The sequence below is a fragment of the Castor canadensis genome, chromosome 19 (assembly GCF_047511655.1).
Source record: "Castor canadensis chromosome 19, mCasCan1.hap1v2, whole genome shotgun sequence".
Taxonomy (NCBI): domain Eukaryota; kingdom Metazoa; phylum Chordata; class Mammalia; order Rodentia; family Castoridae; genus Castor; species Castor canadensis.
The window spans coordinates 43,387,238-43,459,326 of record NC_133404.1 but is presented as its reverse complement, the minus strand read 5'-3'; the positions used below and the strand labels follow the sequence as shown (position 1 = coordinate 43,459,326).

At 44.2% G+C, this 72,089-nt stretch overlaps 1 protein-coding gene across 1 annotated transcript; it reads left to right on the top strand.

Annotated features, from left to right (window-relative positions):
• The first annotated feature begins 12,894 nt into the window (after positions 1 to 12,894).
• On the top strand, positions 12,895 to 38,633 carry Bnc1 (basonuclin zinc finger protein 1). The gene is made up of 5 exons (XM_074061532.1): positions 12,895 to 12,993; positions 26,702 to 26,801; positions 27,751 to 27,986; positions 29,930 to 31,788; positions 36,436 to 38,633. The coding sequence occupies exons 1-5, from the start codon at positions 12,895 to 12,897 to the stop codon at positions 37,118 to 37,120; spliced, it is 2,979 nt and encodes a 992-aa protein (XP_073917633.1). The 3' UTR covers positions 37,121 to 38,633.
• Positions 38,634 to 72,089: the final 33,456 nt, after the last annotated feature.

The window sequence follows — 72,089 nt, the reverse complement described above, 5'->3', positions numbered from 1 at the left end:
TAATAAAGATGAAAGAAGCTGGCGTATTTAAAGAATCAATAAAATAAACAATATAGAGTCAGGTCTAATGAAGAGAAAAAGAAGAAAGCAAAATTAAAATTGAGAAGAATGATAGAGCAGAGTATACATTTTCAATTACAATTCTCCACGACGATATCATGCAATTTACAAATAGCAAGTAGATGAACATTTCTTCCCCAATTTTTGAATGTGTGAGGTAGTGAAAATTTGGGAAGAATAATAGAAGAAAACGAGCGAAAACGTTTAAATCTACCCTGCCCCCACCCACCCACCAGGTGTCAGGCGGAGTACAGGTAAATGCGTCAAATAACACAGGTCTTTCATGCTAGGCAGATTGGCCAGGACACTGGGAGAATGGCGAGCTTCCGACTGATTTTATGAGTTAAACGTGTCCATAGACCCCCACACTTCTTTGACTTAGATTTACACAATGATAGGCCTTTGAAAAGACAGATACGAAAACCTCAAATTGAGTGGAATTTCATCACACCTTAGAAGAATCTATCAGTCCTTCAACTGTCCACCAGCTAAAAACATAGGACTCCAATTGGCTGGTGCAGTGGCTCAAGTGGTAGAGCACCTGCCTAGCAAACATGAGGCCCTGAGTTCAAGCCCTGATCCTACCAGTAAATAAATAACTAAATCACCCCTTTCCTAGCTACATGGTGGAGGAGAAGGGGCAATACCCAGACTGGTTCTGGAATAGAGTTTACTTTGCAGTTGTTCTCCTCCATATACAAAGATCTCTTTCAAACCAATAAGAAGAGGTCCTGCTAATACACAAAAATAGCCAACACACCAAGAGGACTCCAATTGTCCAGGAAACAAGAGCAAGAATTGACAGATGGGACTGCATCAAATTAAAAAGTTTCTGCACATCAGAAGAGACAGTTACCAGAATCAAGAGGCAATCCCTGGAATGGCAGAAAATCTTTGCCAGCTCTTCATCAGCTAAGGGATTAATGTCACATAAGAGCTCAAAAAGCTGAACAGCCAAAGAACAAATAATATAATTACTAACTGGGCAAATGAACTGAAAAGACAGTTCTCGGAAGAAGTACAAACGTTCAATAAATACATCCTTAGCAGTAAAGTCAAAACTGCACCAAGAGTCCACGTCACCCCAGGTAGAGTGGCCTCCATCAAGAAAACAGGCAAGGATGAATGCTGGTGAGGACTCGGGGAGGGGGCGGGAGGTGGAAAGGAACCCTCATGGGAATTTAAGCTAGAGCAACCATTTTGGAAAGCAATATGGAGGTTCCTCAAAAAACTAGAACTAGAACTGCCATATGACCCCACCACATCATTCATGGGTGTATTTCTGGAGGACTGTAAACCAATATACAAATCAATGTACAAGAGAGACACTTGCACACCCGTGTTTATTGCAGCTCTCTTCACAATAGTCACACAATGAAACAGCCAACCACTGATGCATGGATAAAGAAAGTAATCCATATATGCACAGATACACATGTATGGCTGAGTAACAGTCCATGATACACCTGTAGATGTCGTACATCTACATGTATATATTCATGTGTGTAGGTGATATTATGTATATATGTGTTCCATGGTATACATACATATATACCATGGAATATTACTCAGCCGTAAAGAAAAGTGGAGTTCTGTCGTTTGCAGGAAAATGGATGGAACTGAAGATCATTGTGCTGCATGAGATTAGCCAAGCTCACAAAGCCCAATGTCGCATGTTCTCGCTCATTTGCGGAACCCATGCTGATGATGACGATGGGACACGAATGTATCGGGAGGACTGTCTGGGGCTGATCAGCAGGAGGTGGAGGAAGGAGAAGGACACTCCATGTATATATATGAAGACGGTACAATGCCACCCAACACAGTTTGGGAAGCATGAGAAGGCAGAACGGGAATCTAACAGAGGGGTGAACTTGAGCAAGGTACACTATGCGCGCGTGTGGAATTATCACAGTGAAACCCCCTCATATGACTAACATATGCTAATTCAAAAGTAAAATAAAATAAAATAATCCACCTATTACCTGACACAGGTAGCACACAGTAAATTAGAAAGCTATGGCCCCTGCCTCCAGGAGCTCAGAATGTATTGGGGAGGGGACACATTAAAAAAACATTAAAATGTGTAAGCCCAAAGGACATGCTCTGTCAGAGCACAGCTGTGAAACGGGGATGTCCAGCTCACCATGGGAAAGGAAAACAGGGTGTTTACCGGCAAGACACCTAAGACGCCTGGAGTCGCGGTGCTTGGAAAGGGAGGTGGAGGGCGCCATGGGCGGTAGGAGAGGCGAGGCGCTGGAGGCAGGAATGGTTTGGTGCTTACAGAAGCTGCTATGCCCCCAGTGAGCCCCAGACTTAGGGCCATGCCTGCTTTGCATGGTGTGCTCGAGAGTCTGGATGGACAGGGGCCAGCAGCATGTGGTAATGGCTGGAATCAGGCCATAAAAGGCACCATCCAGGCAGACCAAAATTAAAAAGCAGCAGCTGGCCAAGGACAGGCCCGGAAGACATGAGGACAGCAGAGGACAGGGAGGCCGTGAAGGAAATGAAACGTGTCTGGTGAGAGGAAGGAGGAGGACCAGGAGCTCGAGGAGTCCCAGAAGTTAGAAGGGGTGGACCCAAGACTAGCACAGCAAAGGGGCCTGAAGAATGCCTATCAGATTAGAAATTGAGAGAGCCTGGCAGGAGATGTAGGCTACTCTGGAAGCTCACACAAGAAGGGACAGTGCAGAGGAGAGAGTGAAGGGAGCAGAATGGGTTTTGTGTTTAGGGTTGGTTTTTGTTATCTTCTAGTTGGGGCTCTAGGCCGATATACCCATATGCTTTGAGAGTCTGTCTTCCAAAGAGGTCACTTATGTTCTAGACTTATTCCTCATGGCTATTCCCACCACTAGCCAGCATGGGCGTCCTTACACTATGGCGGCTGGGCTCTACAGGGAACAACCTAAGTGAGAGAAGCTCTGCTTACATCACACCTGCTTCCAAAAGCGTGGCCTGTAGCCAAAGCAAACTACACGGGTAAGTTTAGAGCCCGTTCATGAGCGTCCTACTTGTGGGTGTGAGTACTGGGGAAATTAAGGAAGGAGGGTGCCCATCAATAGAACAGTCAACAACAAGGGGGTTTTCCCCCTAAAATGGAGAGAGTTAAAAATGTTTTAGACTGAGCTCGAAGGAACTATTGAAAGGAAGCTGTTGGAGACACACTAAAGACAGGGTATTACAAGGTAGGGTCCAAACGGTGTGTGTGGTGGGGGAGGGAGGAGCAGCAGCCTTCCTTTGTGTGTGGAGGAAAAGGAGGAGTTGCAACGGGCCTCCCCATTTGTAATCATCCATACAAGTGTGGTACTGGGATAGAATTTGTGGTAACTACCTCACCATCATTTTGCTCCCCCATCAGCACTCCCTGTGCCTGCTGAAGCTGACGAGGTCCAGTTTTGGATCTGGTTTTGGGTGCTGTAGAAGGGCGTTGCATCAGAAACCACTGGTTACTTAGAGAAACTTGAATGGTTGACACAGGGTCCTGAAGCCAGGCAAGGTGGCTGCAATACCAGCACCCAGGAGGCTGAGGCAGGAGGATTTCAAGTTCTAGGTCAGCCTGGGCTCAAAAAAAAAACCAAACAGGCAGAGCACTATGATTCAAGCCTATGATCCCAGCTCCTTCGGAGGCAGAGATTGGGAGGCTCTTGGTTCAAAATCAACCCAGGCAAAAAAGTTAAGGAGACCTTATCTTAATTAATAAGTCAGCTGCAATGGTGTGCCCTTGTGATCCCAGCTAAACAGGAGGCCATAAGTAGGAGGATCTCAGTTCAGGCCAGCCCTGGGCAAAAACACAACACTGTATGTGAGAAACACCTAAAGCAAAAAAATGGTTGGGGGCATGGCTCAAGTGGTAGAGCACCTGCTTGGCAAGCATGAGGCCCTGAGTTCAAGCTCCAGTATTGCCCCACCCCCAAAAAAATAAAGAAGAAAAGAAAAAGAAACAGGTTCCTGCCTTCATCGGTAAGAAAGAGAGACCAGGAGGAGGCTGTTGGAAGCAACAGGAAAGAAGGGAGCTGGAGGTTTCTTCAGGTTCAAAGTAGACGCGAGTGTGAATAAAGATTGAGAAAGGCAAAAGCAGCATGAAGACAGTGGAAGGCTGAGGAATTAAATGGTTGCATGAAATTAATGAAAGTCATGGAGGGGTGGGAGGTTCTAAGACAGTTCCCAAGTTAGCACGAAGGTGAGAGGCTGTACCAGGACCGGGCCTGTTGTGTGCTTATACTGTCCCGCGAACACAGAAGACATTTGATGTTGACAATTATTTGTAGAATAATCAAATGACTGTAATCCACCTCCCTCATTTTCCAGAGGGGAAGATTGTGGCCCCCAAAGATTAAATGTAGTCCCAAAAGTCACAGAGCTAGTGTATAGCTAGCCAAAACTTCCTGCCTCCTCACGACACCACATTGAGTGGGATTTCCATCTCAACATCCCCAGAGGCAGCTCATTATTTTATTATTTTATTATCTCACCACTATTTTAATGGCATTTGCCATTCCTGGGAGGATGGGATAGAATACCCTAAAGTTGAATGAATGAAGGGAGTGGTTAAAAGCTTCCTTGAGGCCAGAGGGAGGTACTCGCTTATTAGAAATACACTGCATGCATTCTCAAGGAATGCTTGGGGAAGCCGGTCCTGTAACCATGTCCTAGCCAGATTGCTGGCATTTCACCATGCTGTCCTTGCCTGGTGCTGTGGCCTTGTTTTCCTTGTTAGACTCAGAAAATCTCACACAAGGGGAGGTCACATACGAGAGAGGGAAGGTAAAAGAAGGCTGTTAAGAAGGTGACTGTGGTTGCTGTGTTCCCTATACAAGAATGAATATAGAATTTTTAAACCTGTTGAAAGCACCATAAGAAGGCAACCAAGGTAGAAAGGAGAAAAATAGAGGATGAACTAATTTGGGTTATAATACATATACAGGTGGAAATGTCACAATGAAACACCCTGTAGAGCTATCTTAAACAAACAAAAGTGTCTTTTTTCCAAAACGGAGAACAGGAAAACAAAACAGGTCCTGTCTGGGGGCTGGTACCAGTGGGAGGGGGGAGGGTATAAGGAAAGAGCATAGGAGGGTGAATACGTGCAAATAACTATGTACACATGTATATAAACGGAAAAATGAGACCTGTTGAAACTATTCCAGGAATGGGGGAAGGAGGGATAAAGGAGAGTGATGTCGGGGGGTGAATTCCACTATGATGTATTGTAAGAACTTTTGCAAACGTCACAATGTAGTCCCAGTACAATAATAAAAATGATAAATAAATAAGACTCAGATAGTCAGGAAGAAACATATTCAAATACATACACACTCATGGTACGTGTGTACCCATAGTCACCGTGGATTTTCCCACAAATCTATAGGATTACATAAATTCATTAGCTTTCCACTGAATAGGTCTGAGGCTGTTAAAGTAAAAATGGCAATGTTTTCCCCGAAGGCTGTTGTCAGCCATGGGATTGAACTTAAGGATGGTCGTGACATGTCCCTCTTTCCCACTAGGCCACAATTTCAAAGCTTCTAATGTGTGGTAAATCTAACGAAAGATAAAGATTTGCAGGTGTTTTCTGCATGAAAGCAAGCAGGGCAGATGGATCTGGAACGTGCTTCTAACCAAGTGCACCATCTGCAATCCATTAGGGGTGTGTGGATGAGAGAAAGTGAGAGGAGGGGTCTGGGCAGACAGGAGAGACCTTCCGTCCAGATCTGAGGACCCCAAGGGTCTGAGGAAGGTTCCTTGTGCAGAGCTAAACTTACACCTACATCAGCTGCCTACCCCGTGGTCTTTGAAGCGTCAGAGCCTTCTCTTTCTTTACTCACATATACCTACTTGCTTCAGTTTTCAAGACTTGGCAGGTCCCTCAGGTAAAGAGAACTCCCTGCTTTGAGTGTGCAGACCTTCCTTTTCCTACACTCACAGAGCAATCCGTGTCCTGACTCGGCTTCTTCCATTCCCATAGAACAAAGCAAAATTGTCCCCACGGGCATTACTTGTAGGTTACTCACTGGGGGTTATGGCCCTGTCTCAGACACCCAAGAAAACCACTAACTTTTATTAAAGCATTTATTGCAAAGCCTGTTACAAAATAGCCAAAGCTGTGAAAATGACGTGTATATGTGTGTGTGTGTGTTGTATGTGTGTGTGTGTGTGTGTGTGTGTGTGTGTGACTCCTACAGTGTTCATATATGAAGAACACACTGGTTTGGTGTAGATCTAGGGCCAGGTATGTTCTGACCTCCATTTGGAGGTCTTATATTGAACTTCAGTGTCTGGCCCCAAGTGAGGTGTAACAGAATTGGGGTGTTCCTTAAATGAACTCGCTCAGTGAGCATAACAGATCTGTTTCCTGCATAAAGTCTCTTCCTTGCTCACTGGCCTTTTGGTAAACCATTAGTGCTGGAGCATTTTCCTAATTACCAAACTCGTGGTGACAGACAAAAGTGGCGTGTTAAAACTTGTGTTGTAATTTGAGGATTATAAACCACACCTCGGAAACGTCGGTATCAAAACTGATTTGCGATTGGAGACAAGGTGTTAGAAGCCACAGCTTGACAAAGTGGATTTCCAAGTGCAGTCAGCAATTACATTTTTAGAAGTCTTCCATTATGTCATTTATAAGAAGCTACTTTTTAAAGACTACAAGTTCAGGAATGTGTGTTTAAGCCCCTTCATTTTCGTATCTGGATAGGTAAAACCCTTATTTATAAAGCGCCTACTGTGTCCAGAAAAGCACAGTACTTGATACAGAAAAAAAACAACAGTTCCTATCGTCCAAAATCTCAAAAATGATGAAGAAAAGTCTCTTCAAAAAAAATTAAAGAATGTGGTTAGTGCATTTCTGGAAAATATTTTACTTAAGATGAAAGAGAGAACCATGATGACAACGTTGACGTGTTTGATGGGCAGAATCTCCCACCCAGCTTCGGGCTTATGGATAAGGGTCTATGTTAGGAGACTTTTGTTGATACCATCCATGTTATCTAAAAGTGTGAAGAATGAACGAAGCCTGTGTCACAAAGGACATGTGCTATTTCATTCAGCCTTCACTGCAGCACAGTCTTCCAATAAAACTGAATGTAAGTTCCTATGTCACTGAGTTTCTATCAAAAATAAGGGAAAAAAACTCAACTGACCTAAATGATAAAAAAGATTTGGTTTTTCACAGATCCACAAAGGCCAAAGGCTTTGGGAATGATTAATCAGAGTCAGCTGGATTTCCTGACAATTATCTCAACTCTGCTCATCTCCATGTTGTCAGCCTCATTCCCAGACTACAAGAGGGGTCACACATTCCCTTATTCCCACCTATGGGGAAAGAAGTTGGCTTCTTAATCCCATGAGCCACTACCAGTCCTGAGCTTTAAGCTGATTGCACCAGCTAGAACTAATTCCAGTGGTCAGGAAAATATGTGGGTGCTGATTAGTTCCAGTGTGCATTATCTGAGCCGATCACCTGTGGGACTGGGGCTGAGTAACTACCCAGAAGGCATGGCCCCTACACAATGAGGAAGGACTAAAATGTTGAGAGAGGTGGGATGATGGTGGCCCATACCTGTACTCCTTAGCTACTTGAGAGGCTGAGATCGGGGGGATCTCAGTTCAAAGGCAGCCTAAGCAAATAGTTCACGAGACCCCCATCTCCAAACAACCAGAGTAAAATGGAATGAAGGCATGACTCAAGTGATAGAGCGCCTGCTTTGCAAGCACAAAGCCCTGAGTTCAAACCCCAGTACCACCCAAAGAAAAAGGAGAGCAAGAAGGCAGCTGCTGATTAATTTTTATTCAATATCAGAGATAAACTTTGTTAAGAGGAATCTCTTTTCTCTTAATTTCCCAAGTCAGGCATTAAAACATAACACAATGGATAACTCTAAGCTTGTTTATTTGTTTTCACAGAGTCTCCATATGTGGCCTAGTCTGGTCCTGAACTTGCCATCCTCCTGCCTTAGCCTCCCAAGTGCTGGGATTACAGGCGTGAACCACCAGGCCAAGCTTTGTTTTTGGCATTTTTTCATAGTTCTCTCTCTTCCCCTAAGAATATACTGTGACCCCCAAGAAACATTTTTAATCTCAGTAATTGAGAACAATTTAAACCTGTGTGATCACCCATTTCCTCTTTCTTCCCATTTCCAAAAGCAGTGTGATCTAATTTGGAATTCTCAGTTATGGCAGCCCAAACATTTTTCTCTTTTACCTTGGATAATGAGTCATTAAATTTGCAGAAAACACCATGTTTCAGGGTGTCTTGAACAATGCCCCTTAAAAGTTTTGTGATACATGTTCACAGCCTCCCCAAACTTACCAAAGCACTACTTGTCCTGTCCTCATAAAACTCACTGCAAATTCCCTTGGACAGGCTGCAGAGTGCCTGTCCAAGGGGTTTTCAAGAACTAAGTATTTCTTGCACACGTTAATTAGAAATACAGCTCCTTGAGCTGAAAGATGTAATTGTAACAAAGTGTCCAGGGAGGTAGTCTCCGCCCCCTGCACTGGCGATGAGAGAGAGAATGAGCTGTTTGAAGGCAGGACACAGCTTTCCTGTGACTATCAAAACTGTTTAAACATTGTGGAGAACAGACATAAAGATGCTACCTTCACACACCCGAGATGTTCCCAAATTGTGGCTGTTAAATTTGCGGTATTTTTCCTAAGCATTACTTGAAAGAACCGCCATAAATCTTCCACTTGTGCATATCAGAACTGGGTATCTTTCCTGATTGCAGAGGGGGCACTGACGCTCTGAGTTTGTAACTGGAAGACGCATTCAGGCCTGGGTTGGTTTCCACTGTGGAATTTACTACTGTGTTTATTACTCTCCCTCGTTGACAACCCCTCCCTCCACCTCCTAGAGATTTGGCAGTCCTGGCTTCCAGACCACGGCGTCAGGCGTAGAGCGTCCACCTCCGCGTAGCAGGACCCCCAGAGAACTCTGGTCCTTGCAGCCCCAACCCTTTCAAGAGCGGGCAGAGGGACAGGGCCAATTCTCTGCACTAAAACCTTGCACCATCTTTAGAATGGTCTTGTCTCCTCTCCCTCAACAGGGAGCAGCCCCAGGGGCTGGAGGGCGGAAGTTGCAACACCTGTGCCAGGCCTGTGGCAGGCCAGCCTGCCCCCCAGCCAGCAGCCATGTGGGGGGGCCAGCTTGGCCCCAGTGCTGCTTAGGCAGGCTCCAGCGTGAGCAGATCTTCAGATGTGCCCAGACCTGCCGCCACCAGGTGTCTGTGTCTGGGCTGGGAGATGACTCTTGCCTCCTGGTGTTTCTCGACACTGTCCTCAAAGGAATGCGGACTCAGGAGAAGCCACCACAGCTGGCTACTAACAGGGCCACAGCTGTCTGCCCACCCTCTATGTCAAAAGCCTTTGTCTGCCTTTTGACCCTCATTCAGTCCTCCTGCCAACAGCTCCAGGGCCAGCTGCTCCTCCTCAAGGCCACTGGGGGGTTCAGGTGAGAGGCCCTCCAGGCAGGTTGCTGTCTGCCCTGCTGTAATATCCATCATGAGTGCCCAAATCTCAGCTAAAATGTGTGGGGTTTTTTTTTTTCCTTTTTAATAGAATGATTTCATGATTAAAAATGTTTTTTAATTTAAAACAATTTTTCAAGGTCATTTGATTCCCCTTGGGGAGAGACTTGTTGTGAGAATATGTCCTAAAAAAGAGGCTATTCTGCACTGAACAGAATTCTGAGCAACTGGAAGGCGTTTTTTAGTCTTGTAAATACTGAAAACATCTTGGACTCTGGATCCAATACAAGGTTGGGAGTCTGCTCGGTGTGGTTTGTGAGGCTTCTGTTTTCTCAGATGGGCTGGGGCTGTTCTCATCAGGGATGATATTCACTCTGCAAAAATCCATCGCATACCTACCGTGCACAAGCCTCGGCCTCCAGAAGATTCCGCTGACTAGCAGAACAGCACTGGCTGGGGTCAGCCCGTAAACATTTGTTTGACTCACACCGTATTTATCAAAAGTTCGCATTAGTTGCCAACTTCTAAATATCAGAACATTTCCAGCTTCTCTTGAAAACTCAGGAAATCTGGCAAAACTGAGTCCACATTCCCAGCTGATGAGAAGTGGAGAAACAACTGCCCACTTCAGACAGGCACTGGCTCATTCCCACAACCCCCACCTGGCCTGCTTCCCCAGACTCGACCAGCCCAGCCCATCGGCACTGCTGGATGACTCTTGGAATGGGGAGTCATGGGCACCCCCACCCTGGGAAAGGCCCACTCAGAGACAGAGCAATCCAACCAAGCCCAAGTGGATTCTTGACTCCCAAAGATTAGGTTACAGTGATTTTCTTATTTTGTGTCTTCTTGATTTTTCTCCTTCTTAATAAAGACTTTTAACTCATTGGAAAGATAAAGTTAGGGAATACATTGCTTTCAATTGCTTGCTAAGACAAGAAACTTGACACAGAAAGAAAATGGCAAGGCTAAAGCACAGATGAAAACAAAAAAAAATGAGGGCTTTGAGAGCAGGGTTTGTTCTCAGAGAGGCCCCTCATCTGCCAGCACAGCAGCCAAGAGCAAGAGGAAGGCCAAGCCAGACTCCACCACTGACCAGAACACAGCCTGCGTGACCCAGCCAGCACCTCATTCCTTTATACAGCACAGGTGGTTTCTCTGCCCATGTTTCCAAGGAATGGCAAAAAAAAAGTTAATAATAATAATAATAAATTTAAAAAAGCAGCCCATCAGACCTGTGGAATAAATATGAGGACTAATTTCAGAAGTCACATGACTGTAGATGAACCTGCAGATTAATTAGTAATTTTACCTGGGTCCACTAATCCTGATGTGTTGTATTTGAAAAAATACGTCTACCGATCCCACTGGTCCATGTCAGGAAAGGTGGCCTGTTTTCCTGTGTTCAAACTATGTATTGCCAAAGACCTCCTAGTGTTTGTAACCAGAAACAGAGTTAAACAAGTTGATAACACTCTCTGTTGGCAGTGGAAAGTTTTACTAAAACAAATATAAGTCAGCTGCAAAAAACACAAAGATAATGACCAACCCTCAATGGGACAGATGAAAAGCATTTATGCTGGGCTTACCTGGGACATTTTGGCGTATTTATAATAAGCATAGATGGCCATTCCATAATACAGCCCTCTTGTGACAAAATTAATCCAAAGAATCAGTTAGGTGCAGGAAAAAAATGAAAGGAAGAGCAGTATTTACAGAACAGACTATTTAGCCCTCCTGATCTGGCCTGAGACAGGGCTTCATACCTTCTTTTACAGATGAAGGAAAAGAGGCCAGGAAAGCTGACTTCCTCTGTTTCCAATGGCTGGAGACAGGCTGTGCCCAGGTCATCCTAGCTCCCAAACCCGAGCTTTGTTATCAACTCGTTGGACAGAAATCACTCAGATGAGCAGGGACCAAAGAGATTAAGACCATGGCACGCCACAAGCAGGCTACAAAATGCAGTCAGTGAGAAGAGAGAAATACTTGGGGGTCAGAAGAGGACACAAAGCACATGAAGTGGAGGCCTGGTGGCTTGAGAAGACTTCTGAGAGGTGGTGACAGTGGAGCACTTTCTTGAAGGAAGCACTGTGTAACAACAGTGGATGAAGAGAGGGAGAACACGGAGAAAGGCCTAAATGCTTGGAGAGGTAGGGGCCTTAAGCCGTTTCCAATAGGAATTAATAAAGCAAAGCTTCACAAACCCAGCACTTTGTGCATGCAAGGAAGGACACCACTGTGCAGTCAGGCCAGTCACCAGGGCAGTACACCAGCCCTGCACAGAGGCAGCAGGGCCCTCTGGACCCCCATAAAGCCAGGACACCCATACTTTCTTCCACCTGTGTCCCCTTTCCCCAGAGGCCTGCTGCCTGTCTGTGCCTTCCAGAACCAGAACCAGGACCAGGTAGGTGCCTTGTCTGAGTGCCTGTACCATAATTCCTTTCCATCTGAGATCATGGAAGCAAGGGCTGCACAGCCCTTCCTTGTCAAGGATATCCACCAATGGTGGGGGGGAGGCAGGTGGAATGAGCTGGGGGAGGCAGAAACAGGACCTGCCGCTCATGCCCACCTTTAGAGAGTCCTTTAGGGGGGACTGAAAAGGGAGGGGAGAGAAGGCTTGATCGCCCACAGAATCCATGCCTGCCCTGCCCTGGGGCAGAAGGAAAGGCCACAGGCTTCAGCAGCTGTGGGTCCAGCCTGTGCGCTCCCAGGGCGGGGAAGGACGCTCTGCCCCCTCCCCTCCTCTCTTCCCCAAAGCAGGCCTCCTCCAGAAGGCTCCTAGGGGCCAAGCTGCCCAGGTTGTCCAGTACACGTAACTTCATTTCCTCCTTCCCGCCAGCAAGAGAGGTGAAACCTGAACCCCAGGTTGCAAATGAAGCCACTGAGGCTGGGGGGTGGGGGGCAGGCAAAGTCACCTGTCCTGGGGAAGGGACGCGGGGACTTCAGCTCAGACAGCAGGAGGAAGGGGGTTGCGGGAGTCCCTAATCAGGACAGCTGGTGACGCCTGTCCCCCGTCGCGAGGGAGGAGGCGGAGGGCAGGAGTTGAGCCCGGCCAGCAGGGAGAGGCGCGGACACGTCGGTGCCGCGGGGCGGACAAGCGCCGTCAAGCCCGGCGGGCGGGCGCCTCGGAGCGCGGTGCGGGGCCGGGGGACTGGGGAGCGCAGGCGTGTCCCGCGCTGCCCCGCGGCCCGGCGGAGGGGGCGTGGCGTGGCGTGGCGTGGCGTGGCGGGCGGGCGGGCGGGGGCGCCCCCCCCGGGGCGCAGGGGCGGCGTGCGGGCGCACGCGGAGCACGGCGGGCGGGCGGGCGGGGACGGCGCCGCGGGGAGCCGCCCACTTGGCCGCGGCGGCCCCGACGGCCGGAGCGTGGATGCGGCGGCGCCCGCCGAGCCGGCGCGGACGCGGGGCGGCCCGGGCCGGGGACTCGCGGCGGGAGCCCGGGCGCTGCAGCGGCCGCAGGATGGCCGAGGTAAGCGGGCGGCGGGGCGGCCGTCGTCGTGTCCCGAGGGCCACCTGCGCGGGGCGGGAGCGGGAGGACGTCGCCGAGTTCCAGTCAGGGGCCGCGCTCCTGCGGGACGCGCGCCGCCGCCCCGTGGTTCTTCATTCTTATTTCTGGGGGTTTTTACCTCAGGGCTCGTGGCGCGGCCGCGGGGACCCGGTCACGGCGAGGGCGCGGAGGGCTGCGGTCCGGCCGTCTGTCCGGCCGAGGGCACAGCCTTTGTTGTTCAGGAGACGCGCGCCGGACGGGGACGGGGACGGGGACCCGGCGCCCTCTTTGCCGTCCCGTGCACCGCCGCCGGCTGTGCGCCACCCCCCGGACTTGTCCCCCCGAGGTGACAAGGTCGCCGGCCACGGGGACGAGCTTAGTCGCCTCGCTGGGCTGGTGACAGTCACGTGGACGGCCCCGGAGCCCCAAGTGTCCCACGGCGGTGGCCCCGGGTTTATGGCCGCGCTGGCCGCAGCGCTCCGAGGACCGGGCTTTAGCGGGGCAGGACTCTGCTTTAGGGACTCGGGACTCTGCTTTAGGGACTCGGGACTCTGCTGTTAGGGACTCGGGACTCTGCTTTAGGGACCCCGGATTCTGCTGTTTGTTGGGGACCCAGGAGGTCACCCGGGTCCTGGTCCCCCTGTCGGAGACCCCGGTCAGCGCCCGTGAGAAAACACGTGTGACTCATCCAGCTTTTTACGGATACTTGTCACCAAAGCCATGAGATTTTGGCCTGACTATCCATCGGTGTACGTGAACTGGAAAACAGCACTTGGCAGAATTGTTTTTCTTCCCGATGTCCTTTCATTGCTTGTTTATTGTCATACTGTGCTGTTAGATTTGATGGGGTCTTTTCAGATTTCTTACACTTCCAGTTTGCATATGTGTGTGTGTCTTGAAACTTTGGCTTAGTGACAATAAATCACTGCCTTCTCGATTGTCCCTTCCCAAACTTGATATATATTATTAAAACTTCATTAACATGCATGTCAAAATAAAATTTTGTACACCGTGGAAAAGAACATTACTTCACATGTTACCAATTGTACTGGTTTTGATTTTTGCTTTAGGTATGAAACTATAGCCGCCCCTTTTGCTGTGAGGGGTTTTGATAAATTTTTTTTTTTTTGGCGTACTTTCAGACAGTTAAAAAGAGTAAGATGTGAGTCATCATTTGATTTCTTCTCTAATAAGTTTGCAAGCTTTAATTTCACCCAGAAATTATTACTGTTTCAACTCAACTGTTGGTGGAACATGTTTGTTACAGCTAAATGCTGAGAAGAGGCGGTGAAATCTTCACTTAGCATGCGCGCTGCTCGCACTTTGGGAACTCATAATTACGTTCAGACATCTGCATGATTAAATTTGTAACACCAACTCTGCCCATCAGTCCCTTCAGAGTAGAGGGATTTAATGACATATTCCTTCCTTCATTAGAGAGAAAGCAGTTACTAGTGTTTTTTTGGCCGCCAGTATCTACTAGGACATGAACAGTGATCTGTTTGCTTTGGTTCTAATTCACATTACAAATAATAGCCAACATGTGGTAACCTTAAGGTTTAGGTAGAGGATGGTTTTTAAATTTCATTTCCCCATGCAGCGGTTAGGCCTGCATCCCAGGTCTGTGTGTGTTCTTTACCTCAGGATCATCAGCGTGCAAAAACCATGCAGCCCCATGGGAGAGAAAAGCCGTATAGATCCCCCTAGAACAAATAATTGTCTCTGAAGTACATCCTTGTCATTCATAAATGTCATGGGATAAATATAAGCAGGGAGCATTTTTAAACTTCAGTTTGTCAGTAAAATTCAACTGCAGCGAATGGGGGAAGGGCAGGAGTGTCTTTGAGTGTTTGTGTATGGCTTTAGAAGTTATTTTGACTGTGGCCATTAAAAGAGCTGCCCCGAAGGTTCCACAAGGTAAATTACTTGCAGGAGGACTGTGCTTCACCCCAGGGTGAATTTTCTCCTCTACAGATGTCATTTAGAGTGACTTACTTTTGTCAGAAACAGCCCGTTTAAAAAGAGCTGGAAATCACCCTGGCTAAGGTGAAATCTTAGTGCTGAGCCACCCATGTTTTTGGTATCTAAGATCAAGATTTAGGAAGTCAGTACATTTTTAAATTACCTTTTTCTGAGTATTCTTGTGCAGAGCTTTTATTTATTTATTTTGATGACTTATCTGAGAAGTTAAAGATAATTGGGTTCTGCCCAGAAGGAGCATCTACAAAGGATTTTCTTAAATTAGTTTCTCCTAAAAACCTTATTTCTGCTTATCTCCTCATTCTTTGAAGTCTTTTTTCCTAATTCTGGAAATTCCAAGATTCCAGCGTGGCACCATTTCTCAACATGCCTATGTTAGCCAGAGAGGGTGGTATAAACAGGGAGCAGCCCTGCTTCTTCAGGGTCCAACTTGGGGCCTGACAAGACTTGACATGGTTCCAGGCAAGCAGGCTGTCACCATTGCTGTCCACACATGGCCTCACTGTTATAAATCAGCCTAACAAATCACAGGAGGACTCCACCTTGGGGACGGTCTTTTCACTGCTAACGTGAAGGGAAAGCAGTGAGCAGATAACATGTGACGTCTGGGTCCAGACAGACCTGTGAGGAGGGAAGCTGTTGCCTCAGGTAGACTCTGATTCAGGCTTTTAACTGTCTTCCCGTGCAGTTCCATTACTTTGTCCCCTTTTGCAGTTTACTTGTGTGCTCCTGCCACATAGGCAGACACAGAAGTTACTTTCCAGTTCTACACCAGCTTCCAGAGAGCTGCCCTTGTTCCGTAACCTGCGATTGTTTCTTGCGTTACACGTTACAAAGGTAAAAGTTTTACACTACCAACTCCAGTATTTCATCATACACCACACGAAAGTTTAAGTCAGGGGTCAGGATGGCATAAATTACTAAGTTTGAGCTTGTCGTTTTAAAAACTTTGTTTTGAAAACCTAGTTCTCAAGTCCCTAGAAGAAATGTTTACAAAATTTACATAGAAACTTCACACTGTCGCCTTTATTTTGTATCAGCATCAATAACAAAGTTGTGTTGCCTATGTAACTGACCACTTTAGCTAAAGTCCTGAAGTTAAGTGTCTTGTTTTTCTCTTCAGGGTGACTCTGTGTTCAAACGTTCCTTATATATCCGATTAGTGTCTTCCTGGGTTTTGTTATCAAGTGTTTCTAAAGATTACCTCTGAGATCTTCCATATTTATGTTAGAAACAAAAAAATGTCCATATCACTTCTATTTCTTCATAATTTAAAAAAATTTAAGGAATAAATGTTGGGCTTGGTTTCAAAGGTAGTATTTGCATGTTTTCTACGTTTTTAATTTCAGAACTAATAATTTTAAGAAAAAAGGCACAGATGTTAAATTGTTTGACATAGAACTTATACTTTGATTTCTAGACATCAAAACAACAAGCATTTTTCTCATCACCCTCTTGAACTAAGCCAGAGAACACTGCAAGTATGTCATGCATACTTTTTGCTGGGGTGGGGGTAGACTTAGCCCAACATCTGTCCCCACCTGACCTTTCTCCACGCCCTCGGTTGCCTGGGCCTGTCCTTGCATCCCTTACTTGCAGATTCTGCAAGCTCCCAGATTCTCTCAACTCTCCTTTAGTGTCACTTTCGTGTTGCAAACACTGACTGCCTGCTTTCTAAGACTCAGATCCCTTCGTTCCGTCACAGTCATGGTAAACCGAGTCTCCCCATTGTTCAGATGCCTGATGGTCCCATGAACCCAACACAGACTCCTGGCTGCCCGTGTGCTCAGCTCAGTCCTGACCCCCACCTTAGGTTGCCTTTCAAGATTGGCTCTCACAGCCCTTAACAGAAGCCTGTTGGGCCTGACACACACAGGCATAGTGCCTAGGTCCCTGGTGTTTCCTGCACACACTGAGCACCTGCTCTCCTGGAGGAAGCCTTCTCTGTACAGCACTGCTCTGTACATCTGTTCACCATCTCATCCACACTAAAATTTTGCAGGCAATGGGAGTCTTGACTCATTTTACTTTTTCACTTTTTGTTATAGGAAACTTCAAACAATCAAAAATTAGAATAGTTTAATGAAGTTTGGTGATACCAGTTTGAGACTTCAACAGTTGTCATCTTTTGACCCTTATTCCTTCTGTGTTCACTGTCCCCTGCCACTACCAACACAGTATCACTTTGAGGCAAATCCTAGCTGTCACATAATTTCATTCAAAAATACTTCAATATGTAACTCTAAAATGTAAAGACATATATACCTTAAGGTACCTTAAAAAATAGACTGGGGATATAGTTCAGTGAGCCCTAGGTTCAATCTCTAAATACAAAAAGTCATCATTATTATTATCATTAAATTTCCAGTCAGTGTTCAAATTTCTTAGATTGTCTTTTAACCCTTATATTGCCATGAGTTTGTTGAAATTGGGAGCCAGGTAAAGTCTATATATTGCCTTTTTTTAATCTATAGGTTTACAGTTTATTTTTATCCTTGTAATGTGTTGAAAAAGCCAAGTCAGTCTCCTATGGAATGCTCCAGTCTGGATTTTGATGATTGCTTCTTTGCCATATTATATAAATATTCCCCTGTTTTTCTTAAGGTGGGATGGATCAAGAGGCTTGATCCAATTCAGAGTTGAACACTTTGGAAAGAACACCAGATGTGTGGTGGTATGCATCCTTCCATACAGAGGCAAATGGCCTGGCTGTTGTCTTTTGCATTAGGAGTTGTGGAATGGCGGTATGCTAGTTCTTCATTTATTTAATTTACAATCAGAGAGAATCTTTGTCTCATCTATGAGACAAATCAGTGATTTGGTTATCCTGAAACCTAAGTTGTGTAGAAAAAGATGCATATTTGATTCTTTCCTTTTGTTTACCAGTTTTTAAAATAATTTCCTGGTTTCCTAACATTCTCTAAAGGTAGTCAGTGAGTTTTACATTTGTTCTTTGAGCATATTTTGAGTTCTTATATTTTAGAGTAGTGACTCATGCTAATTGTTGACAAATCATTTCTCTGCTCTGCCATTCTTGACCAACCCAGTTGTGTGACTTTTCTTCCCAGCGAAACCCCATGCCCCTCTAGAGCAGACATGGTTACTCATCTTTGTGACTCCCCATGGTTTCCAGGACATGGTAGGAGCTTTGAGACAGACACTTTTTAAATAATGGCTATCTTTTTGTTAAACTGTTAATGGGGGATGATGGTATAATGTTGATGAAATGAACATCTGTTCATGTGTTTCTCCAGGAGGCTTCAGTCCAGTGCTGTCAGGCACAAGGAAGACCCTGTGAATTGTCTCCCTTTTCTTCCCAGTTGTTATTACCCATCTGCCGAATGGTGATACTCCTTCAGGACCTAGTTGTACCTCTGTGGGTTTGCATATGTGAGGAAAACAGTGGAGAACTTGAGAAGTGAAAGTAGTTAGTGAAAAGTGAGAGGGGTGGGGAAATCTTCTAAGAAGAAAAGAGAGAAGTGTATAATGTATGTAAGACGCAGCGGCACCAGAGAGAGCGCTCCACCTTTGAATGGTGCCATTTCCTGACCCAGGGAGGTGAAGGCTGGCTCTGCAGCTGCTGATGGAGCCATAATGACCATTCCCCCAGGTGAAGACAGTCCAGCCTTTCTCCCTACAGCTCAGAATGGCTCAGTTGCTTTCATAGTGTCCCAATCGGTAGTTCTCAGTATGCACTGCAATTTTCCAGGGCTCAAACATACTAATAGCAATTGTCTTATTCAAATTTAAAGATACAACTTGGGAAAAACCTGAGGCCTTTCTTGTCAGAAGCTTGGTGACTTGTGGAAAGTGATTTGTGGTTTGGTATCATGGGTCTTTTGATTTCAAGTTGGGGACTTAATGATTCTTACCACTGAGAATCTGGCACAGCCTTAGAATTTCACAATGACGATTGGACCACAGATTCCAAACTTGGTCTCCATACTCTCTGCTAACCATCTGATGTTTATGTGGGCCTCTCCACGGGGAAGATGAGTGTGTAAACGTTCTCTCTCAGAGAGAAAACCATTCTCTCTCAGCCATCCTTAGGACATGACCTTAGGGTTGACTAATGGTCACAAGATGGCCTCTGAACTCTAGCTGTAACAGTCTTATTCCAAGAAGAAAAAAGGGAAAGGGAAAACAGGAATCCTGGCCAGTCAGCTCCCTTTATGAGGAGTGTTCCACCTGACAGCCTCTGTTGTATACCATGGGCCAGTATTTAGTCACCTGGCCACCAGTAAACACTTTGAAATTAAGGTTCTTTTATCAAGGCAGATCATAAAAGAGGATACTAGATGGGCATTTGTGACCATTGAGCAAGGTCATTTATGCTCTCAAGTAATGCCAATGAAGGACATACCAGGTAGCAGGCCCAGTGCTAGTTACTAGGTGTTGCTTTGGAGTTTTGTTTTATCACCTGTTTCAGGAATGACCCATCATGGAGCAACTCATAGGGAGGTTTTCGTCTTGTATATTTTTGGCAGCTGTGTCTGTGCTGTCAAACCACCAGAGCCAAAGGACCTGAGAATCTACTTGGGGGCCTGGTGGCAATAACGGTCTGACTATTCTGATTGGTCTCTTCACCCCTTCATCTGTTTATTCTCATTCATATGGCTAACAGGCCTCTGAGACTGGCAGGAGCATGTACCCAGCCTGCTTTATAGCCCTTGAGCACAGAGCTCAAGGTCACACAGCTTGATTAGAAGTAAGACACATAGGTTGAGAGGATTTTTACCACCTCTCAGTGAAAAAGGTGCTCAGGGCCTATGACCTCTACAGTGCCCTTTTTAACAGGCAGTTCATGCTTGTTCCAGGCCTTTTTAAAAGGCTTACTGTAAGAATAAATCCAGTGTCTTTGTACTGCCATAGGTCCTATGCAGAATGGCCTCTGTTGCCTCTCTTGACCTCATTTTCTGGCACGAGTTCCTCTAGCTCCACTGGTGCCTTTCCTGATCCCTGAACACCCTGTCCTCTTTGTGCCTCAGCTCTTTGCATTTGCTGTGCCTTCTGCCTAAAATCCTCCCTCCCTCTCCTGATCTTCATGTAACTAGCTCCTTGCCTTCCCTAGGTACACTATATATATGTCAGCTCCTCAGAGGCTCTTGATGATGTCCCTATCTAAAAGATACTTACACCTCTCTCTGCTCCTCCATGCCCCCAGTTAAATCATTCCGATAGCTTTCTGCTTACGCTGAAGTGATCTTCGTTTTCTCTATCTCCACTAGAATGTAAGCTCCTTGAGGACAGGGAACTCATCGGTCTTGTTCAACACTTTAACCTCTGGAATCCAGACCATGCCTGGCTCACATGTTTAGTAAATATTTATTCAGTGAATGAAATTTCTGCATCAGGTGAAAATTTAATGTCTGTATCTGGAGGAATATAATAATGTATAACTATAAAAGTCATAGAGAGTAAATGAAACTGCAACTGACACTGATATTGATAACTCAATATATAATCCATGTATAACATCCCAATTTGAGACCACCTGATAACCTTAAGTTCCTCAGTTTCCAGTCCATAAATTGGAGGTAGCAGTGATGCTTTCCCAGGTAGCTGTGAGAAAGAGATGAAATAGTGCGTGTGCACTGCTTCGTACAGTGTCTCACTCATAATAAATGAGCGGTCAAGTTCACCAACTGTGTGGCCTTGGATACGTTACAGATCCTCCATAAACTTAAATTTCCTGAGACCAATTCTCTCCTTACAGCTAGGTGGTGAGGATTAGATTAAATCACCTGTTAAACATGAGCCTTGTCATGTGAAAGAAGAGAACCTGCTCTCACAATTGAACTCAGCACTTTCCAGTAGAACTTTCTGGGATGATGGAAATAGTCTGTATCTCCACTGTCCGGTACAGTAGCCACTAGCAACATGTGGCTACTGAGCACTTAAAATGTGGTTGTTGTGACCAAGAAACTGAATTTTAAATTCTGTTTTATTTTGATTAATTTAAATCTAAGTAACCACATGTGACTAGAGTACTAGCCAGTACAGACTAAGTAACTTGAGCCTATCAAGTTGCCCGACTGGAGGCAATTCAACTTATGTCTTTGCCACATCACAAATGACCCTCAAAGGGTTAATACTATGAATCTGGGGACCACAAGGCCTTCTGTTTTCCCTCTTCCCCCTTCCATCTAGGCTCCTCAGAATAGTCCCCTGAATTTATCTTTGCTGATATAAAAATATCTGCATGTTCTATGGATGAAAACAGGTTAAAAGTAAACAGTTTTTATTCTTGAGGCTAATAATAATTCAAATCCCATGAGGCCTACACTGTCCAGCTCTGGATGTCTGTGCATCTACCTTGGGCCAGCCACTGCCAGGAATTCAACTCAGCTCCGCTGATGAGAGGCCCATGAAAGCATCTCCCCAAGCTGAAGGAAGAGCAGGGTTGTCTGGGATGAAGTGGGACTCCAAGCTGTCCAAAACCTAGGTCATAACTTTCCATCCCAAGACAGCAGATAACCAGATCTGTCACATACTAGACATAGCAGTAGCTTTCAGATGAATGAATGAGCAAATGATAGTTACAACAGAGAAAACCAGAAATTTAAATGTTGATTTGTAGCATAGCAAACTGACTGATAACATTTGTGGAAATAGTGGACTACTTGTGGAATAGATGAGCACAGAAGAAGCTATAACCATGTCTTGATGAGTTAAGAACATGGTAGACATGTTTCTGAAGAATGGAGCCAAGCATTAGGATTCCAAAGGAAGAGTATAAATGTTAAGAGTTTCCATTTTGATTTACATGAGTACTTTTGTCTTGTAATTAGAGTTTCAGTTTAAATTCATTTTAGAAGTTTTAATTTATCTTTAGGTAATAGTGTTATAATTTTACAACATCATGGAATTCTGAGTTGGGTGGAAAAATCCAAAGGTCTTGATACTGGAAGTTTTCTTAGACATTGTAATTAGGTTTTTTAGTTCATAAATAATTCCTCTGAGATTTATTTCCATAGATGTTTAATGAGCTTTATTCAAATGAGTTGTGTAGAACCAAAAGAATGTTTCTTATTAATCAACATTTATACATTGGAATTGTGGATAAAACTGTTTAAAATTCTGTCCCCAAACTGGAAGCTGCTAAAATTGAATGGTCAGGTTAGGTCAGTCGTCTCAACTGGGGATGATACCAGCTCCCAGAGGCATTTGGCCATGCCTGAAGACATTTTTGGTTGTCAGCACTTGTAGAGTAGATTGTAACTGGTATAAAGTGCCAGGGGTGCTCCCAGACTTTGGACAATGCACAGAACCACCACAGAAAATTCATCCTAAAATATTAGTACTGCCAAAGTTGAGACATCCTGAGTCAGGCAATGAAAGATGCAGGAAGTAAGTTTCAGTCTTAGGTTATGAACCGTGTTTGGAATTGTTCTATGGTGCCGCTGCTTTTCTGGGTCTAAGACAGGGTCTTACATGCATCAGCATTTCCTGGGACTTTGCAGGAACCCCCACCTTTTTTTTTTTTTTTTTTTTTTTGGTGGTACTAGGTTTTGAACTTGCCTTCTCACTTGCTAGGCAGGTGCTCTACCACTTGAGCCATCTGCCAGGCCTTTTTATTGTGTTGGGTATTTTCGAGATAGGTTCTCTGAACTACTTGCCTGAGCTGGCTTGGAACTGTGCTCCTCCTGATCTCTGCCTCCCTAGTAGCTAACATTATAGATGTGAACCATTGGTGCCCAACAAACCCCCAACTTTTTTTGTGTGTGTAGTACTGGGATTGAACTGAGGGCCTCATGCTTGCTAGGCAAATGCTCTGCCTTGTGAGCCACGTCCCCAATCCTTTTACTATTTTTATTTTTTAGATAGAGTCTTGTACTAACTTTGCCTGGGCTGGCCTCAGACCACCCATTTTCCCATGTCCACCTCCCAGGTATCTGGGATTCTAGCTGTGCTCCACCACACCTAGTTCCTCCAGCCTTTTGAGCAATCCTTAGTGATTGGATGATGCACGTACTCTCTCTGGACATCTCTCTGTCTGTGGTTAAAATAGGTCCTGTTTTCAGAATAAATGAAATGTGAGTTTCCTTGCATAGTTTCACCATCTTATTTTTAAAGAGTGAATGGCACCTTGAGGGATATAACCCAAAGAACTTCCTCCCTTTAAAAAAGCTTCCTGTAAAACAAGTCACGTTTGTAGAATCCAGATTGCAAAATATTTCAGAGTTCTAGTGCTGAGTGTTCTGGTAGCCCTGGCCATGCACAAATTATTGGTTCATCTGTGAGTTGATGTGCATAGGATATGGCCAAGAATGAGATGTTGACACCATACTAAGTGTGCTGCAAACTAAACAAATGACACTTTTTACTTTCTTTGTTTTGATGGTGTGTAATGTACATTCAGCTATCATTCATTCACTTTTATCCTTCAACTTTCATTCAGGATAATAGCTGTGTAAATTGTGATATTTATATATGCGTATACAACTAGAAACTGTCACCAGAATAAATAAATTATAAATAAATAAGTAGTATAAATTTTGGCATCAGTATAGTGTTTCTTAATCTTTTTCATTACTTCCACAGCTAAGGTGATTTTAGAATTCTTTTCCTAATTGTGCCTCTCAGTGAAATCCCATATCAGCTGCATTCTTTTACTGTGTATGCATATATGCATATCTGTACCTTGTACATAAAAATAGTATTTTTCAATCCCGTAAGCCAATTTTCACTCCCCTGGGGAAGATACCCCCCCACACAAGGATGCATACATTATCAGAGAAGGACAGAGCTGTGATTGCATCAGGCTCTATATCTTATTGTATGACTTTACAGAAAACAAAACCTTTCTCCTGTGTCCTGCTTTTCGTAGCCTCTGAGCAGATCAGACAGTGCTGACACTCTGTTGCACACCTCAGTATGAACATCCCTGCTCCTTCTCCTGAAATCTCCTGGTTGTGGCTCTGTTCAGGCCTATTCTAATCCAAAAGAAATAATAGAAGACAGGCAAATCTTGGAAATTTTAATGTGTACTTAAATAGTTCACCAGTTTGTTAAAGGATGTTGTTGGGATATACTTCACATACCATAAAATTCACCCTTTTAAAGTATACAGTTAGCTGGGCATGATGGTCCACATCTGTAATCCCAGCACTTGAAAGACTAAGGCAGAAGAATCATGAGTTTGAGGCCAGTCTGGACCCTACATAATGAGATCTTGTCTCAGAAACCAATACATAAAACTCATAGTTGTACAGCCATCACTACTATCTAATTTTAGAACATTTTTATCACTGCAAAAAGAAACCCTGGTCAAAATTTAAAACTTTGGTGTTTCAAAGGTTACCATCAGGAAGGAGAAAATATGTCAAATCATGTATCTGGTAATGGACATGTACCTGAAAATACACAGAACTCTTATGGCTCAATCCTAAAAAGACATCCCAATTAAAAAATCAGCAGGGGTTCTGAATAGGCACGTCTCCAGTAAGCACAGAAAAGCACTAACCATTAAGCGTCAGGGAAATGCAAATCAAAACCACAAGGAGATAGCTTTCAGCCACTAGCACAGCTGTAATCAAAAAGGCAGTAATAAGTTCTGGTGAACATGGAGAAATGGAAACCTCACACACTGGGTGGGAGCAGACAGTGGGGCTGCTTCTTGAAGTTTGCCAGTTCCTCAGCAGCACTACCACAGTAAAGCAAATAGCACAATAAAGCAGATTACTCATTTTTTTGTTTCCCTGTTCATATAAAAGTCATGTTTACATTACACTGTAGTCTATTAATTGCGCAGTGGTAGTTAAAAAAACAATGGATGCACCTTAATTAAAACATACTTTATTGCTAAAATACTAACAGTCATCTGAGGTGTTGGAAAAATAGTGCTAATAGACTTGTTCAACACAGGCTGCCACAGACTTTCAATTGTCAAAAGCAGTATCTGCGAAGCTCGATAAATTGAGTCATACGTACATGTGGTCCAGCTACTACATTTCCAGAACTTTGCCCAAGAGAAATGAGGTGTCATTGTGAACTTGGAGATGTTGAAAATGGTTTAGATCATGATGATGGTGGTACAATATACCAGAAATCACTCTATTGTACTTTAAATAAGTGAATTATGTGATGTGTAAATAATGTCTCAATAAAGCTTTTAAAAAAAAGAAGAAAAAGAAAAAGAACACTCCACTACCACCCATTGCCATCCATCCCTGCTCCACTCCCCCTCAACACTACTCCGCTTTGGATTGGCCTCCTCTTGCCGTTTCGTGGAACTGGGATCATACAGTCTGTGACTTGTACCTGGCTTCACACTCAGCATGCTTTCAGTGTTTACCCATGTCATAGCATGTATCAGTTCTTCAGTTCTTTCTACTGACAAATAAGATTCCATGACCATCCCACATTTTGTTCATTCATCGGTTAAAGGGTATTAGGGCTGGTTCTGCTTTCTGGTTATTGTGAATAATTCCCCTGTGAACATTTCTGTACAGTTTTTTTGGGTGGACTTATGTTGTCAGTTCTCTTGACTAGGAGTGGAACTTCTGGGTCATGTAGAAACTCTACATTTGACTTTTTGAAGAGCTGCCGCACTCTTTTCCTAAGTGGCTGTACCATGTAACTGTTCCACCAGCAACTGATTTGTAAGTGAAGATTGCTTATATACTCCTTGAAGTGAGTTTCCCAAGTCCTTGGCCAGACTCCTTTCAGTGTCTTCCATGCAGGGCCTCACAGTCCTGAAGCTCGCAGATTAAAGGTTTAAGCCCATAATTGTAAGGCTTTTCCATCACTTCTGCAAATGCACACACTCACTCCAGTTTCAAGGTTCTCTGAATCATGCAGGTTTCACCCGGCAGTCTTCCCAGACCCTCACTGGCAGAGCGTCTTTGAGGCTTTTTCTCTTTAATAATAGATTATGTTCTTCAGGCCTCTATCTCCTTTCAAGAAATTCATCTTAAAATATATATATAAAGCTTTGCTCTTAGCACTAGAACTTTGTTGAACACATGCATGTCTGTTTTCTGTTTCACCTGTATTTTTACAGACACCCCAAACATGATACTATAGCTACAACTGGGGCATCAGTGGGCCTGTCCAGCCTGTGTCTGTCTCTGAGTCTCACAGTCCACTGAATGGGGCTAGGGAATGTTCCTCAGCAAAGCCAGCCGTGATGTTCTCAGATACGTTTCTGTTTTCAGCCTCTACTGCATCCTGAGGGTGCAGGGTGACAAATTCTGTTTGTGGATTACTCTTGGTTCAGACCATTCTCTTTCACTTGTTCCAAGATGGCCTCTATACACATTTCAGAGTGGCTGCTCTGGTCAGTTTAGAGATTTGGTGGCAATTTGGCTGTTAACTCTTTCTACAACCTTAATAACAGCAGGATGTTTCTTTCCAAGCCATGTTTTCTGCAAGTCCCGATGTTTAACCAGGTATGAAGGCACAGCCTGTATTCTTTGCACTTGGGAGGCTGAGACGAGACAGGATGGCAGGTTCAAGAAAGCCTGGGTTATATAGTGACACTCTGTGTCAAACAAACAAAAAGAAAAAAGTCCAGATGGGTTTTTTTGCCTAGTCTCACATGCAGATTGTCCATGTCGTGTGGTCGTAGTCCTTTGGGCCTGCACAGCGTGGGCACATAGTGCTCAGCAAATGCTGCTGAATGGAGGGAATTGCTCTGTTTCATAAATACAAGGTACACTCCTCACAGCACTAACATTGAGCTCATAAACCCTGTTCTCTTTTGCAGGCTATCGGCTGCACTCTGAACTGCACTTGCCAAAGTTTCAGACCTGGGAAAATAAACACGCGTCAGTGCGAGCAGTGCAGACACGGCTGGGTGGCTCATGGTAACTTTTCTTCCCTCCCTCAGCCTGCAGTGCCCCTTCCCAGTGACTTGCATTCATTCAGGAGCTGGCTTAATATTGAAGGGTGACAGCTAGCTACTAAGTTTCCAGTGTGTTCCAGGCAACAGGTTGGCAGCATAGCGTGCTTACCTCTGAATTTTAGCTCAGAGTAGCGCCTTATTAACCTCACTCTAAAGATGTAGAACTGGTGCTTCAGTGCAGTTGATTTTGCAGCCATCAAAATATTCTCTGCTAATAAGCAACCTCTAATTTTTTTTTACCTTAAGTGTGTCATAATAAATATTTTTAGTGTAAGTATATCCTTTATTCATTGTGTATCTGATATTTATTACGGGCATCCTGCTTATTCATTTGCCTAATCTGACAACCCTACAATGGCCACTTGTAGCTTCTGAATACTAGCAATGTGACTAGTTCCCTCAAGAATGGAGTTAAATTTAAATGTAGTTTTAGTCTCAGTGTTAATAGCCGTAGGTGCTGATTGCTGCTGCATTGAACATCATAGAATCAGCTTGCTTTGTCTCTCTTCATACATCATCCACGTGGAGTAGCAGATCTGGCTGGAGGCGGATCCTGCAGATTCCCAAGCCCAAGCTCTTTTCCTTCACTCTCTTGGCTTCCCCATTGCCAGCCTCTGGAGTGTGCATGAGTGTTTACTTGCTGACTTTGCTTCAACCTTTCTTGGTACCTTCCCAGTTGGTAATGATTTTACTACTTCAGGATGCCACAAGAAAGGGAGAAAAATCTTAAGCCAGTTGGATTTTATTTTAGAGGTTCCTGTAAATAACCCCGAAGCCATAGCTTTTAAGGTTAATTAGTAATTTGTATGCTCATGTGTTTTTTGTTGTTGTTGGAACAAATAACTGAAAATTAGCCCTAGCTTATTTTCTGTGTTTTTCCTAAAATTAGAACTTTTCAATTTGGTTTTCAGCTCTAAGTAAGCTGAGGATTCCCCCCATGTATCCAACAAGCCAGGTGGAGATTGTCCAGTCCAATGTGGTGTTTGATATCAGTAGCCTCATGCTCTACGGGACCCAGGCCATCCCTGTCCGCCTGAAAATCCTTCTGGACCGGCTCTTCAGTGTGCTGAAGCAAGATGAGGTTCTCCAGATTCTCCATGCCTTAGACTGGACCCTTCAGGACTACATCCGTGGATATGTGCTACAGGTACTGTGACAATGGCCACTGTTCTCCTAGAGTGCCTTCTACAATTAGTGCCCATGTACCTGATACCACTCAAATCCCTCCCAGTAATGTGGTCCCTTTAATATTTTTTTCTACCTCATATTCTGGGAGGAGTCTCTTGCTTTCCCCAGGATGTCTGTGAAACTTTAGGCTGTGGGAGCAGGACATATTCTCTGAGTGTGTTTCACTAAGCTACTTCTTCCATGGTGACTCTTTTGCCCCATGTTGGATGCCACCTCCATTACTTCCGTTATCCCCAAACTGCCTACTGGTTATCCATGCCAAATGCTAGCTATCTGTGTCAGATTTTACTGAAATGTGGAAGAAGAAAGGGAACTTACATTCCAGACTACAGCAAATTACAAGTGACTTATAAGTTTGCACCATTCCTTCCTGTTCTTTAAAGCCGAATTTTCCTCCCCTGATTCCTTTGGGACACTTTTGTCTTTCTCTTTTCTCTTCTCTTCTCTTCTCTTCTCTTCTCTTCTCTTCTCTTCTCTTCTCTTCTCTCTCTCCTCTCTCTCTTCTTTCTCTCTCTCTGTCCCTCCCTCCTTGCCTTCTCTCCCTCTCTCCACCACCCTGCACTTTCCTCTTTTTTCCAGTGTTCCAAGTCCTGTCCTTCATCCCTTCTCTCTGTATTTTCACACCATGCCACAGGTGTAAGATCTCATGTTTTATATTCAGTGAGGCAATCTAGGTGTTTTTACCAGCAAGGAACACATTTCCTGAAATGAATTACATCATTCCTTTGAGATATGAAACAACTAGAGCATTTTTTCTTCCCTCTGCACTAGAAAGTGTCAGCTAACTTTGGTCAAAATCTCAGTGAAATGAGAAATGTTTCCTCAAATCTCATTTAAACTTCAGTCTTAGGCAGGCCATATCATTAAAACAAATACTAATAACAACCACTCACTTACCTAGATGCCCTTCTAGTAATCTCGTGAAATAGGTTTATTATCTCTTTTTCTCTTTGGAAAGCCAGACTCAGAGTGCTTTAAGGTCTTGCTGAAAGTCGTTCCTCTGGTGTGTGGTAGACCAGAACATCAGCCTGCTTCTGCCTGACTGCAAGGCCCTTAGTCTTTCCCTGGAAACATGTGTGGTGGCCCCCAGCAGTCTAGAAACAACCACTTGTGCAGAGTACATTATGATCTTACATTATGACATAGATGAATATTTAATGATCCTAATAATCTTGCTTTCTAGTGTTAGGATTAAAAATATAGAATCAATTACCTTGAACCTCTAATGCATGAAAAATTTACGATGTTACATTCCTCATCATCTTCAGAACTCTTACATGCACTGTGAAAAATCTCAGTAGGCCATCAAATACATGTTCTATGATAAAATATTAATTGTAGTTTTGGGAAAAGTTAGGCCTTGCTAGAGTTTGAAAGATCTCCAGCACTCCCGTGTAATTACAGCTCTGCTTTGCGAATGTGGGCAGCAGATCAATACAGAGTCATTTGGTTTTGGTGGCAGTTGCTCAGGAAGATTATTAACTTGCAGTAAGTGAATTCTTAAGCTATATCTGGCCTGATTGCTCCATTTGCACTCTTTAGGTAAAGAAGTTACTATTGTTCAAATGATGTATGTTTTAATTTTAGGGGAAATTATTATGTCTAATGCCTGACAGCCAATTTGGCTTGAAATAGGTGAAAAATGATCACCAAATTTCTTTGACTTGGGCTGGAGTAACTTAATTTATTTCTCTTTCTGGACTAGTTGTGAGGCTACTACTCACATTTGTGCAGTTAGGTTCTGCACAAGGTTTCTGGCCTGAGAGAGTGGGTGAGCAGAGTCTGCATGTGCATCCAGAGGAAGCATCTTTCTGATCTGTGCAAAGGTGCCCTGTGCCACTTTCATAGAGAAAAGAATCAAGAATAGTAACTTGATCATGCTTTTAAATGATTTGGATTTAGGATGCATCAGGAAAGGTGCTGGATCACTGGAGCATCATGACCAGTGAGGAAGAAGTGGCCACCTTGCAGCAGTTCCTTCGTTTTGGGGAGACCAAGTCCATAGTTGAGCTCATGGCCATTCAAGAGAAAGAAGAGCAGCCTATCATCACACCACCTTCCACAGCAAATGTAGACATCAGGGCTTTCATCGAGAGCTGCAGCCATAGGAGTTCCAGCCTCCCTGCCTGTGTGGACAAAGGAAACCCTAGCAGTATACACCCTTTTGAGAACCTCATAAACAACATGACTTTCATGCTGCCTTTCCAATTCTTCAACCCTCTGCCTCCTGCACTGATAGGGTCACTGCCCGAACAATACATGCTGGAGCAGGGTCAGGACCAAAGCCAGGACCCCAAGCAAGACGTGCGCAGGCCCTTCTCTGACAGCAGCTTCCTAACTTCCACGCCATTTCAGCTTGAAAAAGAGCAGTGCTTAAATTGCCCAGATGGTGTTACTCAGAAAGAAGACAGCGCCCATTTAACTGACTCCAGCTCATACAGCATTGTCACTAAGCTCGAAAGGACACAGTTATCCCCAGAGGCTAAAGTGAAACCAGAGAGGACCAGCCTTAGCACAAAGAAGGGCCGGGTGTTCTGCACTGCATGTGAGAAGACGTTCTATGACAAAGGCACTCTCAAGATCCATTATAACGCAGTGCACCTGAAGATCAAACACAAGTGCACCATTGAGGGCTGTAACATGGTGTTCAGCTCCCTGAGGAGCCGGAACCGCCACAGCGCCAACCCCAACCCTCGGCTGCACATGCCCATGAACAGAAACAACAGGGACAGAGACCTCCGGAACAGCCTGCACATGGCCAGCTCTGAGGACTACAAGCGCCCAGGTTTCACGGCAATGTCTCCAGACTGCGGGCCTCTCCCCAGCTACCCGGGTTCAGGGGAGGCGGCCACAGGCCAGCCAGCCTTCTCCAGCATTGGGCAGAATGGTGTGCTTTTTCCAAACCTGAAGACAGTCCAGCCGGTCCTCCCTTTCTACCGCAGTCCAGCCACTCCCGCCGAGCTGGCAAACACGCCTGGGATGCTGCCTTCACTCCCTCTGCTGTCCTCTTCGATCCCTGAGCAGCTGCTTTCCCATGAAATGCCACTGGACACTCTTCCCAAGAAGAAGTCTCGGAAGTCCAGTATGCCTGTCAAAATAGAGAAGGAAGTGGCGGAGCTAGCCAGTGAAAAGAGACACAGCCTCAGCTCAGATGAAGACATGCCCCTGCAGGTGGTCAGTGAAGACGAGCCAGAGGTCTGCAGCCCGCAGTCAGACAGAGCACCTGAGGAGCAGAACACCCAGTCCGGAAGCTTAGGGAAGCCTCTCCCGCGAGGAGAGAGGTCCTGCAATCTTGAATCAGTGATTGAGTTCCGTGGAGCCGTCAGCCGAACCCTTGAGCAGGCCCCACACAGTTCAGAGAGGGAAACTGAGCAGAAGCTGACTCTGACCATGGCTCCAAGAGAGGTAGAGGATGGTGGCCACGAACACCACTTCACACCTGGAACAGAGCCCCAAGTTCCTTTTCCTGACTATGTGGAATTACAGCAGCGCCTGCTGGCTGGAGGACTCTTCAGTGCTTTGTCCAACAGAGGAATGACTTTTCCTTGTCTCGAAGATTCTAAAGAACTGGAACACATGGGTCAGCATGCATTAGCGAGGCAGAAAGATGAAAATCACTTCCAGTGTGACATCTGCAAGAAAAGCTTTAAGAACGCTTGCAGCATGAAAGTGCACCACAAGAATACGCACATGAAAGAAACTCACGCATGCACAGTGGAGGGGTGCGGTGCCAGGTTCCCATCCCGCAGGAGCAGAGACAGGTAAGGCATCAGTTGGCCCTCATTTTTCCTAAGACAGTGGTTCTTAAACATGCATCAGAATCACCTGGAAGGTTGTGAAAACAGATTTCTGGGCTCTAACCATAGACTTACTGCTTCAGTAGGTCAAGGGTGAGGAGTTTGCAGTTCTAACAGGTTCCCAGGTGATGCCATTCCATTGTTGTTGGGGAAAGCCATGAATTTTAAATTCCCAAAATCTTTGTAGCTACTCAGGAGGTAGAGATCAGGGGCATTGAGGTTCGAAGCCAGCCTGGGCAAATAGTTCTCTGAGATCCTATCTAGAGGGAAAAAAAAAAAAAAATCACAAAAAAGGGCTGGTTCAAGGTGTAGGCCATGAGTTCAAACCCCAGTACCGAAAAAAACAAAAACAAAAAAATCCAAAAATCTAAAATTGTTTGGTTGCAAAACCTGTCCTTAGATGTCATGAGGCTATTTGTAATCTTTTTGTCAGTCTACCTTTGTGTGAGTTTGTTGTATGTATTTGGTAAAGAAATGTTACTGAATGTAGTATATAGACATTAATATATTTAGGATATATATAATTTTACCTTTCTGAAGTCTGAGAAATTCTGAATTCAGAAGCATATCTGGCTCCAAGGGGTAGGATAAGAATCATGAGCTAGTTCTCACATGGACAGCTTGGGTAAAAGATTACTATTTGAAGACAGAGGAGGAATCTTTTTTAAAGTTAACACTGCAGTTTCTCACAGTGTTTCTGATTTTCATTTCATAATGTGAAGTCTATCAAATGAGACATTTTCTCTGATTTCTAGTCAACAAGCTACATTTGAAAGGAAAAATGACCCTTGATTAAATTTTTAAAAATATTACAATCAAAGGTGATTGACAGGTTGTTTCTGGAGCCATGATGTCCAGTTGAAAGATGCTGGATTTTTTTCTGTTTTTTTTTTTTTTTGTGGGGGAGAGTACTGGGGTTTGAACTCAGGGCCTCATGCTTGCTAGGCAGACACTCTGCCATTGAGCCACTCTGCCAGCCCTGTTTTGTATTGGGTTTTTTTCAAGATAGGGCTTCAGGAACTGTTTGCCTGGGCTGGCTTCAGACCACGTCTTCCTAATGTATGCATCCCAAGTCGTAGGGATTCCAGATGTGAGCCCCTGGCACCCAGCTGAAAGATGGTAGATTTTCATGGCACACACAGTCAGCTGTTACAGAGTACACATGTATCACTGTGGACACAGAGCTGGTGTTAGTATCTGGCTTGTGCTTTTATTCATGCACTTGAGTCACTTGCCACTGTTCAGGTCACCCTCCTCTGCAGCCTGTAAAAGAAAGAGAAGGCATTCCAGAAGATGACTAGGAGCTTAAGGAAAGGATCAGCTGTCTGATGAAGTGTAATGAGATAAATGGCTCACAGAATATTAAAATGTTACATTTGCTCTAACAAGTTTGACTTGAAGCAATTCAACACCACCACTAACTTAGTCCAAATTTGTTAAGAGAGTGAAAATGTACAGACTCCCACACACATTCCTGGATAGAGCTCACAAGAACACACTCATTGTCTTTAGTAAAGAGGATAGAGCACAGGAGATATTAGTTAAAATTCCTGTTTCTGTTGCTAGGATGTTAAACCAAACCACTAGTGTACCCTAATTAGTGAACCAGTCCTTCTTCTCCTTCATCCTCTAAGAAGAGGGGTGTTTGCTCATGAATGAGCCATTGTTATGAAGAACAGTGATCATATCAGTTAGATTATCTTCCATATTTATGAGGCTGGTGTAGCCTACAGTATCTATTAAATCAGAACACATACTAGACTGAAGATAATTTTTCATTTGATATTTATTTTTTCATATATTCAATATTTTCATGTGTTCTGACCTACTTGTAGATACAAGCCCCCATTGCAACAAGAAAGCATCTTGTAATCTAAGTTTAGAATAGTCTAGAACTTGGACTGCATTTACCTCGAATCTATGATTAAAAAGACACCATTTTAAGTAGGGCTTTGTGGACAGGCCTAGGCCCACCACCATATCTCCGAGTCAGAGGTGAGCGCCTTGGTGCTGTTAGGACAACTGATTTCCCCTCTTTGAGTCACTGTTACTGTCAGCGGCAGTCACTAGGACCCATGAAGAAAAGATTGGTATCATACCTTGATGCTTAACCAACAATATTCCAACAATATTAAGGATGTTCTGTGTTAGATGCTTGGGACACAATACCTGTCCACAAAGGTCTTCAGTGAGTAGAGGAACAGACCAGGAAAAGGCAATTACAGGTGAATATGAAGACTGCTACTGTGGAGGAAATGGAAGCAGCTATGGGCACAGGGAAGGGCAGCTAGCCAGCCTCCTGGAGGAGTTAAGGAAGGCTTCCTGGAAGAAGGAGATGTATGTGTGAGCCTGTGACTCCCAGTGTTTAATAGCTAAGGAACTTCAGGGCATTTCTCCATTTGGGCTACCGCTGTCACTATCTACCATACTAGAAATTGAAACTGAAAAATAATATTTATCATAGCACTTCAAAATAAGAATATATCTATTACATGTTAGCATAACATTTTTATGAAAAAATAGCTACCGTCTCTAAAACAAAAATTTAGTGAGACAAGGGGCTTTGTTTTAGACTTTTGCAAATCTCTCTACATGTCTGGTTTAGGTAGAAGACAGCCTATCCTCACATTTGTTCTGCTTCAGTTGTTGCAGATCTGTGTCTGGAAAACTCCACTGTACACCCGTGAGAGAATGAGAATAAAAAAGGCAAAGAATGTCTTGTTAATTATGAACTGACTTCGGGAGCCCCCTGATGGGTCTCCAGGACCACAAGCCTTGCTCAGACCACGCTTTGAGTACTGCTGGTCTCAACTAGAATGGAACCAGGGGAAGAGTTGGAGGGAGAGCTTAAGGTTGAAAGGACAATAAGGGCAACAGGCACAGGATTTGCACATCCTGGGAGCAGAAGGCCTGGCTCATGGTCCAGAGGGTTTCTGCCATTGTGGTAGTGCTGGTCACAGCCAAGATGGCACCTCAGGAAATGCATCTAGCCCTCTGAGGCTTGAGAAGGGGGAAGAGGAGCTCACAGTTAGCTCATGACATTTGTGGGATACTCAGAAGAGCTTCGCCTTATTGCAATAGGGAGCTTTCTTTTCCTGGTTCTACTAAACATCTGAAGTGGTTTTAACCACTTGTATGTGCTAGAACCCAGATGTCAGTCTAATGTCTGGTTTTCTGCCGACATATACCAGCTCCTTTGACCTGGAACGCTGACATAATCACAGGGCAGAGCTGCTGGTGCAAAGAGCTACTCGCAGAGTGGGTGATCTGAAGTATAATTCTGATCATGTCCAGAGCAAATGTGCTAAGAGATCACATAGTAAATCTTAGGCATTTTATGGAATATGATGATTCTTCCACATACATGCATCTTGGCAGATTTGGAAGAAAAAAATAAAGCTCTTAATTATTTTGGTGATGGGTTTTTTTCCCAACTTGACCTTGATACATTCTGATCTGTATTGAGACATTTTCCATATGTTGGAATCATTCTACTGTCATCTTTAAGAGGACCTCTTGATAAGGACTGGATTTTATTGTCAGAAGTTAGGGGATCCTTAAGCAAGAGCAGCGTTGATTTACAAGTTACATCCAAATGATACCATCTGAGTGAAAGGTGTGTGTCATAATAGATGGTCATTATCTGCCCTTCAGGAGTAATCACTGGGTACAAGATTGGTAGTATGCTCACACTGCTACATTTGCAAAACTCCTGTCTAGTTGCCAGTGAAATGCTGCAAATGTGAGTGCACACACACACACACACACACACATTGTACCTATCAGATTTTTATCTAGTCCTGTACAACTTCTGGCATGAAGTATGTGCAAATGCTGTGGACTAGCACTATCCAGTGAGAAATGGTGTGAACCACATAGGAAATGTTATATTCTAATAACCATATTTATTTTTAAACATTATTATCATGTCATAGTTGTACGGGGGGATACATTGTGATATTTACATATGTGCTTACATAGTAGCCAGATTTACTCCCTCTATCATTCTCCCTCTTTCCCCACCCCCTTCTTAGAACAATTTCAACAGGTTTCATTCTTCTATTTTTATATAAGTCTAATAGTTACATTTAAAAGGTAAAAAGAAGCAGGTAAAGTAACTTAAGTATATCCAAAATATTGTCATTTCGTTATATGACACTAGCCACATTTCAGGTGCTTAATAACTACAGGAGTCAGTGCAGCTCGAGAAGATAATATTCTCTGGTTTCATTGAAATAAAGTCCTCAGCTTAGTTCCTAATGATTTGTGACTGATACTCTCCTAGGATCTCCTGGTTCCAAGTGTACCAGTTAAACTAGCCTAATTGAAGTAGTCTAGCCATCCTCTATAGACAAAGTATAGGAAGTTACACGTCAATCAGATGAAGAAAATCGAAATTTTCCAGCTGTTGGCCTTCCTGCTGAATGCTAACTCTTGACAAGCTGTGAACAGCGCGAAGCAGTGCTCACTAACCACACAGTACATCCCTGACCCCTACCATCCCTTCTCCCACACCACAAGTTTTCCTGGTGTCTACCAAGTCTTTCTTCTCAGAACGATGACTCTGAAACAACAGCTCAACTCACGCTAATCATCTTTTCACTCTTGTAGACACAGTTCAAATCTAAGCCTCCACCAAAAAGCATTGAGCCAAGAAGCACTGGAGAGTAGTGAAGACCATTTCCGTGCAGCTTACCTGCTGAAAGATGTGGCCAAGGACACATATCAGGACACGGCTTTCACACAGCAAGCATCCCAGACATCTGTCATTTTCAAGGGAACCAGTCGGATGGGTGGCCTTGTTTACCCAATAACCCAAGTCCACAGTGCCAGCCTGGAGAGCTACAACTCTGGCCCCCCTAGCGAGGGCGCCGTCTTGGATTTGAGCACGACCTCGAGCATGAAGTCGGACAGCAGCAGCCATTCCTCCTGGGATTCTGACGGGGTGAGCGAGGAGGGTGCTGTGCTTGTGGAGGACAGTGACGGGGACTGCGGAGGACCAAGCCTTGTCCCCGGGGAGGATGAGTACCCCATCTGTGTCCTGATGGAGAAGGCTGATCAGAGCCTTGCCAGCCTGCCTTCTGGGTTACCCATAACCTGTCACCTCTGCCAAAAGACTTACAGTAACAAAGGGACCTTTAGGGCCCACTACAAAACTGTGCACCTCCGCCAGCTCCACAAGTGCAAAGTGCCGGGCTGCAACACCATGTTTTCATCTGTCCGCAGTCGAAACAGACATAGCCAGAATCCCAACCTGCACAAGAGCCTGGCCTCATCCCCAAGTCACCTCCAGTGACAAGATGGCAGACCAGAAACTCTGATGAGCATTTGTATAATTCAGGAATAATGGAGTCCAAAGAGTAAGGTAGTCTGACTGTTTAATACCATTTTGGGTAAGCCAGGCAAAATATTTGATTTGACTGTATGGTTTTCTACAGCAAAAAGCAGAAGACAAGCCTTATGGGAAGCTGACATTGGGGTAGTCCTTCCTATTATTATTTTTCTTAGCCGAAGAGGTTTTTCACTGACATAACGAAAACGCAGAAATGCTGTTTTCCCCAGATTTGTTTACATGTTCCCTGGGAGAGGTCCAGGTCTGCAGATTGACAGTGGGGGCCCAGGACCTGGGAGAGGCATCAAGTGAGGCCTGCAGTATTAAGGGTGCTGGGGCAGAAGATTGCCACCTTGAGCAAGACACCAGCCAAGGTTCCCATTTTCAGCTTCCTTCTTTAATGAGTCTGAAATCCAGACGAGTTTCTGAGACCACCCATCCATCTGGAGTGAATGATCTCTCCCTTGCTCCCCTCAGAGGTCTCACTTGTTACTCCAGGGAGTTCTCACAGGAAGCACGTTGGCTCTAACATATTTCTTGTTAATTCATGATCTGTAACATGGTTAATAAGCTAGGGGAGAAAGTATTTCGTGCACTTAAAGGTAGCAGTCTTCAATTTAATTTAAAATGATTTTGATAATATTTAACTTGTGTTGATGTTATGTAAGTATTTGGTGTGAGTGCAGGCATGTCAGTGTCACTCTGGATCTCTGCTCAGAAGCAGAACAAGTGACAACTTACATTTCAAAACCACTGCCCGTTTTCATTTGGTGGACTGCAGAGTCTGTTGTTTGGATGCCCTGTGGACCAAATGCAGTCATGATTCTGGCAGGACCATTGTACATATTCCATCAAAGTGTTTAGAGAAAATGGTTCTGACTGTTGTTGTGTATTTTCAGTGTCACTGGATCCCTCCGTCTTCACTCTTTTACAAATGTATACGATTAGGATGAACTTTGAAATTTATTTGGTAGAAAGAAAAGTAGGACGTTCTTGTCATACTAAATGTCTTAATATTTAACTTATTCCAAAGTATATTCCACACTCTTGTTATACTTGTTTGCCATTGTAGAAAGGAAGTTTAATCAGCCCTGTGGAATGAGACCATCTCCTGAAATTCAGCATTTACAGTATTCTAAAAACCCATGTAGTTTGAAAAGAAATTGATTTTGTATTCAGAGTTCAAGTTAACTCATGGTGACTTAATGAAAAAATCCTTAAAGAAAATGGAGGGTTCATCTGGCTACAGGTAGGAAAAGCCAACAACCTGCTACCGATTATTTCAGCTTTCTTTTTAATTTTAAAAAATGTGACCAGTTAAAACCTGTCTCTGCTTAGAGCAAGATAACTGTTTTCTTATCCAGATGTTTAATATTCAAGTTTCCCCTAAATGGAAAGATTTGTATACAAATGTTTTCTATGATTTAATAAAATATATGGCACATCTTTTGTTTAATAAGGCAAATATCTGTAAAAATGGTTTTGTTATATGAGTGCATTTGCTTGTACACACACACACACACACACACACACACACACACACACTGAATGTGACAGAGTTGAAAACCTGGAGTGGACAGGGAAAGTGTTAGTAACTTGCCACACTAAAATGGATTGCAGCAAGAAATGGCTCAAAAAAAAAAAAGTGAGTTGGTGACTTCCTCGTGAGGGTGGGCTAAATGCTTCTGATCCTTTTATCAAGCAAAATACAAGTAAGGTGTTTTTTTTATATAAATAATGCTACCAAAGATCAGCGTTTGAGCTCATGCTCAAAGTAGAAAGCAAGGAAACGTTTTTAAGCCTTTTATTAAATGTGCAAAGTTTTACATTTTTTATAACTTTCTTCACTTTTTTGCCCACCCCTCATGACTCCAGTGTCCTAATTGAGCTGTTTGGCCATTCCCTATAGAGAAGGCACGGGAAGCCACAGGCCAGCTTCCCGTGGAGCTGGGGAGAGTACTTGCTCCCAAGCTCCAGGCTGCTGGCTTTCCTGGCGAATGCTCACTTCCGACAAGTAGTGAATGACGGTGGACCAGTGTCCATTGTACAGAGCCCCCCAACTTAATGCCTGTATGTCATGTCTTATGGGAGAAAACTTACTCATCTTCCAGCATCTGTGTTAGTCTCATTCTACTCCAAACCATATCTGTGTTCTGAAAGACTACAGTAGCCTCCTAACTAGTCTCCAGCTTCCATCTTCCATCCTACAGCTACCAAAATGGTCTTTCTCGGATGCAAATTAAGTCACATAGTGCCCAGCTCAAAACCCTCCAATGGCTTCCCATAATAGTTACTATAAAACCCAAAGACCATCCACCCCTGCTGTTTCACCATTCCTTTTCCCACATTGCATTCTTTGTCAGTTTTCTCCTTTTCCCACAGTCGCTGTTCTAAACTCCAATTGCAATATCCCATTCCACTGACTCTCCATATACAGTGTAGCTTACCTCCTACTTCCACATAATTAGATGGGAACCCCTTTGGCTTCTCCTCTATTGTCTACCATCCCCTTATCACTGTATCTATATTAAAGAATCCACCTTGTGCCTGGTGTGCAATCACAGTGAGTTTCCTCTAGGAGAAAGTGATCAGGATCCCCCACTATCCATTTTTCTGTCACACTCAGACCCATCATGGTCTCCTAGAGTCAATGCCTATCATTAAGGAGACCCAGTTCCCTGCCTCAACCCTTTTGGTTTTACTCACTTGTGCCTATGAGTGTCTATGTGTACCTGTGTCCTCCATGAAGCAGGTTAAAATATATGAGGATTTTATTAAGAGAAACACCTTTGAAAGAAAATAGAAAGGAGCAGGGAAAACTAGTTGTGACCCAGAGTGAAGGAGAGGAGAGAAGTTTGGGTGAAAGTACCCAAGATCGCTACACAGTTTTTAGGGAATGTCCAGTAAGACCACTGGGGAATCCTTGAGTCAAGATCAACCATCACAGCAGCCCCAAATCTCCCAGGAGTGGGTTCTCTGGGAATTATATCCGACCACACTCATCTTTAGGCAGCTCATGGGAAGAGTACCTCAGCACAAACACAACCATGTTCTGGATTTTCAGAACAGAGTAGCTGGAGTCCAAGGTCAATCACCTTTCTAAAGTTTCTGTGTCCTGTTCAAAGTGAATTCAAACCTACACATTTCTCTAGACTCGAAGTGTTCCTGCTTTCTGACAGCTGATTCTCACCTCGCCCTTCAGCAGTGTCACTCCACTTACCCTCTCCACTGCTTCCTTCCATCTTGTTAGCCTGTAACATTTTCCAGTCTCTTTCATCTTAATGGTTGAAAGAAGGCCTTGTGAACTCCTGATCCCTTCTCTTGGTAGTCTCTCCTCCTTCAGCCAAGGTCCTCAGGAGAACCTTGCCTCTCCTGGTCACTAAACTGACAGTTCTTTCTTTGCCCTACTAAAGACCCCACTCACCAAGGCTCCTGGTGACTTCTGATGGCCATATACAAAGGGCGTGTTTGGTTCTTTGGTGTCTCCTCCTGCCCTTGTCCTTTTTCTCTCCTTACTGTCATGCTCCCTCCTACTTTGCCCTCTTCATCTTCAAGGTCTACCCCTTCAGCAGTAACTAAGGCCCATTGAATATGAGAAGAATCCACAGCGACTCCAGCTCAACTTACCCTAAACTCAATTTGTCATTTCCCCTCCACTCCACTTTCCTCTGACTGGGGGAGAGATGCCAAGGCCATCCCAGCCAACAACCTGGGGGCAGCATTAGGTACAGTTTCAAGTCCAATTAACTGCCCCAGGTCAAATCCAGGCTAGTCCACAGTCTAACTGGATGACATTGGCCAAGTAACAGCTTCTCGAGTCTCTACTTTTGTGGGTTGTGATGAGGCTCAGATAAAACAGTGCATGTGAAGAAAGCACTTTGCACATGCCTGGTACCGAGTGCTCAGCGAACGTTAGCTAGGCTGCGGCAGCATTGTCATTTGTATCCATCACGTCCTCTCTTATCTCACCCCTAGTAGCCATCAGTAACCAAACCCCAATACATCTATGTGCCAAACAGTCAACTCTTCCCCTCTTCATGCATGCAGTCAACTTTTGTCCAAGACCATCTCATGTCTCCTCCCTTCGCTTTGATGATTTCAGCTTTGATTGGCTCCCACACTCATCTTTCAGATACCCTAGTGAATTCTGTAATAACATAGACCTCACCTCCTCCAGTTGCTTCCCTCTGCCCTCAGGGTAGGATCCCAGCAAGGCCAGGCCTCATCTACCCGACTCCTGCCACTGTCCCACTCCCTGGTCTGCTTCCTGTGGGCTGGCATGTGTCACCTGCTCTGTGGGAACTGCAGGAAGCCTCTTTGACTTCTTCCCCTCAAGGTTGAGGAGGCCTGTTCTCTGCCGCTGTTCCCAAGGTTTGTTTACATGCCCACCACCTGTGTGACAGTCCTGCTGTCAGCATTGACTGCTTACCAAGGGACTCTACTGTGGCCCCCAGCTGTACCTCAGCAGAGAGAAGTTGAGAGTTCAAGCCATGCAGAATATATGGTGGTAAATATAAAAGACATGGTCCCTGCCCTTGCAAAATATTAAACCAAAAATAAAAATAAGAAAGTCCTACAAGCTGAACTGCTGGAAGAAAATTCCATTTTCAATTTTTTTTTGATAGCATGCCTCATTTGCAATGACTTGAAAGGCTTATTTGCAAATGACAGAGCATAGCCTCACGACCTCCATGACCTTTCTTCCTCAAGACTGGCTACTCTCAGGCTCCCTTCTCAGGAGTGAGGCTACATAAATGTAGCTTAATTGTCAATTGCCTGCAGGTCCCTAAACCTCCAGTCTGTGGGGTCATCCTTCTGCTTGTATTCAAATGTAACCAAGCCTCCCCTCCACCCCTGAAAACTGGCCTCAGCCATGACTCTCCGTCAGCCCTGGAAACATTAAGAGAAAACAAACTCCAAAGGAACAGAATTTCACGGACCTGCTTTGCTCTTAACCGCCTGGTCATATCTACTGCAATCAAGCTCTGAAAACATGTTTACGTCCCATATTCACAAGGGTCCAAAACCAGAGGAGCAGGGCTGGTGGTGTGGCTCAAGTGGTAGAGCTCCTGCCTAGCAAGCGCAAGGCCCTGCGTTCACACACACACAAACCAAACAGGAATACAGACTGGGCATTTTGTCTATTTTAAGATGTATATTCCTGAGATAATATACCTAGATTTTATCTTATGTCTTAAAATCTAGCTCCACTAGGAAAGCTTATAGACTACTTACTCCATTTTGTTTTTTGAATAAAATTTGCATAACATACAATTTACCATTTTTGGCCAGGGGCAGTGGCTCATACCTGTAATCCTAGCTACTTGGGAAGCTGGAGATGGGGAGGATTGAGGTTCAAGACCAGTCCTGGTAAAAATTTTCAAGACCCCCATCTTAACCCATGGCTAGGGACAGTGATGAGTGCTGTCATCCCAGCTGGTCTAGGCTGGCCCCAGCATAAAGCAAGACTCCGCTCAAAAAAAAAAAAACCCACAAAAATGTCTGGCGGAGTGGCTCAAGTGGTAGAGTACCTGCCTAGCAAGTGTGAGGCCCTGAGTTCAAATCCCATATGGCCAAGAAAAAGAGAGAAAAAATTCACCATTTTAACACGCACAGTTCTTTGGCAATGAGTACAATGTTGTACCTCTGTCTCGCTCCAAAGCATTTCGTCATCCCAAAATAAAACCGTGTGTCCCCTGGGCACTGTCCATGCCCCCACCAACCCCAGCAGCCACTAACCCACCTCCTGCTTCTATGGACTTTCTTACTCCAATAGTTCATACAAGTGGATTCCTATGACATGCTGCCTTTTGCATCCTTCACTTAGCATGGTTCAAGGTCATCTAAATTATAACCTGTCATTCCCTCTTATCACCAAATCAAATGTCGTGTGGCTGTAACACATCTATTTCAGTTTTATCATCCAATGTCTATTTATGGCTGTTCTGAGTAGTGCTGCTGTGAGCATGCGCGTCCAGGGTTTTGTGTGGATGTGTGTTTTCAGTCCTCTTATGCAAATACTTCGTAGTGGAAGAACCATACTGTTTTCTAAGGTCACTGATAGTCCTGTTACTCAGAGTCTCTGGTGTCATCTGCTCTGCCTGGGCAGGGGGAGTTTCAAATCCCCGGGGAATTCTCCTCTGACTGACTTGGCAGCTTCTCAGTACAGCTATGAGGGGGTCAGAAGCAACATCACTGATCATTAATCCGAAACCTCTCTGAAGTTGGTGTATTCAGACCTGTTTGATCATGTTTTCTGAGGTACTTATTTAAAATACCCATCCCTAGGCCCTTCCTCTGAGAGAGATGTCCTACTTCGTGGATCTCAGGGAGTCTGGACTCTGAACTGTCAGTGCTCCTCAGGTGTGTTTTCTATGGACCAATCTGGAAGCAATAGCCTACGTGGTCCTCAAAGTGTGGCCTGGCCAGCAAGAACAGCATCACTTGAAATTTGTAAGAAATGCAAATTCTAGGTTGGGCATGGTGGCCCACAGATATAATCCCAGTTACTCAGGAGACAGAGATCAGGAGGATCTCAGTTGGAAGCCAGCCAAGGCAAGTTAGTGAGACCTCCATCTCAATCAGTAAGCTAGGTGTGGTAACACATGCCTGTGATCTCGGGTACTCGGAAGGAAGGCATAGGTAGGAGGATCGCAGTCTGAGGCTGGTCCGGAACAAAAAATTGAGACCCTACCAAAAAAATAACTAAAGCAAAACAGGGCTGGTGGTGTGGCTCAAGTGGTAGAGCTCATGCCTACCAAGTACAAGGCCTTGAGTTCAAACCCCAGTACTGCCAAAATAAAAAAAGCAAATTCTGACTGGACTAAATCAGAATCTATGCTTTAACAATTGTGCAGTGACGAAAGCAGAAACCGTCTCGGAAGCATGGTGTTAGACTACCAATGTCACGAGTGTGTCCCTGTGCCACTCCTCACACTTGAGCATGCATTTGACGGTCTGATTAAATCACAGACTGCTCCCAGACCTGCTGATTCCGTAGGTCTGAGGTGGGGCCCAGGACTCCGGTGCAGTACATCCCACGGTGATGCTGACACGCTAGGTCTGAGGACCACGCCTGCACCACAGTCTCAAGTTCAGCCCTATTGACATTTTGGGTCTGACTTGTGGGGGATGGTCCTGGGCACAAAGGATTCAGCTGCCTCTTTGGCCTCTACTCCAAAACTCACGACAACCAAAGATGGCTCCACACATGGCCAAATAATCCCCAATGAGGGTGTTGACAAAATGTCCCACAACTGAGAATTACTGGCCTGGGTCATTCCTGAAAAGGCCCTGTGCCACTCTTCCCGTTCCTAGGGAGAGTGGAGTTGGCTCCTGCCTGGAGAGGCCTCTCTGCCTCCTCTCCATCTCGGATCACAGCACATCTACAAGGAGCAACCTTTGGACCCCATTTCCTCACCTGGGAAACAAGACCCTGTTCCTGGCTTCCTGGAGATGGCAGGGCTAGGAGAAAAGTGTGTGACTATCTGGACAACAGCTGTGCAGTCCCCAGCAGGTGGCTCAGCCCCTGTCACCTTCCCCTCCTCACCCAGGACTTCTTCCTCTGAGACGATTTGTCCCAAAACTGTAAAAGTGGTGTAGTCACGAAACTCAGCTTTAAAAGGCATGGGGAGGGAGGAGGGCTCAGGGAACAGAACGGAGGAGGCGAGTTGTTCAAAGTGCACGGTGTGCGTCTGTGGAATTGGCACAGTGAAACTCCCCTGAACTACTGTTACGCTTATAATAAAAGAAACTGAGGGGAAACTACGTGACTCTTGGTCACCTGATGCTTTTAAGGCTTCACTCTAGAATCTTGAGTGATTGATCAGTTTTAATTAGTCGTAATGACTGCACTTCAGAGAGCTAGGAGAACTGAGAGCACGGGTGACATTTAATGGAGGAGCCTGGTGCGCTCCGATCTTCAGCTTGTTAGGGAGTAGTGCCCTCTGCTGGCCTGCTTGGTTATTGCAGCTTCATTGGGTGCTGCTGTCTGTCAGACTGAGGCACGTGTGTCCCCTCTTCATGACGCCCTCCGATTCTCAGGCTAGCTGAGAAGGTCATTTGTTCCCTGAATGACCTTAAACCCTCCTCCAGGAGTTGAGCACCTCCGCCTAGTGGCTCATTTTAGGGTCCCTATGGGCTCCCCTCAACACTCCCTAGTTTAGCTTTTCTCTTCCTGGAACAGGCTGAATCCAGACCCTCCCCACACACGCCAGCCCCAGGCCCAGGAGTGAGGAGGTGGGAAGGATGTGCTCTCTCCCTTGATGACCCTGGTGTCATCGTCTACCTCACATCCACTGTGGGGTCTTAACTTCTGCAACTCTGGGGACCCCATTTCCCTATCTGTACTTGGAGGTCTCTGGAGTGCCTCAGAGGTGCCTCCCAGGCATCTGGAGGGAGAGCCAAGGGGACAGGAGGAATAGCCAAGTGGGTGCCACCCACAAACACAGTTCACTTCTGTCCAGTTGGCTGTAATAATTATACATACTGTGTGTCGTGATCAAATCAGAGCAATGAGCACTTCCAACTCCTCATTTCTATGTGTTGGGGACCTTCATGCGCTTCTGTTATTTTGAAATTATATCATACAGGCCAGGCACAAGTGGCTCACACCAGTGATCCCAGCTACTTGGGAGACAGAGATCAGGAGGATCACAGTTCGAGACAGGCCTGAGCAAAAAGTTAGTGAGATCCCTATTTTCAATTAATAATCCAGGCATAGTGGTACATGCATGTGATCCCAGCTATCGGGAAGCACCAATAAGAGGATCTGGATCCAAGGCTGGTCCTGGGCAAAAATGTGAGACCCTACCTGAAAAATTACTAGTTAAAAGGTCTGGGGACTGCGTCAAGAGATAGAGCACCTGCCTAGCAAGTCTCAGTCCTGAGTTCAAAACCCAGTGCCACACATAAAATAAATAAATGAAAGGAAGGAGGGAGGGAGGGAGGGAGGGAGGAAGGAAGGAAGGGAGGGAGGGAGGGAGGAAGGGAGGGAGGGAGGGAGGAAGGGAGAGAGGGAGGGAGGGAGGAAGATTGTAGACAATAGTTACCCTACGAGGCTATAGAACACCAGAACCAAGTTCTATCCATGTTTTGGGATGCCATCATCTAGGTGTTTTTGAGCCTCTTGTCTAACCTCTCTCCATCCCCCACCACCACTATCTGCATTGTATAACAGATACTTCTCAGCGTAAGGTGGGATGACGTCCTGAGAAACCTGTCATAGTTGAAGCCATCATAAAGTGACAGCATTTAACACAATAACCTACTGGAGAGCACAGCTGAGCCATCCTACCTGAATGTGCTCGAACCACTTACATCAGCCGACAGTTGACAAAGCCATCAGCACCTATCTTATCGAAAAGTGTTGGTTATCTCGTGTGATTTAGTGTCTGTTCCACTGGATATGAAAAACAGAGTTTTATGGACATGCTTTCACACTGTCAAAACACCAAAACCACCAAAGTTCACAGAGGATCAAATACAGAGGAGTATCTGTATTGTTTTAATATTCTGCACTCTGATACTAAAAAGATTTTCCAGGGGCTCCAATGGTAGAGCACCTGCCTAGCAAGTGAGGCCCTGAGTTCAAACTCCAGTTCCGCAAAAAAACAAAACAAAACTTTCCTTTTGAAATTCGTGCAGATCAAGTGGCACCACTTCCACAGTGGTTGTCCCTCTTCTACTTTCAGGTCATCTTTTTTTTTTTTTTTAAGTTTCCACAAATGAGAGAAAATTGAGTGCTTTCTCCACCTGCTCAGCGACAGGTGCCCGTGTGGGTTGCTGGGGAAGGGGTGGCAGGAACAACTCAGGCTGCCCTCAGTCCTGGCCGCACGACTGGACACACCTCTGATTCAGAGGGCAGGGTCCCCAATCCCCAAGTCCTTGTAGCTATCACCCTCCACCCCTCTCTATGTCACCTGTTCCCTGCTGTGCAGGCCTCTCTACAGGTTCATGTCGGTGTCATCACTGAGCCATCCTGGGAGTATGCAGGGGCTCCTGACCCTAGCGGGGACCATGTTCACGGAGTAGGTCCCCTCTCAAGATGGCTCCCAGCTGCTCCCACACCAGGGGTTTGCAGAGAGAGGAAGTGAATTCCTTCTCCAAAGCCTAACTCCCCTGCCAGCCTACAAGGGCCACAAAACTTTCCAGTCACCGGGTTGTCAGCATCTGCATGGGACAGCACTGGTACCCACAGGAGGGGAGACCCCAACACAAGGGACCCTGTGGAGTCAGTGAGAGAGGTGACGGGGTGTTTGTTTCTGCTGCTGGGCTGCTGTCCCAGGTCTCTGAATCCCACAGAATTTCCTTCTTTTTAAGGCTGAATAGTATTCCAGTGTGTGTGTGTGTGTGTGTGTGTGTGTGTGTGTGTGCGCACATACATCACATTTTCTTATCCTTTGATGACTCTTAGGTTGACTCCAGGACACGTCCAGTGTGGACAATGCCATAATGAACACAGGAGTGCAGACTCCCTTTGACAAACGGGAATCAAACTTTTTGGCTAAATGCCCTGAAGTGAAATTAATGGGTGATCTGGTGATTCTATTTTTTAGTTTTTGGATGAACCTCCATACTGTTTTCCATGACGCTGGTGCAAATTTACTGTCTCACCAACAGTGCGCAGGCATTTCCTTTTCTCCACATTCTCACCAGCACCTTTTATCTTTTGGTGGTACTAGGATTTGAACCCAGAGCCTCACACTTGCTAGGCAGTTGCTCTACCACTTGACCACTCCACTAGCCCTTTTTACTTTCAGTTATTTTTCAGACATGTCTCATGCTTTTGCCAGCGGCAGCCTCAGATCACAATCCTTCTATCTGAGCCTCCCACATAGCTAGGATCAAAAGCATGTACTACCATTTCCAGCTTATTGATTGAGATAGGGTCTTACTAACTTTTTGCCCAGTCTGGCCTCAAATTGCAATTCTCCTGATCTTTGCCTCAGGAGTAGCTGGAATTTCAGATGTGAGCCACCATGCCTGGTTATGAAATATTCTTGCAAAACATTGAACCTGAATCTGATCAAGACTTCCTAGACCTTCCAGTTTGCAGCAAGTACAAGGGGCTGTGGAACACATGAAAGCACACCAAAGGGGTGAACTCTCCAAAATGGAGGCTGTGAAAACTTGAGAAGTAACCCAGTCTCTTTGACAAATGCATTCAAGGACAAGAGAGAGATGGCACAAAAACCTGTATTTTAAAAGACACAGAACTTATGAGACAATTAGGTGTATTTGAATGCTGGCTATGCTTTGGGGTGACCTTAAGAAATTATTGTAAGTTTTAAAGATGATAGTGGTATTATAGCTATTTTAAGAGTGTTTATCTTTTATAGGTATATTAAAATATTTACACATGAAATTATATACATAATATATAAATACATGTATAGATACTTATAAAAAAAAGAGATTTGCTTTAAAAAATGTAGATACAGAGGAAATACAGTATACAAAATAGAAGGTGGCCATCCGTTATAATTACTGAAACTCCATAATAAGTAAAATTCATTACACTTTTTCCATACTTTAGCACACTTGGAAATTTCTGTAATCAAAAACTTAAAATATTAAGCAAAAAAGAATAATATTAAAATTAGATAAAGCCAAATTAAATGAATAAGAAGCTTACAAAACAGGCTTTAAAATGTTAAAACAGACAATCCACAGTGAAATTATAGCCGGCATGAATCTTTGTGTGATAAGTAAAATCCATAAGGTAAACTGCGGAAAATGAAGAACTGGTGAAGTTCTAAAACCAGGAGGCAACTATGGTAAATCTCCTCGGCATAGGACAGATAGGGCGGACAGACAATGTGTAGTCCAAGGCTCTGAATTTTGTCATCAGCAAGGTTGGACCCTACATCCTGAACGGAGGGAACCCCTTCTTTTCAAGTCTCAATGTAACACTTATAAAAATCCATCTTTTATAAGGCCATAAGGGAAACCTACTTAAATCCCAAGAAGTAGGGTAAGTCATAACCCATTCTGTTTTACGAATGCAGTGAAGGTAGAAAGTGATGGAAAAGGTAGAGCTGACACCATCTCACCCATCGCTCATGGGATGCAAAGTTAATGTGTGGACACTTGGTAAAACAAGTGACAGTTTCTTAGTAAGTTAAGCTTGCACCTGCCACACGGCCCCCCATTTCACTCCTGGGTACTTACTAAAGAGAAGAGAGACTGCATATCCTTACAAAGACCTACGTGTAGATGTTCACGGTGTCACCTGAGTATCTCCTGCAATGGCTTCAGTGTGGCTTAATCCCCAAACTCATATGTTATTGGTATGAAGAGTGTGGAAACTTAACCCCACTATGGTGCTCAGCGTTGGGACATTGGAAGGTTACAAGGTTTAGCTGAGGTCACTGGGCTGCAGCCCCCACCATGGACTTTAGTGGCTTTCTGAGAAGATGGAGACCAGATGCAGACATAGACATGTATGCTGTCTGTCTTTTGCTGTGTATGGATGCCATGTGCCACCTTCCACCAAGAATACCATCGCCAGAAGTCAGCTGATGCCAGCCTGATGCCCTTCAGCTTCTAAAACTGTGAGCAAGCTAAACCTGTATGCTTTATAAGGTTAGCCTGCCTCAGGTAATTCACTATAATGATGAAAAACTGGCTAGTGCACCACCCTGATGTCCCTCTGCAGGTGAATATTAGGCAGGGTGTGGCATATTTATATGCTAGAATGCCACTCAGTGATTTAAAAAGTGAGCTGTGTAGACACGGAACAGCGTGAACCTCAAAATAATTACACTGATTGAAAGAAGCCCGACCAAAAGCAGTGCATGCAGAAAGGGACACAGGAAACTTTGGGGCTACGGATGTGTCTGTCACCTCAAGTGTGTTGATGCTGTGACTACCACAGCTGCAAAACTTATTAAATTGTGCATGCGATTTATTGTGTGCCAATTACACCTCAGATTTTTAATCCTAGGAATAAACTTAATAATAAATGCATGGGACCTCAATGAAGAAAATCTAAAAAGCTTATCAAAAACAACATAAAGTAGACATGAACCAGGCTGGAAGTGTGGCTCAAGTGGTAGAGCATTTGCCTAGTAAGTGTGAGGGCCTGAGTTCAAATCTCCAGCACCACAGCACCAAAAAAAAGGACATGAACCAATGGAAAAACAGTGTACTTTTTGATAGGAGCACTCAATAAATTTAGAACAATAAAAATACCATAGGGACAGTGATTCACTTATTTATTTGAAGTTGAAAGATAATTCTAAAATTATTCTGGAAAAGTGAAAATATTCAGTATACCCAAAAATAAAGCATAACAATGAACAGACAAATGGACAAAAGAGAGCAGAGAACAGCAATAAACCCAAGAGCAGACAGGAACGTGAGCTATGATAAAGGTGATATTTGTGACCAACTAGCAGCCTGACTATTGGTAAGTCAGGCTGATGGCTCTCCCTCTGCCATGACAATGCCAAAGGAGTCAAAAATTTAATATGAAAATGAAGCCATCAAAGAACTAAAACAAAGCACGAATAAACATTTTCACAGCTGTGGAGTGAGAAAAACCTTAAGTAAATTTGTAGCAAAAACCTAAAAGGCCTAATGGAAAAGACTGGTCAACTTCACCACAGTAAAAAATTAAACTTGGAGAAAATGCAAAAAGAAGTCAAAAGATAAACTGTAAACTAAAAACATTTGCTTACAAGCAACAAAAAGTAATTTCCTTGGTTTGCAAAAGGTTCTTTATGTCAGTCAGATAATAACAAATGACCCAATTTAAAAAAGGACAAAACAGTGAGCAAGTCAGAGAAAGAAAAAATAGCCATCAAGCATGAAAAATGGTGCCAATCTTATTAAAATTGGGGTATTTGTGAATTGCAGCATGATATTAGTCACCTGTTGCTGAATGACGAGTCACTCTAAAGCTTAGTGACTTCAAACAATATAAAGACTTATTATCTTTGAGAGTGTTTGCAGATTGAGAATTTAGAAATTGTGAAACTGGGCAGCTCTGGCCTTGGGTCTCTGGCCTTGGGTCTTCATGGGTTGCAGTCAAGATTTTTTTTTCTGGGGTTTGAACTCAGGGCCTCATGCTTGCTAGGCAGGCACTCTGCCACTTGAGCCATTCCAGCAGCCCTTTTGTGTATGTATGTGTGTTTGGTATTTGCCTGGGCTTCGAACTGTCATCTTCCTGATCTCTGCCTCCTGAGTAGCTGGGATTACAGTTGTGAGGTTTGCAGTCAAGATTTTGACTGGGGCTGCTGTCATCTGAAGGCATGGCAGGGGGCAGAGGATCCAGGTGCCCAGCACGTACACATCTGGCACATTGACAAAAGGCTTGAGTCTCTCCCCCAGGTGGGCCTTTCGGCAGAGATGTTTGGAAATCCTACAACATGGTGCTGACTTCAGGCAGCCAGGAGAACTGGACAGAGGCCACAGTGACTTAGGTCCTCACCTGGCAGCCACACATATGTACCACAGCCACCATACTGTGTTTCTCACACAGGTGGGCTTCATGGCCTCCCACCTGCAGGGCTCTGTCCGTGGTTTAAAACTCTGCTGTTGCCATGACAATATCATTTATGATTTTACTTTGAACTTTTGTAAGTGGATCCAGTGGGCAGTCAGGTGTAAGTGTATTGTGAGGACACAATACGTATGTGTGCCCCTTGTGACCAGCTCACACCAGCCATGTGGCCAGCTTAAGGCCAGGGTGTTCTGGAAACTACCAGAGAGTAGAATGTGCATGTACCAAGAAGTGAAGTGAGAAGAGTTCATTTAATTGCAACTTTTCTATTAAAAGTATTATCTTCAGAGATTCCAAGATGGCGGCTAGAGGGAGGAAGCAGAAAGCGAGCCTCCTATAGTGAAATCTTGGAGAGACGCTGGAGACACACTTTGCAGGCATAATCACTGAGAAGAGGCATAACTTTGACCCCTCCACACCTCCAGCCAGCGCAGAGAATCTCCACTTCACGTTAAACGGAGAAACGTGGAGGGCCCCCGGGCCGCCAGTCGCCGGCACCCAGACGGCTTGGGAAGACGCGGACCAGGTGAGCTTCATGGGATGTGGTACTCCCACAGACAAGCCTGGGCCAGAGCAGCATAGCCCCCTGGACAGACTGACCTCCACCAGGGGAAAAAGAGAAACTGAGTAATAAGCAATAAGAGCAATAAAGACACGTGGCAAAGAGGGTGGGGCGCCCTGAGCACCGAAGATTGGGGGAAGGGACTCCTTCCCGGGACTGTAAATAAACAAGCTGGGTGGGCCGGAGAGCCTCTGGCGGGAGCGGCGCACGCCCAGCAACCAGGAGCAGGAAAGCTTGTGAGAGGAGGGAAGACCCACTTCCCACGTGAACTGTAAACAAACATGGCAGCTGGCAGGAGCAGCAGCACGGCCCAGTAATCAGGAGCAGGAAAGCTTGTGAAAGTGGAGGTGGGAGGAGAACTGCACAGGAGAGGGGGGAAGACCCACCTCCCACATGACTGTAAATAAACACGCAGGCCTGACAATGCGGGGCAGTGTCACCTTTCCCAGTGCTTGGAAAGGGGAAAGCCTGTAGCAGAGGCTCCCGCACAGGAGAACTCTGAACAAACAAAGCCTGCGGGGCCAGGTGAGTACTAAGCTCACCCCAGAGAGCTGCATAAATAACGCCTCCAGCAACAGCAGGCTGACAGCAGCGGGCAGGCAGCCACAGCCGCAGATACCATTCTCAGAACTGTCTCCAGACTCTTTTTTTCTGTGTCTCCCTACCTTTGATGAGAGAACAACTGAATTACACCTGCGTGCTTTAAACCTTACTGAAACTGTATTGCATTTGAACTTGGGACACTTGGTGGGGTTTTTTTTGTGCGTGTGTGTGTAGTTTTGTTCTACTTTATGCGTCCCCTTTGATGAGACAACTACAGAACAACATCTGAGGCACCATCTCCAGGATTGGAGACTGAGACTTCACTGCATTTGAACTTGGAGGTTTTTTGGATTTTTGGTTTTTTTTCATTTTCTATTTTTCATTTTATTTTAATACATTTTTATATATAGATTTTTCTTTCATTTACTTATTTTTTATTTTTATTCTTATCTTTATTTTTTAAATTTTGATTTTCAATCCTCTCCCTGTCTCTCTAATGTCTGTTCAGCTTACTGTCAATTAGTACACTAAAGCTCCCTGTTTATACCTTTGAAACCTTCTTGTCTGATACCTTGTTCTGTTTTCTCCTTCCAGTCTGTGTATTTGTTTTTCCCATTTCTTTAACTTCTTGCTTTCCATCTCAGCTCACCCTTCCATTCTAAATATTACCATTGTTATTATTACAAGCTAGAAAATACTTAATTGCACACAGTACAGGAACAATAATAACACCAAAGACAATGATGGGAACACAGAAAAAACAGGGAAACCAGTTTCCCCACAGCAAAAAATTAGTACAGGAACCAGAGGGGAATGAAGAAAACAGGTACTCAGATCCAGACTCCAACAAAATGAAGATAAACTATGCCAAAGAACCCAATGAAGCCCACAAGAATAATTTAAAAGAAGACATTCTACAGGTACTCAATGAGAATTTTATAGAGATGATACTGGATAGGGTCAACCAAAATGTACAGGAGACATTCAAGAAATTCCAAGACAACAAAAATAGAGAATTTGAAAAAGCAAAAGAAGAAATAAAGGAAACCATAGAAGCACTGTATAAACACCAAAGTGAAAGAGAGAACATGATGAATAAACAGATAAATGAACTCAGGACAAAAATAGACTATATTAAAGAGGAAACCAGCCAGGATATGGAAAACCTCAGAAAAAAGAATGAAACAGAACTGCAAAACAAAACAGAAGACCAATCCAGCAGAATAGAACAAACAGAAGACAGAATCTCAGAACGTGAAGATGAAATGGTAATTAAAGGAAAAACCGAAGAACTATTAATTAAACAACTCAAGACCTGTGAAAAGAAAATGCAAGAACTCACCGACTCCATCAAAAGACCAAACTTGAGAATCATGGGCATTGAAGAAGAAGAGGTGCAAGTGAAGGGAATACGTAATATAGTCAACAAAATAATAACGGAAAATTTCCCAAATCTAGAGAAAGATATTCCCAGACAGATACAAGAGGCCTCCAGGACACCAGATCAGATCAAATCCAGACCAGATCAAAATAGAACTACTCCATGACATATCATCATTAAAACAACAAGTTCAGAAACTAGGGAAAGAATATTGAAGGCTGTAAGACAGAAAAAACAAATAACATATAAAGGTAAACCCATCAAAATCACAGCAGACTTTTCAACACAAACATTAAAAGCAAGAAGAGCATGGGGTGAGATCTTCCGGGCACTGAATGAAAATAACTTCAACCACAGGATACTCTACCCAGCAAAACTACCATTCAAAATAGATGGAGCAATAAAAGTCTTCCATGATAAGCAGAAACTAAAACAATATGTGACCACAAAGCCACCACTACAGAAGATTCTTCAAGGGATTCTGCACACAGAAAGTGAAACCCAACTTAACCATGAAAAGACAGGCAGCACCAAACCACAAGAAAAGAAAAAGCAAGACAGTAGAGAGTAACCTCAACTTAGGTACACACAATCAAACCTTCAAACAACTAAGACAACTAAATGACAGGAATCACCACATACCTATCAGCACTAACGCTTAATGTTAACGGACCGTTAAGGCACCGCTTGACGAAATGGATTAAAAAGGAAGATCCAACAATTTGTTGCTTACAGGAGACTTATCTCACCAACAGAAATAAGCATAGGCTTAGGATGAAAGGCTGGAAGAAGATTTACGAAGCCACTGGCCCCCGAGAACAGGCAGGAGTAGCAATACTTATCTCTGACAAAGTAGACTTCAAACCTACATTGATCAAACGAGATAAATAAGGACATTCCATACTAATAAAAGGGGAAATATACCAAAAGGAAATAATACTTATCAACCTGTATGCACCCAATGTCAACACACCCCATTTCATCAAACATACCCTGAAGGACCTAAAAGCATATATAAACTCCAACACAGTGGTTGTGGGAGACTTTAACACCCCTTTATCATCAATAGATAGATCATCCAAACAAAAAATCAATAAAGGAATCCTAGATCTAAAATATACCATAGATCAAATGGACCTAGTTGATGTCTACAGAACATTTCATCCAACTTCTATACAATATACATTCTTCTCAGCAGCCCATGGAATCTCCTCCAAAATAGATCATATCCTAGGGCACAAAGCAAGCCTCAGAAAATATAAGAAAATAGAAATTATACTGTGCATACTATCTGATCACAATGCAGTAAAAGTAGAACTCAACAATAAAAGTAAAGACAAAAAATGTGCAAACAGCTGGAAACTAAATAACTCATTACTTAATGAAGAATGGATCATCGATGAAATAAAAGAGGAAATTAAAAAGTTCCTGGAAGTCAATGAAAATGAAAACACAACCTACCGGAACCTATGGGACACAGCTAAGGCAGTCCTGAGAGGAAAGTTTATAGCCATGAGTGCATATATTAAAAAGACTGAAAGATCCCAAATCAATGACCTAATGATACATCTCAAACTCCTAGAAAAACAAGAACAAGCAAATCCCAAAACAAATAGGAGAGAAATAATAAAAATAACAGCTGAAATCAACAAAATAGAAACCAAAAAAACCATACAAAGAATTAATGAAACAAAAAGTTTGTTCTTTGAAAAAATAAACAAGATCGACAGACCCCTGGTAAACCTGACTAAAATGAGGAGAGAAAAAACCCAAATTAGTAGAATCAGGAATGCAAAAGGGGAGATAACAACAAACACCATGGAAGTCCAGGAAATCATCAGAGACTACTTTGAGAACCTATATTCAAATAAATTTGAAAATCTAAAAGAAATGGACAGATTTCTAGATACATATGACCATCCAAAACTGAACCAAGAGGAAATTAATCACCTGAATAGATCTATAACACAAAATGAAATTGAAGCAGCAATCAAGAGTCTCCCCAAAAAGAAAAGTCCAGGACCTGATGGATTCTCTGCTGAATTCTATCAGACCTTTAAAGAAGAACTGATACCAACCCTCCTTAAACTGTTCCATGAAATAGAAAGGGAAGGAAAACTGCCAAACACATTTTATGAAGCCACTATTACACTTATCCCAAAACCAGGCAAAGACACCTCCAAAAAGGAGAACTATAGGCCAATCTCCTTAATGAACATTGATGCAAAAATCCTCAACAAAATAATGGCAAACCGAATTCAGCAACACATCAAAAAGATTATTCACCACGACCAAGTAGGCTTCATCCCAGGGATGCAGGGGTGGTTCAACATATGAAAATCAATAAACGTAATAAACCACATTAACAGAAGCAAAGACAAAAACCACTTGATCATCTCAATAGATGCAGAAAAAGCCTTTGATAAGATCCAACACCATTTCATGAAAAAAGCTCTACGAAAACTAGGAATAGAAGGAAAGTTCCTCAACATTATAAAAGCTATATATGACAAACCTACAGCCAGCATTATACTTAACGGAGAAAAACTGAAACCATTCCCTCTAAAATCAGGAACCAGACAAGGATGCCCACTATCTCCACTCCTATTCAACATAGTACTGGAATTCCTAGCCAGAGCAATTGGGCAAGAAGAAGGAATAAAAGGAATATAAATAGGTAAAGAAACTGTCAAAATATCCCTATTTGCAGACGACATGATCCTATACCTTAAAGACCCAAAAAACTCTACTCAGAAGCTTCTAGACATCATCAATAGCTATAGCAAGGTAGCAGGATATAAAATCAACATAGAAAAATCATTAGCATTTCTACACACTAACAATGAGCAAACGGAAAAAGAATGTATAAAAACAATTCCATTTACAATAGCCTCAAAAAAAATCAAATACCTAGGTGTAAACCTAACAAAAGATGTGAAAGACCTCTACAAGGAAAACTATACACTTCTGAAGAAAGAGATTGAGGAAGACTATAGAAAGTGGAGAGATCTCCCATGCTCATGGATTGGTAGAATCAACATAGTAAAAATGTCGATACTCCCAAAAGTAATCTACATGTTTAATGCAATTCCCATCAAAATCCCAATGACTTTCATTAAAGACATTGAAAAATCTACTGTGAAATTTATATGGAAACACAAGAGGCCACGAATAGCCAAGGCAACACTCAGTCAAAAGAACAATGCAGGAGGTATCACAATACCTGACTTCAAACTATATTACAAAGCAATAACGATAAAAACAGCATGGTACTGGCACAAAAACAGACATGAAGACCAGTGCAACATAAAATCAACATAGAAAAATCATTAGCATTTCTATACACTAACAATGAGCAAACTGAAAAAGAATGTATGAAAACAATTCCATTTACAATATGCAGCCATGAAGAAGAACAAAATGTTATCATTCGCTGGTAAATGGATGGAATTGGAGAACATCATTCTGAGTGAGGTTAGCCTGGCCCAAAAGACCAAAAATCGTATGTTCTCCCTCATATGTGGACATTAGATCAAGGGCAAACACAACAAGGGGATTGGACTTTGATCACAAGATAAAAGCAAGAGCACACAAGGGAGGGGTGAGGATAGGTAAGACACCTAAAAAACTAGCTAGCATTTGTTGCCCTTAACGCAGAGAAACTACAGCAGATACCTTAAAAGCAACTGAGGCCAATAGGAAAAGGGGACCAGGAACTAGAGAAAAGGTTAGATCAAAAAGAATTAACCTAGAAGGTAACACCCATGCACAGGAAATCAATGTGAGTCAACTCCCTGTATAGCCTATCCTTATCTCAACCAGCAAAAACCCTTGTTCCTTCCTATTATTGCTTATATTCTCTCTTCAACAAAATTAGAAATAAGGGCAAAATAGTTTCTGCTGGGTATTGAGGGGGTGGGGGGAGAGGGAGGGGGCGGAGTGGGTGGTAAGGGAGGGGGTGGGGGCAGGGGGGAGAAATGACCCAAGACTTGTATGCACATATGAATAATAAAAAAAAAAGAAGAAGAAAGACCTGAATAAAAAAAAAAGTATTATCTTCAATATAGACTTCCACTGGAGCCATGCCCCCAGCCCCTAAAATTTACCTTTGAAAAATAAACCCTGTGTTATTGAATTTTGATCAGCATTTTAATTTATGATCCAGATAGTACAAAGCCATAGGCATTAAAATGTTTGAATAAGATCATTTGACACAAAAACTAACACATTAATAAATGTTAATATTCTAAATTTGAGGGCTGAATGATAAGGAGAAGAAATGGAGTGACAAATTTTTAAAGTATCTATGCCACAGATGTGACGACTGTCAAAAACAGAGCTAATTTTGTGCCTCGCGTAGTTCTGGTAAACACAAAGCCCACATGCCCGTATAAACCATCAATACGAGTTGTGTCATCTCGGTGATTCCATTTGAGTTAGACGCCCGCACGTTTGCGTTTAAAACTCCATCGCACAATGTGAAGATGAGTCCTTGTAATGTTTGTGCTGAAATTTTGATATCTGAGTTTTTCTTTCCTCAGAGTGACAGTTAAGTAGCAAATATAAAAACCATGGCAAGTTGAAAGACTATAAAAGGAAAAGGAAAGTTTTATTTATGGGACTTCATCAACACCTTTTCCAGCTTTCACCCTGTATCCTGCAAATTATTCAGCTGGCCACGGTCACACAGACTGACTGATTCAGTGTGAGAGGTGACAAAAGGGACATGCACACCAGAAGGCTGGGTCCTTGAGGGCCATCCTGGAGGCTGGCTGCTGTGAACACCAGTTGGTTCATTTATAATCCTTAATGATGACAAAGGGTCAAAGATAAGTATTGATGAGGAGGCAGAAAAATAGGTGATGCAGAGGGAGGGTCCTTTGGTGAGTTTTCAGAGGCAATACTGGTGAAAATTTCAAATACACTACAGTCATGCACAGGTATACACACAAAGACTTCCAGTGCAGCCTTTTTAGTAGAGTGAGTAGTGAAAGTCTAGAAAAAACCATAAAGCTACATCTTTTATCTCTTGACACGGAAAGGCATCTCCAGCAAGTGGCTGAATGAAAGTTCGTTCTTTTGGGTATCATTATTGTTCGTTAGATTGGGGACGGACTGATGGAATGGAGGGGGAGAAGGGATTTTACTTTAGACATTTCTGTGCATTATGAATAACAAATGTGAGTTTAAAATATTCAGGTTTTAGAATTAATATTTTATCCTATTCCGATGTGTTAGTGCTACCTACACAATCTAAAACATAAAATGCTCAGATCACCAGCTCACATGTTCAAACCATGTGTAACTGCTGATCAAAACAAGGCCAAGGTAGAGACCACAGATGAGTCCCCAGGGTCTGTCTTAGATTGCCTGGAACCTGCCGATCAGTTGTCAGTCAGTACTCTTAATAAAATTATTCTTCAGTCAGTTCCACCTTAGTGCTTTGATATCACAGCACTTGGGGTGTCTGTAAGAATCTATACCACACATCAAGCATTCCCCTCAAGAGGGTCTACACACCTAGCCGAAAAGAAACTCTGAGAGCCGCCCTTTTTCATCTGGAAGCGATCACAAACCATTTCCAGTGGGTTTTGCTCCATGAGGCACTGAAACCTCAGGTTAGGCAGGGTCTGCCCAGCTCAGGTGACTACAAGGATGTGACCCAGCAGCCTGCAAGCCACTCTGGGATGTTTTGTCACACACACTGGTTTTTCTGTTTTTTTTTTTTTGAGTCATCAAATTTAAGAATAGTGATATTTCAGAGATAAGAATGGAAACCTCCAATACCTCTGAACAACCGGCATCCTAGACATACTTGGACCTCATTCTAGCAAACCTTAGCCGTCCGCAGAACCGAGCGTGGCCGCCCCGTACACCAGCCATGAGCGCCCACTCTGCAAGAGCCCCGATCTCGTTTTCAAGCTCTTGCCTTTCATTTAGGCTATGTTAATTGTGCAAGGTAATGGGTTTCATTATGACATTTCGTACGTGTATCTAATGTATGTTGATCATATTTATCCCACTTACCCTCTGCAGTCCCCCAACCGCCAGCTGGTCCCCTTCCTCTTCCCCAATGGCCCCCCTTCCACTTCCACGCCTTTCTATGTCCTCGCCAAGATTCGGCGTCTGAGAGAAAGTGTGATATTTTTCTGAGTCTGGCTTATCTGCGCTTCCTTCACATGCCATTGATGTCACTCTTCCTAATGGCTAATAAGGCTCCACTGTGAATCTGCCACACTGTCTCTGTCATTGACCGGCACCTAGACTGATTCCACATCTTGCATGTTGTAACTAGAGCTGCAAAAAACATGGCTGTGCTTATCTCTCTACTGTGTGCTGACTTTGGTTTCTTCAGGCAGGTACCCAAGAGTGGGGTAACCGGGTCGTATGGTAGGTCTACTTTCAGTCTTTTGGGAACCTCCATGCTGCTTTCCATAGTGGCTGAACTAATGTACATTCTCACCATACAGGTTCCTTTTTCCTGGCATCCTTGCCAACATCTCAAGAGTTTTTCTGGTGGAGTCCTTAGGGTCTTTTAAGTATAGGACCATACCATCTGCAAATAGGGGAAGTTTGACTTCTTCCTTCCCTGTTTGCATGCCTTTTGTTCCTTTGTCTTGTCTCATTGCTCTGTTTAAAAATTCAAGCACTATGGCAGGAATGTTCATTCATGCTTGTAATCCCAGCTACCTGGGAGGTGGAGAGAGGGGGATGGTAATTCAGCGCCAGGCCAGGCAAAAAGAGTTAGCAAGACCTTATCTCAAAGAACACTGGGCATAGTGACACACGCTTGTAGTGCCAGCAACACAGAGGTAGTTAGGACCACAGTCCAAGGCCCACCCCAGTCAAAAACACAAGACCCTATCTAAAAAATAACTTACATAAAAAGGGCCAGGGGTGCAGCTCAAGTGGTAGAGCACCTGCCTAGCAAGCACAGGGGAGGCCCTGAGTTCAAATTCTAGGACCTCAAGCACTCTGTTGAGTAAAAACATTGAGAGTGAACACTCTTGTCTCATCCCTAGTTTTAGAGGAAGACAAAGAATTGGAGAAGCTTCCTTTTGTGTCCTGGGATACAGGAGTCCTCCAGGTCTGGGGTGCGTAGTGGGCCACAGGTGAGTCTCTTGTACACCCACTCTGCTCCCACTGCACAGGCTGGTGCTGTGCAAGGTCATGTCGGTCAAGGGTGAGTCGTCAGCATCGGGGCGGCGTTCTCTTTAGACGTTTCCCTGCTTTGCCTACCGGGATCGTCTGCTGGCCCGATGTGCTTTGTGGCTTGCAGGCTACACAGGTTCCCATTTGCTCCAGAGACTCCCTACTCTGTGCATCCAGGGGCAGCAGATGTCCGAGCTGAGGGGTCCCCCAAGTGCACTGGAAACAGGAAGCAAGCAATGCGCTGAGGGGGAGGCGGTGGCCCTCCCATGATTGCTGGGCCTGGACTCAGGGTCTCTGTCCCACCTGGCAGCAAACCACGTGTGACAGGGAGGCAGCTCCAGAGGCCAAGCAATCGGCCACCCGGGAGCCGAGTCGCTTGCCCCTTCTCTGGCTACCCCACAGGGCTGACCAGTGCTCTTCTCCCTTGCTCTGGGTAGTTTGTGAGGCCCTCATCTCCAAAGTAGCCAGAGCAAAATGGACTGGAGGTGTGACTCAAGCAGTAGAGCGCCTACTTTGCAGGCATGAAACCCTGAGTTCAAACCCCAGTCCCACCAAAAATAAAAATTACAAAAAATTACAAAAGGTAAGTAAAGGAAAAACAAACCCTGCAACTCCTGGTCCCCCCCAGTCCATGGGGAGCAGAGCCCAGCGCTGCGTGACAGCACCGTTTCCCAGCTCTGCTCCTGGGAACACAAGTCCTGCAAGATGTCCCCACAGAAAAGGGTCCTGAGGGTGACTCCATTCCCAGGGAGCTGCACACTGTCTCTCTGAAGGTCCCGTTTTGTCAGATTTCCCCCCTTCCCTGGGAGTCCCTGCAGTAAAGGTGACTTTACAGGGCTTTAGCTCAGCGTTGCCAGAACTTTCTCCACTATGAAATTCATTTGCTCTCCACTCAGGACTGTACCAGTCACACAGCCAGGCAAGAGGACTCCTTGCCCTGAATCCCGCCTGAAACAAACCCCCTTAGGACCCAGAGAGGAGCTGACTGCAATACTTTCCCTCAAACCAACGGTGCTGTGTCAAATCCCAGGAGCCTGAGCTGACTCCGGCTGTGTGCGCCGTGCGGCCCATCCAGAGGCTGGGAGCCAGGGCGAGATGAAGTGGGAGAGGTGCCTAGGAAAGAGGAAAAGAAGGATGAGTGTGTCAAATTCCCTTCCCAGAGAGCGCGAAGACAAGACGTCCACATAGAAAATGTCCCCTGCAGAACCTAGACCTCACCCTTTCCTTGTGTCCAGTTCCTGCCCTGGTGTGGATGCGCAAGGTGTCTACTACATTCCCCAGGCGGCCTGAGGAACATTGTGCAAGAACTAAACAACAAAACCAATCTTCAATGTGTGTACACACTCACACTCACACACCACGCTCACACCACACACACCACACACACACCACACACACACCACACACCACACACACCACACACCACACACACACACCACACACACCACACACACCACACACACACCACACACCACACACACACACCACACACACACACCACACACACACACACCACACACACCACACACACACCACACACACCACACACACCACACACACACCACACACACACCACACACACACCACACACACCACACACACCACACACACACCACACACACCACACACACCACACACACACCACACACACACACACCACACACACCACACACACCACACACACACCACACACACCACACACACACACCACACACACCACACACACACCACACACACACCACACACACCACACACACCACACACACACCACACACACCACACACACCACACACACACCACACACACACACACCACACACACCACACACACCACACACCACACACACCACACACACACCACACACACACCACACACCACACACACCACACACCACACACACACCACACACACCACACACACACCACACACACACCACACACACCACACACACCACACACACACATACACCACACACACCACACATCACACACCACACACACACACCACACACACCACACACACACACACACACCACACACACCACACACCACACACACCACACACACCACACACACCACACACCACACACACCACACACACACCACACACACACCACACACACACCACACATACACCACACACACCACACATCACACACCACACACACACACCACACACACACACCACACACACCACACACCACACACACCACACACACCACACACACACATACACCACACACACCACACATCACACACCACACATCACACACCACACACCACACACACCACACACACCACACACCACACACACACACCACACACACCACACACACCACACACACCACACACCACACACACCACACACACCACACACCACACACACACACCACACACACCACACACACCACGTACACACACACACCACACACACACACCACACACCACACACCACACACACCACACACCACACACACCACACACACCACGTACACACACACACCACACACCACACACACCACACACACACACACCACACACACCACACACCACACACACACACCACACACACCACACACACCACACACCACACACACCACACACACACCACACACCACACACCACACACCACACACACCACACACCACACACACCACACACACCACGTACACACACACACCACACACGGGTCTGCAACATACCGTGTGATGCCATTTCTCTGCACTGGCAACTCAGTGGACATTCTGTGCTTGAGGGGCAAACGCTTTTACCTTTGTTAAAATCGGAACACTCTGAATCCATGAGATGCTGTAGGGAAGGTTGGTAAGGACGAGTAGACAAGTGAGAAGTTCGGGCCGTGGCCGGCGCACGTCTGCTGTAGGGCTCATGTCCCACTCACTAGAGACGTCCTCTGAAACGCTGCAGACGTTAGATGTGATGTTTTCTAGGTCTGGGCAAAGGAACGTTCTTTTTTTTTTTTTTTTCATTTTTCTTTTATTGTTCATATGTGCATACAAGGCTTGGTTCATTTCTCCCCCCTGCCCCCACCCCCTCCCTTACCACCCACTCCGCCCCCTCCCGCTCCCCCCCCTCAATACCCAGCAGAAACTATTTTGCCCTTATCTCTAATTTTGTTGTAGAGAGAGTATAAGCAATAATAGGAAGGAACAAGGGGTTTTGCTGGTTGAGATAAGGATAGCTATACAGGGCATTGACTCACATTGATTTCCTGTGCGTGGGTGTCACCTTCTAGGTTAATTCTTTTTGATCTCACCTTTTCTCTAGTTCCTGGTCCCCTTTTCCTATTGGCCTCAGTTGCTTTAAGGTATCTGCTTTAGTTTCTCTGCATTAAGGGCAACAAATGCCAGCTAGTTTTTTAGGTGTCTTACCTATCCTCACCCCTCCCTTATGTGCTCTCGCTTTTATCATGTGCTTAGAGTCCAATCCCCTTGTTGTGTTTGCCCTTGATCTAATGTCCACATATGAGGGAGAACATACGATTTTTGGTCTTTTGAGCCAGGCTAACCTCACTCAGAATGATGTTCTCCAATTCCATCCATTTACCAGTGAATGATAACATTTCGTTCTTCTTCATGGCTGCATAGAATTCCATTGTGTATAGATACCACATTTTCTTAATCCATTCGTCAGTGGTGGGGCATCTTGGCTGTTTCCATAACTTGGCTATTGTGAATAGTGCCGCAATAAACATGGATGTGCAGGTGCCTCTGGAGTAACAGTCTTTTGGGTAAATCCCCAAGAGTGGTATTGCTGGATCAAATGGTAGATCGATGTCCAGCTTTTTAAGTAGCCTCCAAATTTTTTTCCAGAGTGGTTGTACTAGTCTACATTCCCACCAACAGTGTAAGAGGGTTCCTTTTTCCCCGCATCCTCGCCAACACCTGTTGTTGGTGGTGTTGCTGATGATGGCTATTCTAACAGGGGTGAGGTGGAATCTTAGCGTGGTTTTAATTTGCATTTCCTTTATTGCTAGAGATGGTGAGCATTTTTTCATGTGTTTTCTGGCCATTTGAATTTCTTCTTTTGAGAAAGTTCTGTTTAGTTCACTTGCCCATTTCTTTATTGGTTCATTAGTTTTGGGAGAATTTAGTTTTTTAAGTTCCCTGTATATTCTGGTTATCAGTTCTTTGTCTGATGTATAGTTGGCAAATATTTTCTCCCACTCTGTGGGTGTTCTCTTCAGTTTAGAGACCATTTCTTTTGATGAACAGAAGCTTTTTAGTTTTATGAGGTCCCGTTTATCTATGCTATCTCTTAGTTGCTGAGCTGCTGGGGTTTCGTTGAGAAAGTTCTTACCTATACCTACTAACTCCAGAGTATTTCCTACTCTTTCCTGTATCAACTTTAGAGTTTGGGGTCTGATATTAAGATCCTTGATCCATTTTGAGTTAATCTTGGTATAGGGTGATATACATGGATCTAGTTTCAGTTTTTTGCAGACTGCTAACCAGTTTTCCCAGCAGTTTTTGTTGAAGAGGCTGCTATTTCTCCATCGTATATTTTTAGCTCCTTTGTCAAAGATAAGTTGCTTATAGTTGTGTGGCTTCATATCTGGGTCCTCTATTCTGTTCCACTGGTCTTCATGTCTGTTTTTGTGCCAGTACCATGCTGTTTTTATTGTTATTGCTTTGTAATATAGTTTGTAGTCAGGTATTGTGATACCTCCTGCATTGTTCTTTTGACTGAGTATTGCCTTGGCTATTCGTGGCCTCTTGTGTTTCCATATAAATTTCACAGTAGATTTTTCAATCTCTTTAATGAATGTCATTGGAATTTTGATGGGAATTGCATTAAACATGTAGATTACTTTTGGGAGTATCGACATTTTTACTATGTTGATTCTACCAATCCATGAGCATGGGAGATCTCTCCACTTTCTATAGTCTTCCTCAATCTCTTTCTTCAGAAGTGTATAGTTTTCCTTGTAGAGGTCTTTCACATCTTTTGTTAGGTTTACACCTAGGTATTTGATTTTTTTTTTTGAGGCTATTGTAAATGGAATTGTTTTCATACATTCTTTTTCCGTTTGCTCATTGTTAGTGTGTAGAAATGCTAATGATTTTTCTATGTTGATTTTATATCCTGCTACCTTGCTATAGCTGTTGATGATGTCTAGAAGCTTCTGAGTAGAGTTTTTTGGGTCTTTAAGGTATAGGATCATGTCGTCTGCAAATAGGGATATTTTGACAGTTTCTTTACCTATTTGTATTAAAAGGGACGTTCTTGATGAAAAAGTAATTTAACCAAGCAACCATGCTGGGACACTAACTCATAACGTAACTGAATATCGTTAATTTAATTAGATTTCATTTACGTGAAATCCAAAATGCTCAAAGGGCTCAGTGAATTGAAAGCAAATCATGGTCTTTGTTGGAAAACGAAAATAGTTTTGTATTTGTGCTGTCTACTGTCAGTTGGTATAAATTGTTGATCACTAAACAAATTGTTGGTAAACGTTTACTTTTAAAAACTATGCCTAAGGTTGGAAGTCTGGCTCTGCTTAGCAAGCAGAACACAAAACCCTGAGTTCAAAATCCTAGGCCAAAACAAAACAATAATTAAATGAGAACGATCTCACTCTTTAAAGGATTAAGACACCTTTCCGATTTTACAGAAAATTATTTTTCTAAATAAAAACAAAACTGTACGTGAAGTACGTGACAAAGAGTAATATTCCAGTGAAATAAGATACCAGGACAGGCCGGGTATGGTGCCACACACCTGTAATCCCATCACTCTGGAGGGAGGGGAGACAGGAGGATCCACGTTTTGGAGACTGTGTCTCCAAAAATTTTGGCTTAAAAAAATTGAGCTTGCGTGACTCTAAAGGCTATTTACCTACATATGGTCCTAAAATTAATTTCTAGAGAGAACACTTTCTGGTTGAAGTGTCTGAAGACACGGTGTCTTTTAAAGAGAAATTTGAGCCAATCAAGCAAAACACTGCTATTTTTGGCTTCCTGTGTAATATCCCAACATTAAAACAATATTTTTAAAAGAATTTTAAAAATAGTATATGGATCCAGATGTCCCTTGGGAGATGGCAAAAATAATATACAAGGAAATTAAAATATTTTTGAAACCTATTCCACAAGAATGGAATACATGATATACTGACATACAAAATCCCTGGTTGTTTCCAAAGCTGGGCGTTGCCTTGAGAATACCATTGCAATGCTATTGCCTGGGAAGAGCACCATTCTCCTGTTCGGTTTTTTAAGAAACAGGCTTGCTGTGTTACCCAGGCTGCCCCAGCCTCCTGGGCTCCTGTGATCCTCCTGCTTCCGTCTCCTGAGCAGCTGCAATGCAAGCGTGCATCACTGCACTCCACTCTGAAATCATTTTTTAAAAAATCTTATTTGGTTGAAGCACCCTATATAGCTATCTTGACCAAACAAAAATGTCTTCTTTTCAAAATGGAGAACAGAAAGGTAAAACAGGTCCTATCTGGACTTGGCACCAGTGGGAAGGGGGAGCACACAAAGAAAGGGTGTAGGAGGGTGAATGTGGTGGAATATTATGCACTCGTGTATGAAAATGGAAAAATGCACCTGTTGAAACAATTCTAGGAAGGGGGAAGGAGGATAAAGGAGAATGATGGAGGGGTGAGTTTAACGAAGGTATCCTGTAAGAACTTTTGTAAATGTCACGTGTACCCCAGTACAATATGATAATTTAAAAGAAAGAAAGAAAAACCATATTTGGTTTGTTTTGGAAGGGTCCACGTGATTAAAGGACTGGTCCCCAGGGTGGCACTATCAGGAGGTGGTAAAACCTTTGAGAGGTAGGGCCTAATGGGAGGGCTTTAAGTCCTTGGGGTCGTGCCCTGGGAAGGGACTGTGGGGTCCCTCTTTCTGTCTCTGTCTCTGTCTCTGTCTCTCTCTCTCTCTCTTTCTCCTCTCCCTCTCCCCCTCTCTCTTCCCAGTTCAGGTCACTCACTTGCTCTTGCACACCCCACCATTGCTATCCCTGAGTCACAGCCAAGACTAAACACCTGCCCTGAACTTTCAAAACTGTGAACTAAGAGCCCTGTTCTCCGCAAGCCACCTGTGTCGGGCATTTCATCACCGTGATGAGTGGCTGGCTGCAGCGTGGAAGGTCTGCAGTGACGCACTGCGGGACGCGCTAAACCCATTCCACATTAGGTCAATAAGTGCATGTTGTGTAAATCTTGGTTTTGCTGAAATGAAGGCAAAAATAAATGTTAGGAAAAATACAACAATCGATCATCTGTGTGACTCACCCGAACATCACTGGACCAACAGCAGCACAGCCAGACCTGCCCCATAGTGATTAAATTTGGGTTGTGGAAAAGCTGGTGCATCGTGTTGTGTCCGATGCAGTCTCCACTTCTCTTGGAGAAGTCAACACACTTCACTATAATTTCTCTTTTCATCAAGCCTCGCTTGCCCCAGTCATTACCCAGATCGGTCCACCGACTTCTCTGTCATAATATTCACTGCTAGCTTAAAATCACTTTGTTCCCACTGTGAGTTCTTGGGGAAATAATGCTTTTGACTCAGTGCTCTGTATGGTCAGCCCAGATCCCAGGATCGTGACATCTTTAAGTCCCAGGTGGCTAGTAGGTGTTTTGTGTGCTGCCATTTTGATTTTGGTACCCATGGTCATTGCCGACTGACTACAGGATCTTTTCCACTAATCCCGGGGGCAGTGGCCGAAGCTTTCTTGTACAGTCTTCTCGGGAGCCATCATCAACGCTCTGGGATGGTACAGTTGGTGAAACCTACGGGCCTTCCCTGGCCTAGGACAGATGGCTGGGCACACATAAGGAATGAACCACTCTCTCCCTTTGAGGATTTCAAATGTTATTGGTAAGCAACCTTGAATGACCTGGACAAGATTCTGAAAATCAACTAAGAATTATCTTCCATTCCTGAAGTCACTGTGAAAGCCACAAATCCCCTTCATCCTTTAGGATTTGTTCAAGGAAAGAAACATTAGCCATACAAGGATTCAAGTGGTACTCACTTGAGAATTTCGAAGCCATGTTCCAAAAACCCAACAAACGTTTTTATTTTGAGATGAACTTTATTCCAGTGTTGTCACATTTACCAGCACCCAAAAGTCTTCCGTGCCTTCCCATCTCCATCTTTATTCCTAAAAATACCACACCATAGATAAAATCCGATTTATCTAATACCGTAGATAAATTCTGAACATTGGGTAAATGCAGTCACATGAGACTTGCTCTTCCATGTGCCTGGCCTCTTTTCTCAATAGTATGTGTGTGATATTAATCCATGTTATTGCATGTATGGGTTATCTGTCCAACTTCTTTCCATATTATTCTTCTGTCGGGACTGGGATATGAACTCAGGGCTTCACGTTTATGAGGCAGACACTCTACCACTTGAGCTACACCTCAGCCCTTTTCACTCTGGTGATTTTGGAGACGGGGGTCTTGCTTTTTTTTTTTTTTGTTGTTCCAAGCCTGCCTGAACCACAATACCCAATCTCAACCATCAGCTGGGTGGTGCGTGCCCGTCATCTCAGCAACAGTGGGAATCTGAAAATAGCAGGACCGTGGCATGTACCACCCAGCTGTTGATTGAGATGGGGGGTCACGGATTCCCTCCCTGAGCGGCCATGACCTCCCAATCTCAGCCGTGGGGTCGCAGGCCTGAATCATCGGCACCTGACTTCCCACTCTCTGTCCTGTGACTTCCTCACTCTATCTTTTCTAGTTGCTTTCAGTTCTTAACTATTAAGAAAAATGCTTCTAAAAAAACTGTATTGTAGTACATGACTTTTTTGCACATCATTTCACATTTATAAACCCAAGGAGTGAGTCACTTTAGCTTCACCTTCAGTAGGTATCATCAACTTTAGTTTGTCAGTAAATACTGATAAATTGCTTTCAAATAAAAACATATCTATCATTTCCAGTCCTTTGCTTCTTTCTTACCTTATTTCACAGACTACGAATGCTATTATATTCTTGAATACAAGAAATTACAGTAGCTGTACTTATGTGTTTATAATTATAGGAAAATGTTTCACTATTTCACCATTAAGGTCTTTTGTACATAAATTTTATTCTGCTAAGAAAATTTCTGTGCTAAAAGTAATGGCTGACATCTGTAATCCCAGCTACTCAGGAGGCTGAGGTAGGAGCATCATGGTCCAAAACCAGCCCCAGACAAAAATGTGAGACCCTATCTAAAAACTAAGTAAAGCAAAAAGGGTTGGGGGCATGGCTCAAGTGGCAGAGCACTTGCTTTGCAAGAGAGAGGCCTTGAGTTCAAACTCCAATACTGGAAGAAGGAAGGAAAGAAGGAAGGAGGGAACGGAGGGAGGAGGGAGGAAAGAGGGAGGGAGCGGGTTAGGACTGACTTGGGGAGGAAAACTCCTGTCTACTAGTGTTATGGGATTCTTAGATGTATGCTGAACTTAATCAAACACCCTGAATCTCTTGAGAAGAAGATGTGACTTTCCTCCTTTAATTCATTCATGTGACAACTCTGACTGTGAAACGATAACCTGCACTCTAGATTATACACAACTGTGCTGTGATGTATTATCCTTGTTATACGTACCAGACTTTGGCTTGCTATTTGGGTTGAGATTTTTTTTTTCAGCTGGTATAAGAGAGACTGGTGTGTAGGTTTCCTTTCTGGTGTTGTACCTGTCAGGTGTGGGTGATAAGATTGTGCCACCTCTGCCAGGTGTGGTGGTGCACACTTATAATCCCCGCTACTCAGGAGGCAAAGATAGGAGGATCAGGATCTGAGACCAGCTTGGGCAAAAACCCCTGAGCCCTGTCTGAAAAACAAACTAAAGCAAAATGTGCTGGGGGCAGCGCTCCCTTGAGTTCAGTCCCAGTACTGAAAAAGATGAAAAGATGGTGCTGCCTCCTAGTGTCCCCTCTTGTTCCGCTCTCTGAGTTGTGTGACACTGGCACTGCTCCCTCCTGGCAATAGTCCAAGTGGTTCTGAGGGAACACCATGGGAGCCTGGAGTGTTCTTCTGCATTGCAGATGAGTGAGGGCCGCTCACATTGCTCTTTCTTCTGTTGTCAACTGTAGGGTGAGGCGTTTTCCCAGGGCCTGGTCCACGGTGTCTGTCTTCAAATGTCTGGCAGAAGCTTGTCCACAGTGTACTTTTCATTACCTTAAACGCTCACCGGACTTGAAATGGCTTTTTCTAACTTGGAGATCTAGACACGTGGCTGGCAGGTGTTCACATTTTTACAGGCCATATTCATTTCAGACTAAACAGCTTCCGTTTTATCTCACGAGTTTAGTTACGTTATGCTTCCAATATTGTTCAGTTCAAAATTGGTCTTAATTTCCAGTTGTCTTCTTTGAGTCATAGGTTATTTAAAACTGGTCATAAAATATTGTTTGATTTCCAAGTATTTGGGGATTTTCTAGTTTTCTTTTGGTTGTTAAGTCCTTGCTTAATTTCCGTGTGGTCAGAGAATATGCCCGTGTAATAACATAGAATAAGGTCAGTTTTGATAAATGTTCATTATATATTTGAAAATAATTTGATAGATGTTTGGAACTGTGTTCTAAATATATCAATAAAGTTATGTTCAAATGAACAAATAATAAGAACCAGGCACTGGTGGCTCATGCCTGTAATCCCAGCCACTCAGGAGGCAGAGATCAGGAGGATCACAGTTCAAAACCAGCCAGGGGAAATAATTCAAGAAACCCTACTGCCAAAAAACCCATCACAAAAAAGGGCTGGTGGAGTAGCTCAAAGTGTAGGCCCTGAGTTCAAACCCCAGTGCCACAAAAAATT

Excerpts from the sequence above, each read along its gene's own strand:
- Bnc1 (XM_074061532.1), top strand. The coding sequence starts at position 12,895 with ATGCGGCGGCGCCCGCCGAGCCGGCGCGGACGCGGGGCGGCCCGGGCC. Across the intron at positions 27,987-29,929 it reads TCCGTGGATATGTGCTACAG|GATGCATCAGGAAAGGTGCT; the intron begins GTACTGTGACAA and ends ATTTGGATTTAG. Across the intron at positions 31,789-36,435 it reads TCCCGCAGGAGCAGAGACAG|ACACAGTTCAAATCTAAGCC; the intron begins GTAAGGCATCAG and ends TCACTCTTGTAG.